Source organism: Sceloporus occidentalis, unplaced genomic scaffold (genome assembly GCF_023333645.1).
Source record: "Sceloporus occidentalis isolate IW3139 unplaced genomic scaffold, rSceOcc1.0.p SCAF_9, whole genome shotgun sequence".
NCBI classification, from domain to species: Eukaryota; Metazoa; Chordata; class Lepidosauria; order Squamata; family Phrynosomatidae; genus Sceloporus; species Sceloporus occidentalis.
Genome location: NW_028316989.1, coordinates 27,623,441 through 27,694,963, shown reverse-complemented (window position 1 = coordinate 27,694,963; position 71,523 = coordinate 27,623,441). Strand labels below are relative to the sequence as shown.

The window sequence follows — 71,523 nt, the reverse complement described above, 5'->3', positions numbered from 1 at the left end:
CTGCCTTTAGAGGCTGTATTTTTGTGTGGTCTTTTTTTTAATACAGATTTTGTATTGTATGATACACTTATGTGATTTTACTGGGTGGAGGTATTCATACAAGATGCAGTCCTGTATTATTATAGGTTTACACTCATGCTGTAACAAATCACTCCAGCAGAGCATAATGCTCACAATGCGCAGCTAGCATGTGTACATGTGCGCGTGTGTGCGTGTGCATGTGTGTGTGTGTGTTCATGTGCATGTAGTCTGTCAACGTATGGTGACCCCAGCAGATCAAATGACTTCCCCAAAGTCACTCATTGGATTTCATGGTCGAGCAAGGAATCAAAATGTACCAGTGGGAGATAGTAAACCGCTTGCAAAAAGGGATATTGTATTTCTTTTCCCATCTCCAGTCTTGAATCCATTTCTGAACATGCGAAGATGAGGGAAAGATACAAGGCTCAGGAAAAGCATTTGGTAGATCTTTGCCAAAAAATGTCTACGTCACACCAGATAAATGAGGATCCAGGAGAAGGTAAGTGTTTTGTCCCAAGAGCAATGCTATGGACTTTGACTGTAGTAAGGCCTCTGGCTCTCGGGAACACAGCCAGAACAAAAGACTTGTCCACAAATTTCTTTAAGTTTCAAAAGCTTTATAACCAGTATAAATAACACAAATAACATGAAACTGATCTCCTTTTCTTAATAGTCCTTCCTAAATACCTTGTTCTCTCTTCTTGATGTATTCTATCTTTCTTTCAGGACTATCTTTCTTCCTTTGTGGACTTATCTTTTTGTCAAAGGAAAATACTCTCTCCAGGTCTGACTTGGCTGAAATCTTACTACACACTGAAAATAACTAGAGGGAGACAGCATAAGACCCTGGGATTTCCCACAATCCTTGTCTTTCTTAAAGCTGTAGAGTGTGCGGAAAGGCAATGGGGCAATCCAATTACCTTTGTCGTCTTGCTGGCAGTGTTGTTTCATGATTTGGTCCTTGTTCCTAGGGGTGGACTTACACTCCATTAGAATAGGCAACTCAAATCTTTTGCCATTGTGTAATGTTTCTAGAGTGAAGCCTGAGGTGTTCCTCCCCACCATAACTTGATTTCCTGTGCAAGTTGTCATGACATATTCTATCTCTTGAGTCTGGACATCAAAGAGATCAAAGAATGCTGGAGCTGCTAGTGAAGTATCACTTTGTGTGTCTAAGACAATGTACATCTTCCTGGAGGCTTCAGGGTGCCCATTTGGGAACACCTTGGCCAGGCATATTGGATGGCATGATCGCACTTTACCTGGTTCTTGACACAGGGCTGTACAACTGGTACCTGCTGTCTTGACTTCTGAAGAAGTTACTGTCTCTGGTTGAGGTGTTGTTGGCTCAGCAGTTGTTTTTTTCTGCTTTTGTGGTGGTGTGGCTCGATGCAACGCCGTGCAGTGTCTAGTACTGTTGCATTCTAGACATTTTACCTTTTCATTGCAGTCTTTGGCTCTGTGCTCTTTAGATGTGCAGCATTTGAAGCATATCTCTTGTTCCTTTAACAAGGCAATGCGGTCATCATAAGGTTTTTTGCGAAATTCTTTACAGTCACTGATATGGTACGGTGCCTTGTGTATTGGACACAAGGATTTAGTTATTGATTTGGAGTCCGCTGTAGACTTGGAGAATGAAGTCTCAGTTTTCTTGACTGAGATGATTTGCTTGGCTCTAGGTGCTTTTGAAGGACTCTTTTCAGTTTCGGAACCCTGGTAAAGATCAAAAAGCCCTGTCTGAGGGTCATTTCTCATATGAGCCATGGTGGCAACAAAGTTCACTAAGTGTGAGAAAGGTGGATATATTTGGCTGTGTTGTCTTTTATACTCGAAGACTTCCTGACCCCACTTTTCTCTAAGTTGGAATGGGAGCTTTCTTACAGTGTCTGCTTGTGACATATGTTGGTCTAAGGAAATGAGACCAGGTAACTGTGGATTATTTTTAGCATTCTGTAGCTCTTGTAAAAGATCTAAAAGGTCCCACAACTTCTTGCTGTCTCTCATTGTGAGCTGAGGGAAGTCCTTTAGTCTACATAAAAGAGAGGTCTCAATCTGAGCTGCACTTCCATATCTCTGGTCTAATCTGTCCCATGCAGCTTGTAAGGCTGCCGAAGGGTCTGCTATGTGAGCAGCATAAAGTCTTTTTACCTGCTCTGAAGATGAAGGGCCGAGCCATGCCATTAGCAAAGTCAGTTCTTCCTTTACAGATAACCCCATATCTTCCATGGCTCCTTGGAAGATGGCTTTCCAGAGGATGTAGTCTTCAGGTTTTTCTGAGAATTTTTGAACACCTTTGTCTGTTAAATCTCTCCTTGGGTTCCTTGTTATAGTTGTGAAGTATAGATCTGGCACATTTTGCAAATGTGGCTTTGTGCTGAGCGAAGCATGGATTGGTTGCTGTTGGTAACCCAGGTTAGTAGGGACAGTGGTACTAACCGGGTATGTGATGGGTATTCTTTGTCTGTTGAAGGACTGGCTCTGGTACAGCAGTGAGGCAGGCACTGAGGTTATTGCTGAGGTCTGCACTAAAGGTGGTGCTTCTGCTGGCTGAACAATGGGTGCAGCAGCTGGCGTTAGAAGTGTCATGGGCTGAAACTTCTTTGCCTTGAGGTCTCGTGGTTGACCAGCTAAATAGGAAATCACCTTCTGTCTAGGGTCTTCTTCTTTCAGTTTAGACATGTCAGATGCCAGTGATTTTTCTTTGAGACCTTGCTCCAAGATCCGAGCCTTCTCATTCAGTTGTTCTGACTTTGCTATTTGCTCCAAGGTTTCCAATTCAGCTTTCATTCTGGCTTGCTCTATTTTGAGTTCTTGCTTTCTTTTGGAAAATTCTGCCTGTTTCGCAGCTGCTGCTGCCTCAGCCTTTGCTTGAAGAGCTATCATCTCCAGCTCTGCTCCTACAGACCTTCGTGAGGAGCCATTACTACGGGAAGTGGTTTTGGAACTCCTGGTCTTGTGGGAATGCCAGGATGAAGTCACTTCTGAAGAAGCCAAGCTTGGTGCTTTGCTTGTTTGAGGCTTTGGCGGGGTACAGACCGCCGCTTTGCGGCGGTCTGCCGCCACCGCCGGCTAGTCCGTGGGGGAGCCGGAGCCTCCACACGGCGCGGCTCCCCTGTGGACTGAAAAAGATGGAGGGCTACATTGAGCACAGGAGGGCTGCCTGGGGCCATGATTTGCCCCAAAGCAGTAGATGACAACAAATTTCAAGTGATTCTAACTGCTATCAGCTTGACCACTAGAAAATCTGTTAAACGTTTACATGCATGAAGAGAGTTTTACCTGACATATCCTATATCAAGAGTTTCACTTACTTTTGATGAGGTAAAATTGTATTTCCTTCTTAGGCTGTTCTTGGCATTCTTCTCCCAAGAAAGAAGTGGGAACAAAGGAAGATTCCACCAGAAAAGCTCCCATCAAGCCAAATGAAAAAGTTCAGAAAATTTCAGTCCCAGGGAAGGAAGCCAAGTGAGTCTGGAAATAGGTTCTTGGGAGAAAAGTTACAATATGAGAGTTTATTAGGCAAGGGAAATTGGAAGTATAATCCAGTGGCAATCTGAATGCAATCATGGGGTTTAACGTTATTGTGTGATAGACTGCCACACGCAAATTTGGGCAATGGCATGCTATTTTTGGGCAATGGGGAGCCAGTTCGAATGCAATTCATGTAATTTTGCTAACCTAGCGAATTCACGTGAATGCGTTCTGGCCCCACTTTCTTTTCCTTCAAAATTATGAGTAATTCCTCACTTGTGATAAACTCCATAGAAAAGGGGCACCCCCTCATCATTCTCCTCTTTGGTCAAATGGACAGGGTTAATCTCACTTGCCAACCCAAACCAGCCAATTCGGATGTTGAACGGGGCTTGGATGGCGGCTCCCATTTGTTACCTGGCGCAGACAAGCTAGGCAGCGGGGCCTTCGACCTAATGCAAGCCATCCAACAGCTGAAACTAACTGACAAGGTACACTTTTCATAGTATTTTTTGCATCTGGATATCTTTCTCCCCACTGAGAATTTACCCTTAAAGCTGTCTATGACATGTGAGATTTTATTTTGTGTGTTTTCCCATCCAAAGGTGCTACCAATTGAGACAAATAAAACATCATTGCGTAAACAGCTCCAAGCCGAGACTGACTACCTCCTGTATTTGGCCAGGAAAAAGAAGCTGAAACAGGAGGTCCAGAAAGAGCCAAACCCCCCACAGAAGAGTCAGGTGGTGGTAGGTTTTGTACTTTCAAAGGAAGTTTTAGCATCAGCCATTGTAGACTTGATCTACTTCGGCAGATGCAAGGAGGGATCTAAGATCCGTTCTGGGCACCCATTGATTCCATGGATGTGAGGATGGAGAACAAGTCTGCAAACGTTTATACTCAGTTAGTCTCACAGGTGCTACAAGATGTTTTGCAAATTAAGGCAACAGTGGTTTAAGTGGGCTATATTAAAACTTATATTCAAAAAATATGGCAAAAGGCCCAAATAAAGCTGCTTCAGGTCACTTTGGAGGTATGCTGTTTAAATGATGCATGTGTCCTAAGAGTCTGGAAGCCACGCCAAAGCCACGATCCAGTCCTAAGGATCGGGTTACAGCTTCTGGACTCTTGGGATGCATGCATCATTTAAACAGCATACCTCCAAAGTGACCTGAAGCAGCTTTATTTTGGCAATCATTGTTTTTTCTTTGTCTCCTTTCCTGTATCCTTTCTTCCTTTTGTCTAGAAGGATTGACAGGTGGTTAAATGCCTGTATTGCAGCCACTCACTAAAAACCACAAGGGTGGGTTCAATCCCAGCTAAGGGGACTTAAGCTTGACTCAGGCTTGCATCCTTCCAAGGTTGCTAAAATGAGTACCCAGACTGTTGGGGGCAATTAGCTTACAGTTGTAAACCGCTTAGACACTGTTAGTTCAGCATGAAGCGGTATATAAATGAAACTGTTTGTTTTGTTTTTGTCTTGATAAGAATCTTGCAAAAACGGAGCAGAAAGACGACAAAACAGATAAAGAAATTCTTGCAAAGAATCAAGAAAAGAAGGAGAAGAAGAAGAAGAAGAAGAAGGAGATGAAAACAGCCGAAGACAAGGAAGAGAAGGTATAGCAAGCATAATATGGCTGTTTAAATGTTAATTAGAACCCTGGCAATCTGGCTTTGAATCTGACAGTAAGAGCTGTTGGACAGTGGACGATGCTGCCTCAGAGTGTAGTGGAGTCTCCTCCTTTGGTTTTTTAAAGAGAGGCTGGATGGCCATCTCTTTGGGATACTATGATTGTGAGTTCCTGCATGGCTGGATGGGGTTGGGCTGGATGATCCTTGGAGTCTCTTTCATCTCTAGGATTCTATGATCATCTCTGGTTCAGAGGGCAGAAGCTCCAGATCTGAGCAGAGGAGCCCATCCCAGCAGCCTCCTCAATTCTTGGGCAAGACCAAGGCAGGAAGGACCCAGGGAGGGGGCACTAACCTATAGACATACACAGCCTCTGGAAGGGTTGGAAAGGAAGACCCACACACCTGACTTCTAGCTAAATCCCAGCCCTGCTTCCTTGAAAGTCAAGTTACTTGAGTTTACAAGGGCACCCTTGTTTTCTTGGCAAGGTTTGTTCAGAGGAGGTTTGCTATTGCCTGCCTTCAACACTCAAACCACTACACCATGCTGGCTCTCATAAAGAAAAGAAAAATAAGGACCCCCGAGGAGCTATGTGCCTTCCATCTAGAAAACGTGGACATTGAAATCTAGTTTAAGATTTCTCATTTTTTACTGTTGTGTGCCTTCAAGTCATCTCCAAAGCCAGTGAATCTGCTCTGGGCTTTAGTCCAAAGTTTAAAAGACTGTCCCCGGTGCTTTCCTTTGATTGGGTGTCGTACCTTTGATAGTTCCTCTGGAATTCAGATTGGAACCTAGAGTGAATTTCCTGTCCTGCAGATATGGGGAGGGGAGATATAGGGAAACCCTCAGATAGCTTGGTCAGTACCCAGAAGCCTTTTAGAACAGTTTGCTTTCAGGTTTTCTAATAACCCTTTCCATTCTCTTTTGCTTTCAACAGGAAAAGAAGGAGAAAAAAGCAGTTTGTCCTGAACCTTCTCCAAAGGTCCACCAGATGCCTCCTCCACCTCCTCCTCCTCCTTCTCCTCCTCCTCCTCCTCCTCCTACTCTTCCTTCTCAGCCAAAGAAAAGGACAGGTAAGAAACCAGGCAGAAGCTAACACACAACACTTTCCATTAGTTCTCATGGCCCGAACAGACAAGCCAAAATAAAGCTGCTTCGGGACACATTGGAGGTATGCGATTTAAATGCACATGGAACTTAAGAGGCCAGAGGGTGTACCAATGCTGTGCTCTAGTCCTTAGGACTGGAGTGTGGCTTTGACGCAGCTTCCAGCCTCTTAGGACGCATGCATCATTTAAACAGCCTATCTCCAAAGTGATCCAAAGCAGCTTTATTTTGGCCTGTCTGTTCGGGCCTCAGTCCAAATTATAAAGAGATATAATTTTACAATTCAAAAAGGACATTGAGAAACTAGAGTGTGTCTAAAGGAGGGTGACTAAAATTGGGGTGTCTGGAAACCATGCCCTATGAGAAACGCCTTAGGGAGGTGGGGATGTTTAGCCTGGAGAAAAGAAGGTTAAGAGGTGATATGATAGCCCTGTTTAAATTATTATTATTATTATTATTATTAACCTTTATTTATAAAGCGCTGTAAATTTACACATTTATAAATTTACACATTTATATATAATATTTCCTTCCTTTATTAGCAAAGCGAGGCTTTGGACCAAGAGACAGTCATGGGAAGCCTTCCTGCAACAGGAGAAGAATCACACCCCAGAAGCGTTTGTGCAGCGACTGGGACCACAGGTGAGCTGACCTTTTCATATAGATATTCTTAAGGGTGAAAGGGAAAGATTGCCAGATTGTAAATACTTTCATATCTGATGTTATTGGAATATAACAAAATATGTGGAAAAATGCTCATTTTGATAGTTCCAATTCTCCCAGAAAAAGAAAGGTGTATTTTTGACCAAGAAGCTAAATCCCTTTTTATCTCAGTCCAAAGCTTAATATAATTATTTTGAAACAATATTTCTATTTGTCATAACAATTCCTAGGTATTTAGCCTTATTATTGATTTTAAACCCAGAAATCTTACTCAGTTTCCCATTCTTATCCTTGCTTAAATTCTTTGTTATAAAAGAGGTTTTAGATTGATTTATCATCTGTATATTCTTGTAATGTGGACAACAATGTCTAGCTTTAAATTCATGTTCTCTTATTCTTACCCCTTTTATCTCAGGGTTAGTTCTAACGTGGTTCAACAATATCTCAAATGCAACAATAAACAAGAGAGGGGATAGGGAACAGCCTGTCTTGTACCACGCTCAATTTTAAAATAACCCGTTCTTTCATTATTTACTATCAGTTACGCCTTTTGTTCAACGTATATAGCAAATAACCAATTGTATAATTTTGGTCCCAGATTCATCCATTCCAGTACTTCTTGTAGATAACTCAAACTAATCCTATCAAATGCTTTCTCCTCATCCACCAAACAGCATAGCCAGCTTCTCATCATTCTGGCGCTCAAATTTTTCAAGGATGTTTAACACTGTCCTAATATTATTTTTACCATGCCTGTTTGGAAGGAATCCACACTCATCTCCGTGTATATGCTTACTTAAAACTTTCATGTTTCTGGCATCCTGGATGTCTTCTTCTGAGGTGACACCTCTCTTTCATTATCTCTTGTTCTGTCCAGGGATGAACCGGACAACAAGCGGAGACGTCTAGCCACTAATAAGCGCATGCTGCCACGTCCTGAGGTCCAAAACTCATGTTGCAGCCCTCCACCTGCAAAGAAGCGTCGTCTTGAAACTCCCTGTTGTTGCTGCCATAACACCCCAGTTTGCAGGTTTCCAACACAACAGGGAAAAGATGTCCGGCGGCAGCTGAAGGGAGAAGCCAAGAAGAGGAGAGCAAAGGCCAGGAAGAGGAGAGCAGAGGCCAAGAGGAGAGCAGAGGCCAAGAAGAGCACAGAGGCCAAGAAGAGCACAGAGGCCAGGAAGATAGCAAAGGCCAGGAAGATAGCAAAGGCCAGGAAGAGGCCAGGAAGAGAGCAGAGGCCACCTGCTTAAGGAGAAAAAAAAAAGACCAGAGCCTGCCCATTCATCTAATACTAACCGGGTGAAAGAACTTGTAGCCTAAGCTTTCATAGACTTGGTTGGCTTCCTACAATGCAAAAAAATGAAGTTTCAAAATGATTGATAGCTGTCAAACTTACTTAGCCCTTCCAATATAGACCTGCCACACCCCTTGACCAATTGGAAGCAGTGCTCTGAACCATCCAACTGTGAAGAGCTGTCCCTTCTTATCCACTGGGGGCTGGTTCCAGGACCCCCTGTGGATAACAAGGCCTGTGGATGCTCAAGTCTCATTAAATACGAGGGGATATTGTGAAGGTGGAGTCTGCAAAATCTCAAAGCTACATGCCCTTGAAATGCTTGTGTTGGTACATTACCCCTCGTACAATGAATGACATAGCAAAATAGTCCCCCTCCTTTAAAACAGCAGCAAACCCACCAAGGTTTGCTACTTGGAATTCATCCTTTGTTTGAAAACTTTCAAGCTGCAAAAGCTTGAACCAGTGGCTAAAAAATCCATGGCTTAGGAGGGGGAACTACTATACACCTTTCCAGTGAATGGTTCCATTAGCCTCAGCGAACTCACGTGGCCTCTTTTTTTCTCTTGCCCTGCAATTCCTGACCAGTAGGTTTTTTTTGACCTGTCTGTTTTCTGATTCATCCAATGTGGGCAAATCTCCAACACCCACGAAATTATCCAAACCGCCCTCCCATCTCTTCCGAGCCAGGCTTGACTTTGAAGGCTGGCAGGAAAGAGATGGAAAAGGCCAGGAGCCTTCCATGCCTTCTCTCCTGAGTTTGACTTTGAAACTTGGCAGAGAAGGGAATGAAAAGATCGAGCTTCCCCTGACCTTTCTCTGCCAGGCTGGTCTCTCAAATAAAGAGTAAAGCCGCGTGGAGCAAGGAGAGGGGACGCTGGGCCCCCATGGGTTTACTCTAAAATAATGACACATGGGGCAGGGAGGGATCCAGCCCAAGCCCCGGAGCCACAATTCCTGCCACCCAGACTGATCCAGACCATCCAATGGGAAAACAGCCCTTAGACCAATACACTGTAGAGTGAAACAGTCATGGAGACACTTTTGGCTATTCTATGTAAAAAGGAATGGCCCCATTATTATTATTATTATTATTATTATTATTAACCTTTATTTATAAAGCGCTGTAAATTTACACAGCACTGTATTAATACTAACGGACCCTTTTAGATCAACTTGGATAAATTCCTTAATTTTGAAGCTTTTGTCTATTGGGTTATCAAGAGATCATGTACTTATGTTGGCTTATAATAAAGCAAAAACTGTTATCACACAGAGAATTAAAGATATTGACCTGCAAACCCACAAAAGCAAAGCAATTCTCTATCCCATAATTGGGGGAACTGAAAGAATTCCATACATGCCAAATACTTTGATAACCTGCACATCCCCAAATTTAGAAGAGCATTTATGCTCGCAAGATTTAATATCATTCCGTCAGCCGTAGTTGAAGGCAAATCTAAAAAGATTCCTGCGGCTCTGAGGAGGTTGAGTCAATTGGACATGTCCTTTTTTGTTGCTCCCTTTATCTAGAATCTCATGCCATATATATATATATATATATATATATATATCTTCTTTTACAACACCTACCTGGCAGAAAAGAGCAATTTTATGTCTTTCAGACTACAAGGAACTAGTAACCGTAAAAGTTGCCAAGTTCTTTGCAGCTGCAATTATCTGCCGTAAAAACTTTTTAATACAGATGAAGTAAGAAAGCTTTAGAGTTTGGCCATAAGGAGCCATCATCTTGCTGTTTTTACATATTTTATCTTTATACCATTTTATATCAAATGTCACAGATATGGCATTGAAAAAGTTTGTTGAAAACTGAATAACTATGCCAATGTTTTAATTTTTTTTCTTTTCCTGAATCTTGAAAAGGTTTTGTGGAATGAGGATGTGGTATCCGACTGTTGACTGTGCCAATGTTTTATAACACTTGACTATGCTCAGATGAATTTAGAGAGCTCAGGATTTTTGCTGTCTTCCAAAATATTGTCAAGTTCATTTTGTCTTTTTGTAATGCCTTCTTCTTTTAAATCTATTTTCAATTTGATTTGTTTTCTCTCTCTCTCTCTCTCTCTCTGTTAGAATGTTATTAAATACTTTCTTAAGTCTGTGGATAAGTTAATTTTCTAATCCCATGTATGTCCTGACAACCTATGTTCAAGATCTTTTTATGTTGAATATTCCAAAGGTGCCCCTACAAAACATGTTTTAGCATGCAAGAATAGCTGATGTCTTTGCAATGTATCAGTCTAAGGCCTGTCTTCTTACCAGATAGTCCAGACTATGGAGATTATCACAATAGCAAACTGGTAGCCATTTTTGAAAAGGTTCAGCCCACGCTCAGCCTGGACTCAGGTCTGCTTTTTTGCCAATGCGATAATCTCCTATGTGATTCAGAAAGGTCCAAAACCAATTCCTAAAGGTCAGGTCTGATAGGGCGAGTTTGAGCAAGGCTTGTATTCAAGCAAATTGGACCATGTGCTGCAGAGAGGATTGCCATAACTGTCACTAAGCCAAAAATGTAGGACAAAATCTAGACCAAACGGTAGGACAACTGCAGGACAAAACTCAGCCCCAAATGTTGGACATTTAAGGTCGTCCATTTTTCTTAAATGTCCTACATTTTGGGCTGAGTTTTGTCCTGCAATTGCCCTACAATTTGGTGTTGAATTTGTTCCACATTTTGTCACTGGTAATAGTGAACAGTTATGGCACCCCTACATGTGCTGCAGATAGGTTTGCCATAATTGTCTAGTAAGCCAAAATGTAAAACAAAATCTAGACCAAACTGTAGGACAACGGCAGGACAAAACTCAGCCCAAAATGTAGGACATTTAAGCTCCTCCATTTTTCTTATATGTCCTACATTCTGGGCTGAGTTTTGTCCTCCAGTTGTCCTCCAGTTTGGTTTGATTTTGTTCCACATTTTGTCCCAGGTTTCAGTGGACACTTACGGCAACCCTAGTTGCAGATGTGCCCTCTTTGGAAGGATCGACAGGGCTACTGATCATGGGTTGCAGGGCAGGATAGGGGGGGTGGGGGGGGTGGGTCACGGCACCGCGCTGAGGCCAATTGAACCATTCACTGGAAATGTGCACAGTTGGATGGTTCAGACCGCTGGGAAGGGTCAAATCATTTGGACAGCTATCATGAAATGAGCAGTCCCCCCTTCCTAGGCAATTCTTCACTCAAAGTCAATCATGTCTATGATTGCTTAGGCTACAAATTCATCTTGTGTGGTAAGGCTCTGAGTGGTTTCTCATGTAAATATGTTATTAATATTATTAATTGGTTTAATATTAAAATGTGAGATGGTTTTTTAATGCTATTTTAGGGTGGGAGGGAGATAGGGAATTGGGATTTTGTGTGTCTTATTATGTTTTTACTTCTGGTTTTTTTGATGTTGTGTTTTCATTGTTCTTTTGTTTGTTGTTACCCGCCTCGATCCAATACAGGGAGAGGCGGGATACAAATAAATATTATTATTATTGTTGGTTACTTGTTGTGTTTGGGCTATTTGTTTATATAGGTGCCACCCAAAAACTGCAGAGTTTGCTGGCGCAATGTTACAGGGTTTTCTTGGCAAGGTTCATTAGATAGTATATAGTATCTTGGAGAAACTATTGCAGTGTAGTGGTTTGAGTGTTGGACTATGACTGGATGCCAGGGTTCGAATCCCCGCTCAGCCATGGAAGCCCACTGGGTGACCTTAGGCAAGTGACACTCTCTCAGCCTCAGAGGATAGCAATGGCAAACCTCCTCTGGAAAAAAAACTGCCAAGAAAACCCCATCATAGGTTTGTCTTAGGGTCGCCATAAATTGGAAACCACTTGAAGGCACACAACAACAGCAATCCCTAGTCTCTGCTTCTAAATCTGCATCCATACCTATATATTAGCACGTGTAAATCTCATGCAAGTTAGCGTCCTCTTTTTGATGACGGGCTTCCCTTTTTTGGCAATGCGTTAAGAGGCTACAACAACAACCTATTTATTATTATTATTATTATTATTATTATTATTAACCTTTATTTATAAAGCGCTGTAAATTTACACAGCGCTGTACATACAATCTTTTAGTTAGACGGTTCCCTGCCCTCAGGCTTACAATCTAAGAAGACACAACACAAAAGGAGAGGGGAGTGGTGGTGGGGAATGGGATCAGGTCCAGCAGTTCTCCACCTCCGAGGCCTGGACCAAGGCAGATGGACTGGAGGAAGGGCTTGGCTTCTTAATGGATGCTTAAAAGGAGGCTTCCTGGGTCAGAGAGGGGCTCACCTCTGGGAATGCTTCTCTAAATAAACATGACTTTTTGCACTATTGCAGAATGAACAATGATGTTGTATGGTAACAGGTCTGGGGGTGAAATCAATTGAACCCTATGATTTTAAAACCAGGAAGGCTCCCTCCCTCCTCGAATTTACTTAGCAACAAACCTTGCAATTAGCATGAATGAATGGCATCATCTAGAGGCAGCATGGCGTCGTGGTGCGAGTGTTGGTCTAGGACAGGGGTAGGCAACCCTTTTGAGCCTCAAACATGGCTTCACTACATTGTGGGTTGGAAGAGAACTTTTTGCTTAATTGTTGTAGTTTGTTGCCATATGTTAGTGTGTACCATGGAGGACAGTGATCATGAGATACTGTCCCTCAAGGGGCTGCAGAAATAATTAGTGTAGTGTATGCATTATTCATTAATATGATTTTCTATTCTACTTTGGCTTTGACAAATGAGTCTAATTTTACCTTTGTACCTCTCTGGAATTTTGAATTGCAGTGTGAAAATTTGATTCTCACAAAACAAAGGGATGTGATTTGTTCCTAAACCCGAGAAAGGATAGAGGGTCATGTAAGGTGAGTAAAGACAGACACACTTACTCCACTAGCAGAGGAATTCCAAAAGAAAACATGCATGTGCTTTATAGACTATACTTAGCAAAGCTTTTGACTGCATAGATAATGAGAAGCCATGGAACACTCTTGAAAACATGGGAGCACCACTACATCTGATGGTCCTGATGAGAAATCTGTACTTAGAACAAGAGGCAACTGTCGAAACAGAATGGTTCCCAGTTAGCAAGGGGGTCAGACAGTATATTATCACCCTTCTTGTTCAACTTTGTATACAGAAAATATCATAAGAAAAGCGGGTTTAGGTTCAGAAGAAGGAGGAAAGATAGGAGGAAAGAACACCAACAATCGAAGATAGGCAGATGACACCGTACTACTAGGAGTAAGCATCACGGACTTGGAAAAAATTACTAAAGAAGATCAAGAAGAAAGTGTAAAAGCAGGTTGGCTGTTTGTGGCTTTGTAAGGGCCTGTATCAAATTGTCCTGTTGCCCTCCTTGCTGGGTAGCCTTGGAGGTCTGTCACAGTATAAGACATAGCAGTTAACCTGGAAAACTGAGAGTGTTTAGTCCAAAAAAGGAACATTTCCAAGCTTGGGATCCTATTCTTGTGGAACGTTGAGAACCTCTGACCCAGAATAGCCACGTGGCAAAAGATTGAACGCTTACTCGAAAGCAACACAAGGCAATTGTGTTTGGAATGAGATTCAACAGCAACAAACAAGGAAGAATCAATTGAGCCTGGAGTAGAACTAGAATGACAGACAACACACTGTCTAGGCTGGATAATATTTCCCTACTTAGACCTCTTCAAACGTCACCCATCCCCTTTCTCTGAAGGCTTCTGAATCCTGGAATACATAGGAGCTGTTCCAAAGGGACATGGGGACAGAAGTGCAGTTGTTGTGTCACAGAGCCCAGGGAGTATTACATTACAATCGGGGTTGCTGTTCCAGCAATATTTGCTTCTTTTTTGGCAATGCAAATGTTGGTGGATTTTTCCTGGAGAGCCTGCATTCCTCTCTAAGAGCAATTCACTGTCTGCTAAGGAGTCACCATCCTCTCTCCTTTCCCTTCATTAGGCACTCGCTGGGGACTGTCCAAACAGAAGCAACATAAATCTTGCACAGCATTTTAGTCCAGTGTTTTTCCATTTAGCCCCCCTTCCCCTCCTCCCCCCAAAAGAAAGAAAACTTGTTAACAAGCGGAAGATTTCCCCCAGTTGTGCCTAGAGTTTATTTATCCTTTTCCAAGATTTGCATGCTGCCTTTCAGAGCAAAAGGCCCCCCAAGGCGGCTGCCATCAAACACCAAACAATACTGCATCATTCATCACAGATCAACAAATCCCAACATAAGAAAGTTAAACATTAAAACAGCAACAGCAAAACATACCATAGCGCAGAACACCACACATATAAATGAAATGCATTTTAGTGACTTCAACCTATCCAGCTCTGGTCTAGGATATTTGAAGGACTGTATTTGAGAGCCAGCATTGCATAGTGGTTTGAGCATTGGACTGTGGCTCTGGAGACTAGGGTTTGATTCCCAACTCAGCTAGGAAACTCACTGGGTGACTATGGGCAAGCTTTCCAGTGATGTATTCAAGACTTTTCCTCCAGTTCTCAAATCAAGTCTCAAGTCTCTACCTTCAAGTCCATGAAAGATGCTTTCAGGTCGAGTCTCAAGTCTGAGAGCCAACTGTAACAGAAAAAAAGGAGATGGTGGGAGGCCTGTGTCTGAGAGAAGGTGGTGTGTCAATAACTAGAAAGTCAAGGAGACATGCAGAAAGTTAGTAAAACAAATTCACCAAGGGGAAAAGCAAACATGTTAGAGGCAATGGGATTGAGGTGGAAGGCTCCTTCTAAAGCTTTTAAAAAGCTTTAAAAGACTCCTCGGATGTGCAATTGGCACAGGCTGCAGACTAGACCTTAAGCCCTGTCTCAAGCCCATTGCTTAATATATGTGCTACTTCTGGATCAAGCTAGGACAGCAAGTTGGTCACTAAAAACATACAAGTCTCAAGTGAAGTCAGTGCGTCATTTATAGTCAAGTCAGGTCCAAAGCAAGGCATTGAAATGACTTGAATACAGGTCTCTGAAGACTGATTGTTTAGGCAATGGGATTTTCTATTTGTTATTTTTTGGTATTATAGTGTATATTTTTCACTTGGTTTTGATTTTCTGAGAGTTTAATTACTTTTTAACTGTACTGTATTGAGTTGAATGTTTAACTTTCTGTTGTAAGCTGCCTTGACTCTCAAACTGGAAAAAGGTGGGATGTAAATCAATATATTAACAACTATAACAAATGCATATTAATTCCATAAATATGGGACCACTATCAAAAGACCATGTCTTCAGTGACTGCCATTCTGGCAGATCTTAATGACAGGAGTTCTGGAAGTCCAGATAGATTCCTATTAGTGCAGCTGCCTCTTTTGATAAGCCAGATCTCAAACCATTGACATTGGCCATCACCAGCACTTTCTGTTCGGTCCAGATAAGAATAGGCTGCCAATGCAGCTGGTTTTATGCACCAGTGACTTGGTTTCTAAAAGCTGACCAGGTGTTGTTGTTTTTATCTGCAGTATTGGCAGTGATAAATAAATTAAAATTTTCATTTCATAAAGAGAACTATCGCCTGCTAATATATAGGAGTCATAGGGATAAGTTGTTTTGTTTTTAAAGCTGGCAGACTTACTTGTTTTCTAAGTTCCACTTGGATGCATTTATCTGCTCTGGGCAACAACAGCTGAAGCAAGCAGGCACAACATAAGAGAAGTCCCAGGTACTATCCTAGGAAACACATGCAAGGGCAGCCATGTGGCCATGCAGCTAACTACAACAAAATCCCAAACCCACAAAAGATACCTACATTGGCCAACCAATGTCCAAAAAAATACATCATGCAAGATTTGGAAGCTCAACTGACTTCTTCATCGGGCAAAAGTTGCTGATAAATCATGCAGGAGAAGAAAAGCGATGATGACAGAATAAAAGACCAATATTTATTTTGTGTCAGATGTTGTTTTTGCTTTAGTTCAGTTGTTCTGGAAGGTTCTCAATGCAGGTAGAAGCCACTTCCTTCTTGGCCATCTGGGGACCAGAGGCAAGGGAAAATAAAAGACAGTTAGTAACTCCATTAGCAATATAGAAAAGTACCTTCCTTTGAGATCCAGGCTGTCCCTGTCCTGTGCAAAGCTAACTGCTCCTTTATTAAGCAAAGAACATTGAATTTCTCAAGAAGTCCCTGTACTCTTACATCTGGAAGAAACATTTAGGTGCCGCATAGGCAAAACATGCCAATTGTAGTCCAAATGAAAGAGTTTAATCTTTTCGGGAGCTTAAAACCTCAAAAAATCAACTCCCAGTCCATTGCTTCCTCTCATTAAAGTTTCCTCTGCTGCAGAAAAATTCAGTATCTTCAAATCTGGGAAATATATTCAGGGGTAGCAGTGTGGGCCATGCAACAAAATCCCAAGTCTACAAAAGAGTGATACCTTTATTGTCCAACCAAAATGCCTAAAATGCATCATGCAAGCTTTCAGAGCTCCACTGGCTTCTTCACAAGGTGAAAGATGTTTTTAAAAACCATACAGGAGAAGAAAAATGATGGTGGTAGAGTCACAGGCCTACATTTTGCCTCATAAATTGCTAATTGCTTTGAAATTTTATCATTTTTCTTTTATTGCCCGTTCCCTCATCATTCCCCACAAGAAAAGGAGTGGCCTTTGCCTACATTGATATCTCTTCAAGACAACTGAATTACAACAGACACAAAATCTGATACAAAATGTGGGTACTATTCCAGGAGCTGGTGAAACGCTCAGTGCCATGGAGAGTGGTTTTGCATCAGAGCAGTGCTTCCATGATGACTGTCTGATATGACAGGACTGGGCAATTATTTTTTCCAGCATGCCAGGGGCTGGCACTACATTTGTGCCCATTGGATGCAATCTTTTCCTTCTTTCACCAATATCCAAGTATTATTGACCAGCTGGTCTAGTCAGTTCCAACGAGTGGAATGGCAGGTGGGAAACAGTATCTTGTCCCTCACCTCAGGCAGTAAAATGTTTTGGTCCAGATCTGGTTCAAGCAATCTTTCCAACTCAATTGCTGTCTCTTTAAAAGCCAGCTACAACTCCTAAGAAGGCAGAAAATCCCCAGAATGACTTCTGCCATATTTATTTGTTATTGCCAGATGCTTTCAGTATTTCAGCGCTATTCAACATCATAGTCCCTGGATCAGTGCGAACTCCTGAGCCATTGGCTCTAGTCTCTAGTAAGTTTCCAGGAAAGAGGGTACTCCTTATTCTTCTGGCAGCAGAATGTCTTAGCTCTAGGTAAAATGCCATCTTAGGGGGAGCAAGATAGTCTGCATCCTAGATAGAAAGCATAGTCCTGTCCCCCCATGAAAGAAGATAGAAGGCGGCTCTGCTTTCAGCTGATCTGCACCATTCACCATATTCTGACAGAGGCAAAAGCCTTACTGTTCGTAATGGTATGGCTAGCTCTGTCTGAGCCTTCCTGTTACGGAGAAAGGGTGCTTAACTCATAGCATGCAATTGTGTACAGAGATCACCAACATCTGTTTATGGGGTGTGCAAGAAAAATGGGAGCCCTCCCTTCCAGGGTTTTTCAGGGTCAGGGAACATTGTGGAGAGCTGGCCTACAGATGATCCATCTAAGCAAGAGGTGTATGAGTCAGATTATGTTTTAACACCAAGAACAAAGTGACTGATGATCTCTGGAGCTGGCTTTTTTTTTATTGCTGTTGGAGCAATTTCTCTTGGAGATGTACTGGGCTTGAAAAAGACTGATAGGTTGGGGAGATTATTTGGCTAAAAAAAATCAAAAGTGCACAGGTAAAAGCTGACAAATGCAAAGGGCGGGGAAGGAAGACAGACGGAGTGGGGGCAATGGCTTCTTAAAATGCCACAATTTACATTTAAAACTCCACTCCTTCTCTGCAAGGCCCTGGAGAGGAATTTTGCAAGGCAGAACAAGACTGCTTCCAGGCCCTGGGGATGGCTTCCCTCAAAACAGGATTTAAGGTCCAAATGGACCTAAAATCCTCAATTACATCTTTTCAATAAAGATAATGGTATAACAATGAATTTTAAAGTTGTAGTTTTTCCTTCTTTGGAGAGAATTATGGCTATGATAAAATATGAACAAAGTAGACCACTTTGGATGTATGATTCTGAAAACATAGTTGAACATGAGGGCTAATCTCAGGCTATCTGCATATGACCATTGGTACATTTTCGTAAATGCTTTATTTCCTGTGCACCAGAATGACCAAATAGCAACATGCTTCATACAAAGCAATGATAATCAGCTAATGCAAACGTTTTACCCTTCAGACCCCGCTTTACATTTATATGTGGATGTTGTGCCTTTGCTACTCAAGAAAGTATACAAATAAAAATATTTTGTTTATTTACTGTTCATATCTTCATTCACACATTCGTGTATATTTGTATTTTACCATTTTATAAGGAAATAACATCACTCAAATTAAAACCGTTTTATGTAAGCAAATTCAATATTCAACTGAATGCAAGTGTGAATTTTGTACATAAAAAAGTTTAGGAAGAGCAGGAGGAGAGGGGCTCTGAGCCTCCAAATCTCATGCCCCCTTGAGCAACTTTTCACACACCTCTGAGGGTCCCATCGCACCATTTGAGAGCCACTGGGCTAATGCAATGGAAAGGGGCTGTCTTGCAATGGAAGAGGGGTTTCAGGGAGGGGTCTGTAAGAAATTCCTGAGCCCCTCCTTGGCTCTCCGGATGCTGGACTGATGTATCAATTGAACCCCCTTCTTATATGCCCTGGTTCTCTGATCGGAATTTATTTGCTTCTCACATAGATACTGTAGCACATGTCATCACATGGAAACTCACATGGATATAGATAACCAGATTTTAATTGATCAGAAAACTAAGCAAACCCACACATCTGAACAAAAATGACTTCCTCCTTTTCTGATGCTATTTGGAGACATCTTAGCTATTTTGGGATAATGGATGCCAATTCAAACAGTAAAGGAATGTGACATTTGCAGAAATGTGGATGCACAACTGCCATTTTAATTTCCTGATCATGCCTTGGAAATGGTATGTCACATCAATTGTCTGCTATTGGGATTTTAAAGTGTTAATAGCATCCATAGTCTTTGGGGATGGATTCAGAGATATGTCTGCCTGTTGGAGGTGGAAGCTGGAGAAGAATAGTTTTGCTATTAGAAATTAGAAGGATATTTTCAAGCAAAGATCATTCCACGCATGCACATATATCCCACAGGAGGAGGAAGACATGGCAGAATTCAAAATGTAGGAGAATCAGCATGACACCCATCCTGCATCGAGTTATCTGTAGACAAGGATGGGTGTCATGTTGATTCTTCTACATTTTGAATTATGCAATGTACCACTTACACATGCATAACATACAAAATTTATACTGCATTCGGTTACCTGTAGGCAAGCCCCATTGGACTGAATAATGCCTACCTCCAACAGAATAAGTTCAGTTGGCAAAATGTATGTGGACTTAACAAAAATCTGAAGTGCAGCTTTTAGGTTTTAGTTAGAAATGCAGAGAGTCTTGCAAACACTCATGCTAGCACAAAGTAGAAAGCCCATCAAAGAAAAGAAAATAACTATCCAGCCTCCGCTGAATTATTTTCTTCCTTTCTGGACAACCTCTAAGCTAATCTGTCACTAGAACTGGTGGAATATAAAAACCACATTATTTGCTCATTTGCTTGCCAAGGCAAGGGAGGTCACCAATTACTCCGGTGCTCAGGGAAATGACTTCACCGTTCCTGCCCTGAAAAATGTCTCCGAAGTGCACTCCTCCATTGCACCTCTCTCTTACCAATCAACAAGAAAGATTAGGCGTTCGGTCATTTTGCTTTCAGGCAGGAACTGATTCTTGGATAAATCTGCCTCTACAAGTTCTTTCTACTCAGTTTTTAAAATCACAAAATTCATTATTTAATTATCCAATATTCAATTATTGTCCTAGGTGTGATGCACCTTAATATGTGTATTTGTAACAACTGTGTTTTAACTATGTTGTAACCCGCCTTGAGCTGTGAGCAGAGGCAGCTAAGAAATAAAATTATTATTATTATTATTATTAGTAGTAGTAGTAGTCTTATTAAGTAACTCACAAATAACGGAAGAAAGTAAGAAGGAGGGAGGCCTCTCAAACTCATTGCTTGTTTCTACAGTAAAAAGTCATACCTTCTTGGACTGGGAAGAAGATGGGAACATAGGGATATATGCGCATCTGACCACACTAGGAAAAATGAAGACCAAACCATTTTAGTAATACATTTTTTAAAAATATATTATTATTATTATTATTATTATTATTATTATTTAATTTTTTTGGCCTTTCTCTCACTGAACAGCTTTGGATCCCACACTGGAAATGTATTAAAGGCACTGAAGAATGTGCTGAGTTCTGTAGACATAGGGAGCTCTGAAGCTCCGTCTCCTTAAACTGCTTTCTGTTCAGTGAGGTTTTTCTTTGTTGAAATCCCCTTTTTTAGGGAGACTAGACTGGTTCCCTCCCTGTCATCTTTCTTTGGGAAGGATGACCTTTTCATTCAGGTCAGGATTTGCCAACTGGCATTGATTGCTATGGAAGAGGATTTTAACTGAGTAGATGCTATCTTTTCTTTTCTTTTCTTTTCTTTGGAGTGTGCAAAGTGTTTTCTTTAATTTTTTAATGCTTTGGTTCATTTTATTTTAAAATATATATATTTATTCTGCTTAGTGGTAGGCCACCTGGAGCCCCATTCTTAGGCAAAAAGAAGGCTATACATTGCAGAAAGAAATAAGCAAAGAAGATGCAGCTCTACTTGATCACTGCAAATGGATTTTACAATCCTTACTGGGCTAAGTGTTCTTTGCCATCAGCGCTCCTGCTGGTTCCCATTATTGATTAACTGAATCTTTGAAGGTGTTTTGTGGTTTTCAATTTATTATTGATTTTACAATGTGATTTTTTTATCTCAGAAGCTGCCTTGGGAAGAGTTGGCCTGAGCCTAAATTAAAAGATTAGGGGGGAAATACATAGAAATGATAGCAAACAGACAGGATAAATCTTCTAAAATCCAGAACCCAAAAAGATGGGGGAGGAAAGATTAAAGCACATAGCTTCTTCTTTTTCTGCCTTCCTTTTCTCTGAGAACATCATGGACCATTTAAAACAGAGAAGGTCTATTTTGACAGTAACCATGATGCATGAAGGCAAGAACAGTTTGCAAAGGGGAGCAGACAAACACATGATGAAGCGAAAGAGGGAAAAGATCTCTCTGCAGAGGGGCTTGTCTTCATCAATTAGTTTTCATTCCTGGAACGGCAGGCAGGACAAATCACATCCTCCAGGCAGCATTTTCGACTGACCCCTTAAGTCCTCTTGCCAACAAGGCCATGAAAACAGAATAACCTGTTACCTTTTGTCTCGAATTAAACCATTTCAAAGCTCAGATTATCAAATCATCGGGGTTTATTATTTACACTTTCACCCAGCTATTATTTTGCCATTAATCTCCAGTCCATTGAAATCAATAATATAAGTTGATATTTAATTAGGCTTGGCACCTTTTGTCTTATATCCACTTACAATAGCCCACTAGAGGAAGGGAAGTAGCAAGGGGCCAAAATCCAGTGTAGGGTGGAAAAGGCAGCTTCTGTAAGAGTACCCCTTCCCTCAAGGGACCTTTCACGCTACATAGTTACAACACTTTGATTTCCTTTGATTTGGGGGGCTGAGGTGAGTGATAGGAGCCTAAAGGTTGGTGTCTGAGGGGCTCAACAGATGGGTGGCTAAAAGCCGCCCATCGTTGCCCCTGGTCAGTGCCACAGCAGTCACATGCTGCGGCACCGATGCACTCCCTAAAAGAAGCTGCTCTATGTAGCTTTTTTTTAGGGGTGCCACAGGCGCACTTGTGCACCATGACAACGCCCCTTCTGCAGAGCACCATTTTGGCACTCTGATGCCCACGTGTGGATGGGCGTACGCCAATATGGCGCATGGGCACTGATAGTAAGGCTTGCAGCGTGTAAACGCTGAGCCCTACCTAGCTCTACTTTCGGGCCCAGGCCAACGCAAAGCACCCGTCATTACTGGCCCTGAGTTAGCAACCTGAGGACCTTTCACACAACACGATTATAGCACTATACTCTGTTTTCCATGGCTACATCTTATGGAATAATGGGATTCAGGGATGTTTCTAAGGGGTACAGACCACACCAGGTGACACTTCAGAGAGGGGTGCATGTCTTCCTATGTGGAGTGTACCACCACCCATCTCCACAAGTAGACTGGGGCTGTAGGAGACTGAAGGTCCTGGAAAGGACCCAGTTCACCCACCCAGAGGCTGCAAGGAGGCCACCACTGTTGAATTCCAGAAGGCTTCTCCCATTACCAAATGGCACCTGGATCTTTTCAGGACTTGCAAACAAGGCAGCTAGACTGGAACAACCCAAGACACAGACAGTCCCATTCAGTGGCCCGGTCAACCAACTGTTGATGGCAAGTAGACCAAATCATTTCTCTTCCATAGCGGCCTGATCTACTCCTGAGGGACCATTGGCCTGGTGGCTCCAAGCCTGGAGGTGACAGCATGAGTTACCACACTGGAGTGATACCAACCCCAGTGATGCCATTGCTGGGACCTGTAATTTAGGGAGCGGTACATAGTATTCCGGTTTACAGGTTTAGATTAAGATATGCTAAAGGCCCCTGAAATATGTCCTGTTTAAAAGGCCCAGGGCATCCTGCCCAGAAATGTGGATTCTAACAAATCCTTGAAATCTAATATGTAATCTGTTTTGTGATTAGAAGCCTCTTCTAACCCAACACCTTGAACTATAGCTTATTTAACGTGTGTGTAAATCTGACACTGCCTGTTTGGCTAGCCGCTATCCTCCGTTGGATCCTGTGTATTATGTTCTTATATTTTATGGATTTAAGCTCTGTTATGTGAATTGCCCAGAGAGCTTTGGTTATTAGCCAGTATGGGGATGTAAAAACAAAGCAGCAAAGAAAGGAAACAAAAACCCTTTGCATGTCCAGAGGGTTTTTAGTTGTCAAGGCTCTTCAGCTTTTCTCTTTCCAAATGATCCTTGGCCCTCAACACCTGCCACTTTTTTGATAGAGTTGCTATCTGACAATGTAAGCATTCGGATGTTAAATGAATCCAGTGCCAAGTCAGTGCTGCTCCAAAGGAGGGAATGGCGGGGGGGAGAGAAGGAAAAAAAGGGGCGAGCCATAAAAACACTGACGTCTGAGCCAAGATCAATTTACTTTTATGTTTTTTGGCTGGGGGAATCACACAAAACATCCGCTTTGCAAGAGATAATGAGGTTAAGATTGTTAGAAGAAGAGATCATTGAGAAACACACAATTAAAAAGACAAGGAGGGGGAAAGTGGAGCATTGTAGGGCTTTCCAAGAAGTTACATTTGATAGGATCATTATAATCTGTTAAACTTACATGCCACCTCTTCCCCAGGGAGACCAAGGCAGCATACATAGCATCTCCAAACAGCCTTTCAACAAGGCACCAACAACCTAAGCTAAACCTCAGTAAGCTTCAGTAAGATTATTAATGTCCTGCAGGTCATCCTAGGCTTCTCCATCTACCTTTATCATCAAACAACTCAGGTGCCGCTCCTATTAAACCCCTATAAGCTCTTTTCTGCCTTGAATCCACTCCCTACTGCCTTAGAAGCATGAATCCATACCATCCAACTGTCCCAATCTGTCAGGGACAGTCCCAATTCATCTTTTGTCTTCCCGTTTTTTTCCAGCTACTTTGAAAATGTCCTGTTTCTCTCTCCTCCTCTCACGTTCTCCCTTCATCCTTAGTTTATTGCAACTCGAGTTTAAAGTGCAAAAGCAGTCAGTATTCCATTAACGCAGTAGGAGGAACAGGAGAGGATTGGCAGAACCTTGTCCTTTCTGGTAGGCTCCAGCAAAAGCTATGTGTTCCAACTTCTCCTAAGTTGTGTGTGTTATACTTCACCACATTGACCAAACTTTGATATTACTTGGCCACATATTCCTGGTTCCCATCCATGAAGTGTTGGAGGATGTGTGATCCTAAGCATGTTTATCATGCCATGGCCAGGGTTTATGGAGTGGTCATGGTGCTGAAACCTAGCCTCCAGACAGATTCAGCACTTTAGCTATTTTCCTGAATATCCTGAAGGCACCAGATCCTGTCTGATCTTGGAGGCTAAGCAGGGTCAACCTGGTTACAAGACTGCCAATGAATATTAGATGCTGTGTGCTCAATTTCAGAGGAAGGAACTGGGAAATCCACCTCTGAACATTCCTTGCCTAAGAAAACCCTATGAAATTCATGGAGTTGCAGAGAACAACAGGCACACAGACACACTTTGATGGTTTCCTTCAAGGTTTGGTCTAAAAGATAAGGATTGGAGCCATCAGCTACCATTGACAGGACCAACTCCAGTTTAAAAGAGCTATGGTAACCTTATAGATAGCATGAAACACAGGATCATTTTGGCCATCAGTAACATTCCGCTATACATCCAGGGAGAAAAAAACACTGACAATAGTTTTGTTAGCTTTGTCCCTGATAACTCCCCTCCAAATGACCCTGGGTGCTTTCAAAAGCATTTTGGAAATGAAGTCCTTGTCTAGACATTAAATGTTAATTTTGAGTTCAATTACCTAATGTTTAAACTCTAGTGTAGGCTGCTGCAGCCTCCTTTTCTCTTCTCAGTACGAATACTTGCACTTGTACCAGCTGGAGCCATGCCATTTCCAGAAGATCATACACGTGGTTTTTGCTAATCTTGTTCCAAGAATAATGGAACTTGGGTGTCTGGTTGTTGTTTTTTAACACTCCATGAACCTGTCTCTCAGCCTTTTCTAGCTTTATGAAAATTATGATCTTTGCCAATGCATCTCTATGCAAAAGATAACTATGCCTTTGTAAAGGCAGTACATTCAAATGGAAACATTCCAATTTTTTCTGCAGATGAATGCAAGATTGATTTCTACACCTGGGAAAAGCAACATGTCTATTAAAATAGTAAGATGGTGCATCTAAATGGGGGAGGAATGAATCATATACTGAAAAAAGGAAAATGGCATTGTTGACTGAATTATGAGCAGCGGTGAGAGAGAGTGAAACTGGGAACCTTGAGTCCAGGTTCTGGGAGAAAGGGGGAGCGCATATAAGGGACAACAACAATATGAGCCAGCATGACTTGAGTCAATCCAGCCTTGGTTTATATCTATACAGCTAACATCCTAGTCATCAGTTTCAATATCATGTCTGATTTACTGCATATACTCATGTATAAGTCTAGACATTTTAGTCAAAAAATTGACCCCAAAAATCTGAGTCGACTTATCCACGGGTCAATGTAAGTACAGTGGGCCCTTGTTATACGCTGGGGTTTGGTTCCAAGATCCTCCATGTGTAACAAAATCCGTGGATGCTCAAGTCTTATTCAATACAATGACATAGCAAAATGGTGTCCCTTATAAAAAATGGAACATCAAGATATGATATTTGAAATTTATACTGTTTTGGAACATTTTCAAACCGTGGATGCTTGAATCCGTGTATAAAAAATCCGCGTATAAGAAGGGCCGACTGTACTGTACTGTAACTCTCATAAAAATAGAAACCATCCCCTGATGAAATGCAAGAGCATAGTCTTTGGAAGCACTAACCCCTCTCTACTTTTTCATCCATCCATCCTTCAATGTGAACACAAGCCGCCTGCAATTTTGCAAGTTTTTTGGCATTGTTTTCCTTTGTTTTATTGTTTAGATCCTTTGTTACACGCTCTTAAATTTGACTCACGATTTATCCACGGGTCATATCAAAATCCATAATTTTGGCCCCAAAACTTGCCCTCAACTTATACATGAGATTGACTTATAGTTGAGTATATACGGTATGTCATTGCAATTCACTTTTAAGTGTTGAATCATAACAAGGTACATGAGTTCAGTCAAAACATGCCAGTTAAGATATGCATTTTCCCACCCAACATGGAAGTTTCTGAGTTGATGGAGAGCAAATGGGTGAGTAATGATGTTTGCATCCAGCCCTTTTCCTGTAGCCAGGCATGTTATGACAGCTGCGGCATAGACTTAAATACACCAGCTCCACATAGGAATTTCAGTAGATATGGTTTGTGGATGGTAGCACTGGGAGACATAGCTATGTGATGTTTCTGTAGCTACCTCTCCTGATACTGGATATCGACCATACATATCTAATGTCAGAGTCACTGATATGCTAACATTCACATGTAGATGCTAACCAAAACCTGACTTGGTATGAGAAAGTTTCTTGCAATGGGTGAACATTTTGCCAAAATGTATAAAGAAACAGCTGTTGGCGCTTTTTAAAAAATCATAGAAAATGAGAGACACAGGAGAAAATTCAGATGGCGTTGCAATGTGTTAGCAATGTTTTGCTCTTCAAACCATGCACAGGCAACGTGCCATTTGGATTTTAAACAAAACAAACCAACAACAACAATGCAGGCAGGGGAGTTCATGTCGGCACATTCATTTATCATCCAAGCAATAAGACAGCAAAGGAGTCAACACACCAAATAATCAAAAACTCATTGTGGAGTATATGGACGGCTCGCAAACAGGGCAGAAAGCAATGGACTGAATGTGCTAATGTTGCAGATTAATCTGAATGTTTTCTTTTTCTTCCCCAAAAAGAGAATGGAATAATGCTGTTGCAGAGTAGAATGCGGATATGAATCAAAGAATGCCGAGTGGAACGGCTCCCTGTTACAGTGATGCTAGCTGCCTTTTTCCAAGGCATTTATCACTGGGTAGATTACACCATCTCTACTAATCACAAAGTCCCAGGCTGTTGCACATTGCAGAATTAATGCAGTTTGACATTGCTTTAACTGTCATGGCTCCATCCTACAGGATCCTGGGATTTCTAGGGGGGTTTTATTTGGTGACACCAGAGTGCTCTGAAAGAGAAATGCTAAATACAGTTGTTCCTCCATATCCACGGATTCTTTATCCACAGATTCAACCATTCATGGCTTGAAAATATATTTTTAAAAATTCTAAAAAGCAAAGCTTGTTTTTGCCATTTTATATAAGGGGCACCTTTTTATTAAGCCATTATATTTAATGGGACTTGAGCATTCATGGATTTTGGTGTCCATGGGGTGTCCTGGAACCAAATCCCTCTGGCTACCAAGGGCCCACTGTAGCTCAGAAAATTACACACCCCAGAATTTCATAGCACTGAGCCATGGCAGTTAAAGTGGGGTCAAAACAGATTGATTCTGCAGTGTAGATGCAGCCCAAGTGACTCAGTCTTGTGAAGCCTGGCTCCCTTACGACACTGAATAAACCACTGTCGAATAGCTCTTACTGTCAGGAGGTTTTTCCTAATGTTGAGGTGGAATCTCTTTTTCTATCATTTTAATCCATTGCTCCAGGTCCTATTCTCTGCAGCAGCAGAAAGCAAGCTTGCTCCATTGTCAGTACGATATCCCTTCAAATATTTAAACAGAGCTATCACACCATCTCTTCGCCTTCTCTTTTCCAGGCTAAATATACCCAGCTCCCTAAGTAGCTCCTCCTAGGGCATCATTCTCAGAACTTGCACCATTTTGGTCGCCCTCCTCTGGACATGCTCCAGCTTGCCAACATCCTTTTTGAATTGTGGTGCCCAGAACTGGACATAGTATTTCAGGTGAGGCTGCAACAATTTGCTTTTGCCTGAGTCTACTGGGAACGGCAAAATCTGACCCCTTTCTTCTTCTCTCCTCTGTGCTAAATTAATTGCAGTTACATTTGTACTTCAGACTCAGCATCAATGGAAGTAAGTCAAGGATGAAAGGAGAAAGTTTGGGGGGGGGGGGAGAGACTGGGACATTTTTAAAGCAGCTGAAAAAATGGGACAACAGGGGATTAAATGGGACTGTCCCTGCCAAATTGGGACAGTTGGATCATATGCAATGGTCTGACTTGGTGTGAGTCATCTTACTAAGACCCAAGCTATTAAGAAAACAGTATTCTTAAAACAACCAACACATTTGATCTTAACATACTAGCTTTGATAGGCATGGAGTTCAGGAGGTAAGGTTCAAGGTCCTGAGTTTCACATTCAGTCTATCTGTGCCTGTGATCCAACACAAGGTTGAATTCTTATACTTACTGAAAGCAGTGGGGTTAAGAGTGCAGACTCCATTGCGCCAACTGCTTCCATTCCTTGAAACACCAGCTCTGGCTTCAGTGACACATGCCTTGATAACATCCTGTTGGGATTACTCTAACATGCTCAATGTGGGGCTGCCTTTGGAAACTGTTCAGCAAGTCCAAAATGCTGCATCCAGATCGTTGACTGGGATAGGTTATAATAAGGGCCATATAACTGCCTTGCTAAAACAACTCCACTGATTGTTGATTCATTCCTGGGCAGAAGTTAAAGTGTTGGCTATGACCTTTAAAGCCCTACATAGCTTGGGGCCAGACGGTTTGAAAAATGGTATCTCCCTTCATGAACCTGCTTGTATTCTAAGATCTGCGGAGGAAGCCTTTTTCTCAATCGCACCACCATCCCAGGCATGTCTTGTGCAAGGTGACCAGATGGCCTCCTTTTCCAAGACATGTCCTACATTTCAAAGTGTCCTCCATTTTGAGCATGACTAAGAAGCATGAATTCACATTGATATTAGTGTTTTTAGCTGGTATTTTGTAATGTCCCCCATTTTTCTTGAATGTCCTATGTTTTGCAGTGTCTTGTCATCCTTTGCAGTTATGGCATTTGGTGACGCTGGTCTTGTGAGGACACAAGAGAGGGCCTTCTCAGCGGCTGCTCCCAGGTTATCAAACTCCCTTCCCAGGAGGTCTGGTTGGACCCTCCAGCAAGTAAAGTATTTTATTGTATATTGTGTTTTTAAATTGTTTTTATTATGCTGTGAACTGCTGTGATCCATGGAATAGCGGTATATAAATAAATTTTATTATTATTATTATTATTATTATTAAAGACCTTTTTATTCAAGGAAGCTTTTGGTTTTTAGTGAAGGTTTTAATGGGAGGAGGGGACTATAGTGTTTTTTGTTTTATTATGTTTAAAGTAGCATGTAATGCTCTTTTTAACTTCTTTTAATGCTTAGGTAGCCTTATGCTTAATAATGCTTAGGATGTTTTCGGGATTTCAAGATACCACATTATATCCTTATTGACACACCTAAGGAGCCTCTTGGGAAGAAACCAGACTAAAAACTAAATGAAGAAAGAAATGCACAGTCTGAGCAATGACAAGTAAGTGTCATTTGGGGCTTAACCAAAATTAGCTTTCTTTCATTTTTTAAAGCCATTGGAACTTTTTTCCTTCCTAGTTTCTAAACAAAACAGGAAGCCTGAGTGCCAAGAAATGTGGTTTCATACTGTTTGTGATCCTGAACTGATTCACTTTCAAGAAAGTTTCACTGATCAAAGGGGCGCTACTCCAAAAATAAACAGGCAAACCACTGTGAGCGAGGATACAGTGTGCGAAATCTAGTTTTCTGAATTTCTAGACCATGCCATGTTTGCAGTAATTTCAGATAAGCGTCTACCGCGACGTTTGTAAAACCGGCGGAAAAGAACAAGACAAATGACAGGGAAAATGTAAAGCTTTGTGGGAGTCTCTTTTTTACTCTTCTGGACATAAATTCACTCACTGCTTCAATGATACGCCTTGGCTTACTGGGACACAGGCTTAGTAGCCTGCTGGTTCATGTCAGTAGAACATAAAATGCAAAGATGTTGGCTTGCCGCAAGTTAAACCGGCTTCCGGGCGGGCTATGGAGTTGAGACTGCCATGGTCGCCTTAGTTGATGATCTCCGTCTGGGCATGGACAGGGGAAGCGTGTCCCTGTTAGTGCTTTTGGACATCTCAGCGGCTTTCGATACCATCGACCATGGTATCCTTCTGGAACGCCTGGGAGAGTTGGGTATCGGGGGCACTGCTTTGCAGTGGTTCCGTTCCTACCTCTCGGGTAGATTCCAGATGGTGGAGCTGGGGGACTGTCGCTCCGATACGAGGGCCCTTACATCTGGTGTCCCTCAGGGAGCGATTTTGTCCCCTATGCTATTCAACATTTACATGAAACCGCTGGGAGAGATCATCCGGAGACACGGGGCGCGGTGTTATCAGTACGCTGATGACACCCAGATAGTCTTCTCTGTGTCTCCGACTGATGCAGTAACTAAGGATGGCATCTCTCCTCTAGATGCCTGCTTGGCGTCGGTAATGGGCTGGATGAGGGAGAACAAACTCAGTGTGAATCCAGGGAAAACGGAAGTACTGGTGATAGGTTCCCCAGTTCCGGGTGGTGAGATCTGTCATCCGGTCCTGAACGGGGTCACGCTCCCCTTAAAGGACTCGGTGCGCAGCTTGGGAGTACTCCTTGATTCGTCGCTCCAGCTGACTTCTCAGGTGGATGCGACGGTCAGGAGTGCTTGTTATCAGCTTCGGCTGATACGCCAGCTGCGTCCCTACCTGGACCATAGGGACCTTGAAACTGTTGTACATGCTTTGGTAACCTCTCGATTGGATTTCTGCAATGCGCTCTACATGGGGCAACCCTTGTACCAAACTCGGAAGCTGCAAATGGTACAGAACATGGCAGCTAGATTGGTCGCTGGTACTTCCAGGTCGGACCATATAACACCTATTTTAAAAGATCTACATTGGCTGCCTATTCGCTTCCGAGCTCAATACAAGGTGTTGGTTTTGACCTATAAAGCCCTAAATAGCTTGGGCCCAGGGTACTTGGAGGACCGCCTCTCCCCATATAGTCCGCCCCGCACACTTCGAACATCCGGGACTAACTTGTTAGAGGTTCCTAGATCACATCTTGTGAGGACCTCACAGAGGGCTTTTACCATCGCTGCCCCATTTTCTTGGAATAAGCTCCCTGTAGAGCTTCGCTCCGCCGCCTCACTAGATTCTTTTAAAAAGAATTTAAAAACATACTTATTCCAGCTGGCCTTCCCACTTTAGTTAACTGTTTCTCCTCTGCCCCTTCTTTTCCTCTTCTGACCCCGGACCATTGTGATTTGATTGTTTTTGCCCTTGACATGTGTATTTTTTCTGATTCCTGTTCCCTTTTTATGCAGTAATGTTTTAACTTTTATACTGTAATTGTTTACTTTGTATTGTAACTTTTTTTAACTTTTGTAAGCCGCCTTGATCATTTTTTTGGAAAGGCGGGGTAGAAATAAAATTTATTATTATTATTATTATTATTATTATTTCTGCATTCTGTTATTTAAATAAACTCAGTGATATATAAACTCAAAGCAATGCCTTGCTTGATATTTATCTGCATTTACCTAGGTTCCAGTATGATTACATTTGCTAGATTCAATTTATTTACATTATCTCTTCAAATGGATCCCATTCTTTTTCTGTTTTATGGATCAGTTTTTTATTAATCATGTGTGTTAACTTGTCCATATTCTTCTTTTCTTCAGTCTTAAGTTTCCAGTCCTTTATCGGCCACCTCCCTGGTCCAGTTCAAGAAGGAGCTGAAGACTCTCTTGTTCACACAAGCATTCCCTGAACCAGGCTTCAATTAGTCTCTTCTCCCCCTCTATGTCAGCAGTGACATGCTGGCTAGAATGTTTTAATGTATATGCTTTTAATGCATCTGTGGTTTTTATTGTATGTATTGTATATGATTTTATCTTGTACACCGCCCTGGTTCATAGAAGGGCGGTATATAAATAAAATTTTTATTATTTATTATTATTTATTGTAGGAGGTTCGTCCACCTTCCAACCTTTGGCAATGACTAGCCTCGCTGCTCTTACTAAAGGAAGTATAATTCACCAGTATTTCTTTGAGTCTTCTTTATTGATCTTTGATGTCATGTTTAGTAAGTACAGTTCCATAGAAAAGGGGATTTGTATTGCTTTATGCACTTGGGACAGTAACAGTAATATTTGTCAATTGATTAAAAGGTATCTTAATATTACTAGACCTCTGGGTTTTAATATCAGTGTTCAGTTAATAAATGATAACTTGGTTTCTTTCTGATTCTAGGAAGAGAAAGTTGTAGGCAATTTAAGATCAGACCCCAAATCATAATAATCACAATTAACTTGTAACATCCCTGGCTTGCTGAAAAATTCATTCAGATATCAAAATGATATCTTGTGAATTCATCATCATTTACTTTTGCCATCTTGGGACACTTGTGGCCAAACTCTCATGCTGTTTGACCACAAGTGTCCCAGTTTTCATGTGTGAAATGCTGAAGAGTGTGATGAGAAGAAGAATCCCTGCAACATATGTACAAGTCTGTAGGACAGAGTAGGGAAGAAGGCAAGAAGAATACAAAATCTCTCTGTCCCTCTTTCTCTCTGTGTGTGTATGCCTTCAAGTCATTTCCCACTTATGGTGATCCTAAGGTGAATCTAGCATGGGGCTTTCTTGAAAAGATTTGTTCAGAGGATGTTTGCTACGACCTTCCCCTGTGCCTGAGAGCATGTAACTTGCCCAAGGTTTTTCTTGTTGCTGTTGTGTACCTTCAAATCATGACACCTGGCAACCCTAAGGCGAACCAAACATGGGTTTGCTTGGGTTTTTTGCAAATTCAGAGGAGGTTTGCCTTTGCCTTCCCCTGAGGCTGAGAGAGTGTGACTTGCCCAATGTCGCCCACTGGGTTTCCATGGCTGAGCAGAGACTCGAACCCTGATGTCCAGAGTCATAATGCAACACTCAAACCACTACACTGCGCTGGCACTTTAGTCTGGCTATACTGTGCATATTAAGGTCCTCCATTTTTCTTAAATGTCCTATATTTTGGGCTGAGTTTTGTCCTGCAGTTGTCCTACAGTTTGGTCTCGAATTTGTCCTACATTTTGTCTCTGGTAATAGTGGACAATTATGGCAACCAAAATGGTGAAAGTTATTATGGCAACCATGCCTTATGAGGAGAGAGTCAGGGAGCTAGGTATGTTTGTTGAGATAGAAAGTCACAACTTGGAAAATGTACAATGTGGGTTTTAATAGTAGCCAGGCATAAAAGGGTGACTGTGAGCCATAATGATGAGGCGTTTAAACAGGAAGGGACATTAAAAAGATATCCAGGAAGTGCTGCAAAGTACTGTACTGAAGGATGCCACCAGTCTGAGGAGAAGTCACTCAGGAGGGGGGCTGGATGCTTTGTGACTAGTAGGCCTCACGGAGCCTTTGCTAGAGTAGTGACTCCGAGCATTTCCCCTCCCCTCAGAGAGGGTGGGATCCATTTTGAGGAGGGAGCAAGCTTGTTTTCTGCTGCTCCAGAGACTAGGCTGCCTATATCTTCAATTACCTCTACTTTCTACTCTTCATAATTCCCTATCTATTTCTTCTTATATCTTCTAAATTTCCACTCTTATCTCCAATGTCATTCTTAACAAATTCACCTCACGCGCCCTCGTCTCTTTCACTCTTCTCTCTTCCATACACACAGATTGACTTCCTATTTACCCACTTAATCCAGATTCCTAACTTGTTTTCCCTATAAAATCAACTTCTGACTTAGTTTAATTTGTAAAATCCATCATATTATTCTAATCTAACTTAATATACGCATATTCACCCAGATTCTCTTTTAAGAATTCCATCACTCTTTCCCAGTCTTCCATTAATTTGCTTTTTGTATCATTCCTTAATTTTAATTCCCCAATTTTTTCTCGTTATGTTTTTCATAATACTCCAATATATTTAATACCATTCTTACATTTTCTCTTGTATATCGCTTTGGGAGGAATCCTCTCTGTTCTTCATCTATTGTTTCGGCTAAACATTCTTTCAGTCTCTTGGATAATATTATAGCCAATATTTTATAATCGTTGTTTAGAAGAGAGATGGGTCTATAGTTCGCTGGATTCAATCGATCTTTGCCTTCCTTATGAATAAGTGTGATTTCTGCTTGTTTCCACATTTCGGGTATATTACCTATCAAAGCCTCATTCATTACTCTTTGTAGTGGTTCCAAAATTTCATTCATAAATGTTTTGTAGAACAATGCCGTAAAACCATCATTTCCCAGCGCTTTACCTGTTTTACATTTTTTGATTGCATCCTGGATTTCCTCTTTTGTAATTAATTTATTTAATTTTTCCTGTTGTTCTTCCGTTAATGTTGGAATTTTACTATTTGCCAGAAAGTCCTGAATCCCCTCTTTTTCCTCCTTTTGTTTCATATATAATACCTTGTAATATTCTAAGAATACTTCCTCTATGTCTTTCTGTTGGATTAGTAACTGATCATCCTTCTTTATCTTATTGATGATATTTTTCCCTTTCTCTCTCCTTAATTTATGTGCCAGCCATTTACCTGTTTTATTTGCATTGAACTGGGATTTAGACCCTGGTCTCCAATGCTCAAACCACTCCATCTCATGGTGGTCCTCACTCACAGCATGTTTGATACCAAGCAGCATCGGGACCACATGCTGCTAGCAGTTTTGTAAGGGCTAGAAACTCTTTATGCTTCCCCCACTTTGTGTTCTTTCTCTGTCCTTCTGTTTTTCCTTTCTGTCCTCCATCCTTTCCTCCCCTTTTTGGTTTTCTTTCTCTTACCGGTAAACTTTAGTGACCATTTGGCTTGTATCATTCATCCCACTCATCTCCTGCCCTTCTTAATTTTTCTCTTGTCAGATGCATCTCCTTATTGTTTGGAGTTTGGAGCCTTGCAGAAGGAAGCAAGTATGGAACGGCTGGAGGTTCTCTGCAGAAATCGGTATCTATGACTCAACTGTAGCTTTATCTCTAGGAGAAATTAGGAAAAGTTTGCCACATACGGACTGCAATTTAAGTAATTCTACTAAAAACACACACACGAAAGAGCAATGAGGCACACATCTGTAGGACCATCTTAATATCCGTGGCACTTAGCAGTTGTCTGGGTTTCATCGTCTCAGAGCTATGCAAGGGACAGATGCAGATGTGGATGTCAGGAGACAAGAACACAACGTAGTAATGGTTGCAAAACATCTAGGTGTTTGTAATTGAAAGGTTCCTCGACCGACAAGGTCTACTATTACCAGCTGCCCTGTCAGAAAGAACCCTGCCAGGATTGAGAAGCAGGTAATGGTAATTTCAGATCTGAGGTGGATTGTTTTCCCATCCATGTTTTCTCCTACCAGCTCTCCTTTGGAAAGGATTCCAGGAGAGAGAAAGAGGGCTGAAATGATCAGACCGCATTTGTACTCCTGCAAGGGATAAGAAAAGCTGTCCATTTTTCTTTCTTCCCTCAAGTTCTTTCCAGCCAAACATGAAGAAATAACACAAATGTTTGGTAAATTATGATTAAATTAACCATAAATGAAAGTCTCACCCATCGCTAGTTCTACTTCACCCTCCTACCCACACCAGCTAATATATGTTCTAATATTTTTTCTTCCAGCTCTATGTTACTTGACAACTGGATTGGAACAATTTGTATATTTAAAGGTAGGCTATTAAATAGACAGACAGACTTGGTTAAGGATATGATCACAAATATATAGATGTATGCATTGGGTGGATGGATGGATGGTCAGACACAAGTATATCCATACATCCAACCATCTGTATGGGAAAATACAGATTTCTAGCTGTTATAGTTATGAAGATATCCCTGAGATATCCCCATGGAAGAAGAGAATGATAATGCATATTTTATGTGTATTTATGTATTGCTTATAAATTGCCTGTTAACTTATGGCAGCCACACAGGACCCAGTCCCTGGTGCTGAGGGCCCATTCACACTACACAAGTATAGCACTTTTATTCCACTTTAACTACCGTGGTTCCATTCTAGCTTAGTGAGGCACTGGAACTCTCTGGATGAGATTTCTCAAAGTCCCTCTCTAAACTTCTAATCCCAAGATTGCATAGGATAGAAGCATGCCAATTAAAGTGGGATCATCACACTATAATTGTGTAGAGTAGATGGGCTCCTGGAGCCAGTCAGCCCTGCCTCCTGTGCAGTAGTTAAAGATATAGAGCTCTGCTGAAGAAAGCAAAGTCTGGAAGATTACTTTCAAAAAGTGACTATAACAACATGCAAATATCATGCTGGGACTCAGAGCATCATCCTGGCATAGCTCAGGTACCCACATTCAGGGTTTTTTGGTTGTAGAACAGTTGATCACAGCTCAGGTACAGAAAGCATTATATTCATTATAATGTTTTGATATTCATTCTTCTTAAAAATAACTTCCTAAGCTCAGGAGGTGGGGGGAAAGTGGCAGATTGGAGCATCTGAGAGATGTTGGCCTGCTGTGTGGAAATCAGCAGGCTGAATGATGGAGAGCTCACTTCCGATGCAACCCACAAGATGCCTTGGATTCCTGAGGCCACAAGTCTAGGGATAATCGGCTAATAGATCCCACAGAGCAAGGACAGCCAGTAGGCTAAGGAGAGCAGACAAAGGGCAGCCAGCATGAAGAAATTGATATTTACATTTTCCCAGGTTCATCACAGCAATGAGGCACTGCTCCGTGGCTGCAACTCAAATAGATCGAGTAACAACTGCAGCTGGCATGCCATCTTGCTCTTTAATTACATCTTCCATCTAATCAGATTCCATAAGTTGCTTGGAAAGGCAGCACCTATTGATCTACATACCATTCTGGACAAGAGGCTGAATTATCCAAACAGCAGAAGGGCTCACAGAGTCATTGCCAGCTAATATGGCAATACTGTCATGGGGAGATGATTAACATAGATTTCTGGCAACTCACTCTGTCATTATCTGTGAAGTGTGAACTTCATAAGAGGTGGATTGCTCTGAGGCCAAGCTCATCAGACCAAAGGCATACTTGACATTGTTGTGCTAAAGAGCCATAAAGCCCAAAGGCAGTAAAGGTGCCAAGTTCCTAAACATCAGGGGTTACAGGGCTGGATGGTGACTAGGGAAATCCTGATTCATCTCTACTCAGCCATGACCCTCACTGTAACCCAGTGACTCTCTGCTTCTGCTGGAACTATCTCTCAGGACTGTGGAATAGATACAAAAGGAATGAGGAAAGCCATCTGTACCCCTGTCATCTCATTAAAGAAAAAGGTGGATAGTAAACATAACTATTCTTGGCATGAAAACACGAAGTGAGTCATTTCTTGGCATGGATGGGTGAGCAGGAATTAGAATAATAGAATCTCAGAATATAATCTAGTCCACCCCCCTGGAACTTCATTGTGCCCTCCAACTGTCCCAATTTGGCAGGGACAGTCTGGACTGATCCTCTGTTGTCTCACCTTTTAAGCAGCTTTTAAAATGTCTTGGTTTCTACCTTCTTTTCCCACTTTTCCCCTTTGTCATTAGCTTGCTTCCATTCCATTACATTCCATTCCATTAAACAAAGGGGCTATATGGACCAGCACTTTGTGCCAGCCTGTGGGCGAGGTGAGGGCTGAGCGTCCGCATGCTCCAAGTGCAGTGCCCATACAGCGCAGAAGGGGTGTCATAATGCCACACTGCGGGGCTTATAACACCCCTTCCAAGGAGTCGCTGGGGTCAGCTTCTTTTTGAGTCCTCCGAAGAGCAGAACGGGGCTGTGGCATGTGGTTACCCTTCCCAGTAGGCTCAGGCAAAAGCAAACGGCTGTAGCCTCTGAATGGCCCGGTACAGATGGGCCCTTTGTGGCGCGCCCATGATGTGCTAGGGTTGCTCATTTGGACTATGATACTGACCAGCTCTGGCCAGTGTTCAGGGTAGTGCAAGCACTAGGGTAAAAATATCCATGCTGGAGAAGTTTGGGCTAGATGGACCTATCTAGCTGGTGGGGAATGATCGGGGAGATAGTCCAAAAGTAACTTCTCTAAGGGCCTGAACAGACAGGCCAAAATACAGCTGGTTTGGGCCACTTTGGAACAACACAACCAACAAGCTTCATTTATATACCGCTTCATACCGCCTAAGTAGTGTCTAAACGGTTTACAAATGTAAGCTAATTGGCCCCCAACAAGCCAGGTACTCAGAACCACTGATGCCAGTGACAGTAAGAAATGCTATCTCAGTGTAAGTAGATTTAAATGATATCACTCTAAAATATGATTTGATTTAGGTTTCATCGGTAAGCTGGTAGAATTATCTGGGCATTACAGCTTTTAGGCTGAATTGTTATTATTTTTAAAACACTGATGGGATTATGGCCTAAGTAGCTTTTTGAAGGGCATCCAACAATGCAGTGGATAATGGAAGCCATATTTCCTGCCTGTAAAAAAGTGCTCCTTTCTCTGACCATTAGACTGCCTTCCTTCTCTGTGGTTAACCAAACCAGTCTGGAAATCTATCTGCTACTGAGCTGAGTGATTCTTTGTAAAAAATATAGTAAAGGCTCGGAAGCAGACCAGGAGCCAATGCAGATCATATCACAGAGTCATATCTATCAAATAGAAAACCCTCCAAATAGCCTGGCTGCAGTGCTATAAGCCAGGCACAGTTATTTGGCCGTCTCCAAAAGGAGCCCCAGTGAACAACCATGCTCTTTCTCAAGCTGGTGCCCGCCAGGTGCATGGTCTACATCTCCTATAAGCCCTAGCTAGTGGTTATGGGCATTGTAGTCCAAAACATTTGAAGGCACCAAATGTTACAGTTATAACTGCAGGTCTGTTGGGAGACAGTATGAGATGTGTCCCTTTAGATACATTTTATGTACGTGGGTTGACTAAAGAGAAATCAATTATATGTTCTGTTGTTGACTGTTAAAATATATACTCAATGAAGTCATGGGAATCTCAGTAATGTAAACATAAATTTCAAGTCCTCTATAATGTCGCCTTGCAAGCTTATAAATATTTCCTATCAATAACGTTGCTCTTTCTTTGCTCCTACAGAGCTCTTCTGTTTGGGAAGGGAGGGCAGCCCCTTGATCAAGGATAACTTCCTTTCCACACAGATTCAGGATTGACCCGCAATCCACATAGTCTAAGGGTAGTTGGAGTACTGGGAGCTTATACCTCAGTTCTCCCCCTTCTTATAATTGCATCCTTTTTCTTATTCCTTCATCTGTTACATTCATTGAACTATATGGTTGTGCTATTTATTACATTTCATCCCACCTTTCTCACATGAGTAGGTCTCAAGGTGGCTTAGAATACAAAATATAGCATTTTTAAATAAGCATTTTAAAATAAGTAAACATGCTTTTAAAAGAAGAGGATGGTGCTGTTCCTTCGGTTGTAAGTTAGTTCTCAAAGATCTGCAAAGGATGTTGGACAACTACCTTTCCAAGACTTTGGAAACAAATTGTTAATGTGACAAGGGGTTTTATAGTGCTTTACTGTTTTAACCTAAGTTTTTAAATAGTTTTAATTCTGTTTTTAGTATAAAATAGATTGAACATCCTATCCCATGTCATTGGATCAGGGATGGAGAATTGATCAGATAGGACCAAGTAGAATGCAGTGTCTTTGTTTGGTTTCCAAGGAGATCATAGAGAATCTTGACCAAGGTAGAACTTGATCAGTTGAGTGTCCACTGAGCTTCAGACCAGACGGACCTCAACACACTGCAGCTATTTCTTGTAGTTTCAGTGTACTTTGTCATTTGTGTGGCTTCTCTATCGATTGCGAATTGCTTGTTCCATGTAAGTGCTTGTTTAATTTTTTTTTTGGTTCATTTTATTTATTGTAAACATGTAGACACAGGTAGACCTGGCTGGTTTCCCAGTTCAAGCTTTATTATTATTGTTGTTATTGTTATTATTAAAGGTTTATAGTCTCATCCTAAATTATACAACAAATACGATTCATTTAAACAATTTACAGTATTTTGCTTATATATACAGTACCTGTGTCTATATGTATCTTAATTATCTTTTCTCACACATACTGGACTTTCCTTAATTGCATTACAAGCTTTATATAAAATACCCCTGCCCAAATGTCCTGGTACTTCTGTGGTTTTTGTAGCTCTATCCAACCATTTTGCAACTTAAAATTTGGTTTTATAACTGTATTAACTTAAATTAGATCTATTTTGCTTTTCCAATATTCCTCCTAGAATTTCAACCATTCTTCTAAGAGTTGGAGTCTGTGTGGATTTGGGCTAACTTTCTTGGAGTGAGATGCCACATATATTTGGATGATATACTAATTTTGTTTTTTCTTCTAACTGTTTATACGAGTATTTTGTGGGTTTTTAGGGCTGTGTGGCCATGTTCTAGAAGAGTTTCTTCCTGACATTTCGCCAGCATCTGTGGCTGGCATCTTCAGAGAATGTTTGCCTGGAAAGGATTTGGCTGTATATATGGTGTGACCTGGCAAGGCAGGAGTGAATTTGCATGTGTATTGCTTTTGTTGCAAACCTCAGGGTTTGAGGGTCTGCACAAGACTATTAATGTCTGCTTGACTGGTCATTGTCTGCTGGGAGAGTTCTCATTTGCATTTGCTGAGTCTTTATCTTGCTATCTTTCAGGATGGGTAGCCAAACCTTGTTTACTTTCAGAGTTTCCTCTTTCCTGTTGAAATTGTCCAGGTGTTTGTGGATTTCAAGGGCTTCTCTGTGCATCCTGACATGGCAGTGGTTGGCATGGTCCAGAACTTCAGTGTTTTCAAGCACCAAATGAGAAGGAATAGCTAATACTCCAGAGGACAGGATCAAAATTCAAAACAACCCGAATAGACTAGAAAGCTGGGCCAAAGCTAACAAAATGAAATTCAGCATGGAGAAATGTAACATAGTTCACTTAGGGTGGAAAAATGAAATGCACAGATATAGGATGAGGGACACTTGGCTGAACGAGAGACTTATATATGTGAAAGGGATCTGGGAGTCCAAGTAGACCACAAGTTGAACATGAGTCAACAGTGTGATGCGGCAGCTAAAAAGGCCAATGCAATCTTAGGCTGCATCAATAAAAGCATAGTGTCTAGATCAAGAGAAGTACCACTTTTTAGGGATGCTGTGGCTTCATCTTGAAAAATGACCAGTCCTGTACTGAATCCAGAAATAGCTTTCCTCCTCATTTGGGGAATAACAGAGGACTCCAATATAAAACACTGTGGGAGAGTATTGCCTTTCCAAAAGGCCTGAAATTGTGTGAGATTGGGGAGGGTTTTTTTAAATAAAATACAATAAAAGCCTGTTAAACAATTGAGAGACAGGCTCTGGAGCCTTGCATTGATGGGGAAATCCAGACAGGTGAAGGTGATGAGAAATAAATGGAAAGCACACTCTCTTCTATGAAACACGACACCTCTTTATTATGACTGTAAATGGCATGTATGTATTCCTCCAGTTCAAGAGAAATCCCAATAGAAAGATATCATGGGCTGATTCTGTCAGTATCTTTGTTAGGATTGCCACACGGTTGATAATCCTGATTCACTTTGATGTTATATTTGCAGTTGCTGCTGTCATCAGCTCTGGGTTTCTGCTGTTGTTGTTTTATGATTTGTGTTGCATTGGAATGCGTTGGAAGGAGCATTTAAGCCAGGGATATTACTTGGATGGGAGGCTGCCAATGAATACCAGGCTCTACAAGGCTATATTTCAGGGGGGAAAGGAACTGGCAAAACCATCTCTGAGTCTTCCTTCCCTACGAAAACCACATAACATTAATGTGGTCACCATGGATCAAGAGGCAACTTGAAGATGCATAAACACACACACATTACAGAGAAACCAGGCACACATATGTTTGCCTTTATAAAGGGCCCATGCTCCCAAATATGTGTTTTTTCACCTCCTTCAGTCTATATAAAAGGAAAGGAATAGGAGTCATCTCTTATACACCTGCCAGCCCTATAAGGGACAAGCTTTCTTAACGTCAGATAAGGGGCAACCCTTATAATAAGGGATACCTCGCAATGCAACTCCAACTCCATGTCTCAAAAGCAAGCTTGGTTCATTATAACATTTTCCCTATTAAGACTTCATTTTTGCTTTTCCTTTTCCTAACCCTTTTCCTTTTAGCTGTGAAGTTGTAATAGATTTTAAAGCAGGGTGGAAGCTGTGGGAACTATAAACCAGAGACAATAAAACTAGTGCAGTAGCCACAGGTCTCACCTTCTCCATGAAGCTGCTTGGTTCATCAATCAACAAAGCTACATGGGAATATATATATATATATACACACACACACACACACATATATATATATGATACAACTGATCTGTCTGAAATGCAAATGAAATTACTCTCTGTCCAGCATGAGGATATATTCTCTTGGCTTGCTTTGTGGTACACTGGACACCAATTTGTGCAATTTGATTGTAAGTCCCCTGATGCCAAGGCCTTTTTAAAAAGTAAAAAGCTATTGCACTTTTAAAGGCATGGATCCTCATCTTATTTTTTTAAAGGCAAAAACACTAGAACAGATGTAAGGCTGGGAGATCTGCCTGCTCCCACACTCTTCTGTCCAAAATGTTGAGCATTTTGGTGGAGAACCTCATGGCTTTCAACATTTCACAGCTAAAAACTGGGACGCATCTGGCCTTTGAGCATCACAGTGCAGTCAAGGTAGCAAAGGTGATGAAGGAAGACAATCGCAAAAGCTAGGAGGGGCTGCATTTGGTTTGCTTTTGCCTGAGCCTAGTGGGAAATGCAAGATCCCACCACATTCTGGTCTGTGGCCAAAATAAATCTATTTGTTCAGTCAAAATTCCTCTCTCTCTCTCTCTCTCTTCCTCCTTCTCTTCCTCCTGCTGAGTTGAAGTGCAAGCCACTTCTGTACTTTGAGTTCAGTTTGCAGCAATGGATGTGAGCTGAGAACAAAAGTGGAAAGTGGGAGAAACTGGGACATTCTAAATGTAGCTTTAAAATGTGACTTTCTAGGATATAAACTACATCATCAGCAAACAGTCTCATCTTATATTCTGTTTTTTAAATTTTCATTCTGCAAGCTATTTTCATTCTGCAAGCTATTTTGTTGACCTGTCTTAATTTCTACAGCCTGAGGCCAGTCAGAGCCACTTGAGCCTTGAAATGGAGGACAAGCAGAAGACTGCTTCTAAGAGCAGGAATTATATTAAACCTGCACGATTCCAGACCCGGACCATCCAGGCGGACCCACTGACAGATTCCACAGACATCAAAACCAAGAGGTTGGTACTTTTTATATTGTTTTATGCTGGTCATCGAACGTAATACATTTCATTCATTCAATATGATTGAAACATAATAATAATAAGTTTTATTTGTATTTCCCCGCTTCTCCCAATAGAGAATGCCTTCTTAAAGGTAGTGATGGGACGGATTTCTTCCAGCAGGTTATTCTATAACCTGGGAGCCATAGTTGTGTATGCTCTTTTGGAAGTAGCTGTTAATCTGACCTTTGGGTAAACTAATAAATTCTTCCCTGTTGTTCTGAGGGTGCAGGGCGGGTTGTGTAGGGAGAGGCGTTCCCTCAAGTAACTCGGGCCCAAGCCATGTAGGTAACAACCAACACTTTGTATTGCACCTGGAAGCTAATTGGCAGCCAGTGTAAGGATTTTAGGACAGGTGTTATATGGTCTGGCCTGGATGTTCCAGTGACCAATCTGGCTGCTGCATTTTGAACTAATTGAAGCTTCTGAACCTGGTACAAAGGTAGCCCCATGTAGAGCGCATTACAGAAATCTAATATTCCTCTGTGGGTTTCACCTCATGAGGCTTTGCAGGGATGTAGCCAAGGGGGGGGGATCTGGGGGTCCGGACCCCCCCCCCTTCCGTTAGAAAAATGAATGGTGTGTGCTGCTGCGCCACCGCACTCAAGCCCCATTATAATGACGGCACTTAGTCTGGACCCCCCCCCCTTCCTAAAATCCTAGCTACGTCCCTGGGCTTTGTATGGTATGGGCCCAAAAAGAGAAGAGATATGGATAAGATACAGTCAGCCCTTCTTATACACAGATTTTTTATACACAGATCCAAGCATCCACGGTTTGAAAATGTTCAAAAATGGTATACATTTCAAATATCAAGCCTTGATTTTCCATTTTTATAAAGGACACCATTTTGCTATGTCATTATATTTAATGGGACTTGAGCAAACACAGATTTTGTTATACACAGGGGATCTTGGAACCAAACCCCAGCGTATAACAAGGGTCCACTGTATAATGATTTGATTGATATAGGGGGAACAATGAAGTCTCATGAGAAATTAATTGGGTGGTTTCTATACAGACAGCTAAAGCAGAGATTTAATTTGGACAAAAAACAAAGAGGCTTCTCTAACATTAAATCTGATATTGAAGAGATATTATGGAGTCAAGCTGGTAAAACTCTGTCAAAGATCTATAAAAAAATGTTGGAACGGTATACAGAGGATGAACTAATTAAGGATGTAATGATTAAAAGGGCTCAGGACTGTGGAAGGGAAATTGAATTAGTACAGTGGGAGAAGTCCTGGAATGCAAGAATGAAATACTCTACTTCGCAATATGTCAGAGAAAATTATTACAAAATCTTGTACAGGTGGTATTTAACACCTGAATAAATAGATAAAATATATAAAGCAGGCAATAAGATCTGCTGGGACTGTAAGAAAGACATTGGTACCTTCTACCATTTATGGTGGTTATGCGACAAAGCAAAAACCTTTTGGAAAAAAGTTCAGATGGAAATCAATGAAATTTTGGGAGTTAAATTAAAGTTTAACGCAGTGACAATGATATTATGTATGTTAGATGGAGATGTAGGAACAAGGTTTGGGAAAATTATATTTTATATGTTAACGGCTGTGAGACTGGTTTTTGCAAGAGGTTGGAAATCAGACAAGACAATAGAAATTGAAGAATGGAGATTAAAGCTATTTCATATGATGGAATTAGATTTAATTTCACACAAAATGGAAAACCAAGATAGCTTCAAATGGAGGTCAAGTTGGGAATCTGTCATAAAATTTATGGGGGGGGGGAATGGGGGGAAAGAGCTAATTGGACCTCAAATATGGACGAAATTGTATAAAAATTATGATAGGTGATGGGAATTTGTAAGGAAAACAAGAGACATATTATATGTCAATGTAATTTTTAAATTTGCTTTCTTTTTTTGCAAATTCAAGTAGATAGAGATCAGTAAGCTAGAGTTTGTGAGAGACGAAACACAAGAATTGAAATTAATGGGAAAAGGGGATATACCCTTCAATAAAAAATTCTAAATAATTAATTAGACGTTTTCAATATAAACTGAGGGAAAGCGCTACATATGGATCTTATTAGATTACAATCACATTCATCAAGAATTGTGAGAATGTGGCGTGGGAGATAAGCAAGTGTGCTATCTGGTTTTCTTTTGTGTAAGTGTCACAGAATGAAATGTGTATTAATAATGTGGAAATTGTTCTAGGTTTCTTTGGGGGATATAGGGAGTGGTATTAATTTAATAAAATATTTTAAAAAAAAAGATCTGATGATCCAGCCTTGAAGGGGATGTTGAGGTCCCCCAGGACCAGAAGCGTATGGGATTCCAGCACCAGCTCCAAGACTAGCTGTGTCAGCTTGGCCAGGGAGTCTGGACGGGAGACCAACAGAATCCCTGGACTGTCCCTAGCCTTCAGGGTCAGAGGTTCACAAGACCATTCTTGCAGGCCCAGAGGAAAGAGCCAAGTGAATCTGGGTGACTGTATCCAAAAGGTTCTTGGACTTAGCAGACAGGCTGCAATATGGAAAAGGGGCACCACTCATCTTTCTCCTCTTTGATCAAATGAACAGGTTCTGTGTCACGTGCCGTATAAAATCCGCACTATTCGATATGCAACAAGGCTTGGAGAAAGAATCTCATATGTTCTTTGTAGTAGACCAACAAGGGGCCACGAAATGGGAGCTCAGCGAATCCAACCATGACATGAACTTAATTGATAAGGTACAGAAAAGGATGGAAGCCACTAGGGGGTTAGACACAATGGGACACAGAGATTTGTCTTCAGTGAGAGCCATGCAATAGATTTTACAAGACAAGTCAGGTTTATTTAAATATCACCTTTCTACTGGAAAAAAAAATATAGCAAGTGAATTCTTAACAAAAATAAGCACACAGCTAGGTAATATTTGAGTACTGTATTTTCTGGCGTATAAGACTACTTTTTAACCCAGGAAAAATCTTCTCAAAAGTCAGGGGTCGTCTTATACACCGGGTGTTGTCTTATAGGGCAGGTGTTGAAACTTCAGAACCGGACTGGAAAATCTACAGTTGCCGCATATGGTGGGGGGAGCTCAAAAATGGCCACAGCTTGCATCCCCACCATATGTGGCAATTGTATGAAAGCAGCAAGGGCGGCACTATACAAGTACAGTAGAAGAAAATCCATTCACCAGGATTCGTGGAAAGAAGTGGCTTAATGCGGTCCCGATGATGAGGTGAGGGGGTGCCTCACCGGGAAGGTGTAAGTGAAGGGTGGCGCAAGCTGCAGGTGTCCAGGATGCCCGGGGGTATGGAAAAAAGAGCCATGTTTGCGCTCCCGCTCTGATAGTCCTGGAGAAAGGGAGGGCTGGGCAGGCAGGGAGAGCTGACCAATCCAAGCAGGCTTTGTATACAACAAGTTTTCCTGCTAAGTACCTGCATGTCATAAGCCTTTGAATTAAAATTACCATATTGAAATCAAATCTGATGTTTTTAAATTTTTATTTGGTGTGCGTTGGAAGAGGGGTGGTCTTATACAGCGAGTATATCCCAGACTCTGTATTTAAACTGGAAAAGCTGGGGGTCGTCTTATACTCCCAGTCGTCTTATATGCCAGAAAATACGGTCTCTAACTTTTTTGTTGGGGATTTGAAATATCTGTATTGCATATATAAACAAAAACAGACATATTTCCCTTGAAACGTCCTGCATCTGTTTGTAGAATACACAGATCCAAATGATTTGTCTTGCTGGGTTTTGCTATTAATTTGGATATTTTTGTCCAAACTCATTTCATTGTATATTGCATCATTTCTGTTACATTGTTATACCTATTAACATAGAAAAGCTCTACAGTCACAGATCATGTGTTGTTCAGTTCCTATTACAAAAGAACAACCAGTAATGCCATAATGACCATGTGAACAAGATGTGTCACTTGCAACCTGCCCCCAGAAAACAATGTTTACATTAGGTTCAGAATATTGCCATCCAACCCTTGTTTGCCTTGCTCTGGTAGGAGACTTTTAAAGAGCACATGTGGGATTTTATTTTATTTCTGTGTATTTTCCCATCCAAAGATGCTCCCAGTCGAGACAAAGATAATGCCATTGGAGAAGAAGCTCCAAGCCCAGCTTGACTACCTCCAGAAGTTAGTTCAGAAAAAGAAGCTGGAAATGAAGACTCTGAAAAAGCCAAAAACCCAGTGGAGAAGTCCAAAGGTGCTGGACCAGATCTTCTGTTTTTAAAAGAAGATTTAGCATCAGCTTTTGTATACTTGATCTTCTTTGGCAGATGCAAGGAGTGAGAAGGTGCTCAGGAGATATCTGAGGTCCTTTCTGGGCACCCGTTGACTCCATGCATCTGAGGAAGGAAACCAAGAGCCCGTACAGACAGGCCAAAATAAAGCTGCTTTGGGTCACTTTGAAGTTATGATGTTTAAATGATGCATGCGTCCTAAGAGGCCAGAAACTGTGCCAAAGCCAAGCTCCAGTCCTAAGAACTGGAGTGCAGGTTTGGCACAGTTTCTGGACTCTTAAGATGCATATGCCTTTTAAACAGCATACCTCCAAAGTGACCCGAAGCAGCTTTATTTTGGCCTGTCTGTCTGTACAGCCCCCAAGTCTACAAAAGCTTATGCTGCGACTTCTTTTGCTCAGTTAGTCTCACAAATGCCGCAATATCTCTTTGCAAATTTAAACAAGAGTAATTTAAGTGGGTTAAACCTATATTTTAAAAAATGGCAAATTAAAACCGAAGAGCCCACACTCTTTTAAAACAATCTGAGACCAAACACAGGCACAAATGTGGATTAACTCCAATGGCACAGGGAAGCAAAATGCTGTGTTTTATTTGACCTCCAATAAAAGTGGTGTTGGTGCCAATTCGATCCCTGTAGGTACCCCAGCAGAAAAGGCCCTCTCAAATCCTCCCACCATTTACAGCTCCTACTGCTGGGGCATTGAGGAGGTTCCTCAGGCAGAGGGGTACATGGGAAGAACTCCCGGAAGTACTGAGCTTCCCAAGCCATTGTGGTCTGCAAATATCTTAATATAAAATGTAAGTCCCTAATTCCCATGGTGGATGATGTAGTCTTGCAGACTTGCGGGAAGCACTGTATGTAGTCTCTTGAAGCCCAAGAGATGGCCGATTGAAATCTGTACTTAGCCATGGAAAATTTGTGGCAATTCACGCTCTCTCAGGCTCAGAGGAATTTAATGCAACCTTGCTCTGAACAAATTTTGCCAAGAAAACCATAGAATAAGTTCACCTTTGGGTCACCATGAGTAGAAAAAGACTTGAATGCACAACATTGTAAGAATATCACAGCTCTATGACATGGAGCAAGTGATACCTGGGAAACTAAGCCTTTCAGCAAGCCATTTTGCTCACGCTTCTTTATATTCCACAGGACAGCGATAGTGACTCCGATATTGAGAGCACGTTAGATACATCATCATGTTCTGGGAGCAAGATAAATTATAAGGACTACATTTTACCTGCAAAGTTTCAGTGGAAGACCACCCAGGAGGACCCACTGAAAGGAGTTGCAAACACCAGAAACAAATGGTTGGTACTAAATTCAAGGGTCCAAGGCAGAGATGCCGGTTTCTTTCATTACTTCTCCCCTATTCCAGCATCTCTGTCAGGATCCAATGTCTCCTAGAATCATAGAATCATAGAGATCATAAGGGCCATCCAATCCAACCCCCTGCCATGCAAGAAATCCAAATCAAAGCTTCATCCAGCCTCTGTTTAAAAACCTCTAAGGAAGGAGACTCCACCACACTCCGAGGGAGTGTGCCCACTGTCTAACAGCCCTTACTGTCAGGAAGTTCCTCCTAATGTTGAGGTGGAATCTCTTTTCCTGCAGCTTGGATCCATTGTTCCTGGTCCTGTTCTCCGGAGCAGCAGAAAACAAGCTTGCTCCCTCCTCAATATGACATCCCTTCAAATATTTAAACAGGGCTATCATATCACCTCTTAACCTTCTCTTCTCCAAGTGAAACATCCCCAGCTCCCTCATAGGGCATGGTTTCCAGACCCTTCACCATTTTAGTCGCCCTCCTTTGGACACACTCCAGATTCTCAATGTCCTTTTTAATTGTGGTGCCCAGAACTGGACACAGTATTCCAGGTTGGGCCTGACCTGAACAGTATAGTGTGGCACTATTACTTCCCTTGATCTAGACACTATACTTCTATTGATGCAGACTAATTCGCATTGGGCTTGTTAGCTGCGGCATTGCACTGTTGACTCATGTTCAACTTGTGGTCTACTTGGACTCCCAGATCCCTTTCACATGTTGTCTCCTTAAGCCAGGTGTCCCCCATCCTATATCTGTGCATTTCATTTTTCTGCTCTAATTTCTCTGTGTTGAAATTCATTTTGTTAGCTTTGGCCCAGCTTTCTAATCTATTAAGGTCATTCTAACCAGCCTGAGACTGTTAGCTGTGCTTCTCCCAGATTTGATTGGAAGAGGAAAAGGTGCTTCCAGTAAGGACCTGCTCTTGTCCATTGCTATGCCAGGCCAGCCAGAATCTGAATAGCTCTCAGCAGGGCTGGCATTCTTCTGCCTGAACTAAACTGACAATCAGTTTCTTTCCTTGCACTCTGTCCTTGTTACTGCCTTTAGAGGCTGTATTTTTGTGTGGTCTTTTTTTTTAATACAGATTTTGTATTGTATGATACACTTATGTGATTTTACTGGGTGGAGGTATTCATACAAGATGCAGTCCTGTATTATTATAGGTTTACACTCATGCTGTAACAAATCACTCCAGCAGAGCATAATGCTCACAATGCGCAGCTAGCATGTGTACATGTGCGCGTGTGTGCGTGTGCATGTGTGTGTGTGTGTTCATGTGCATGTAGTCTGTCAACGTATGGTGACCCCAGCAGATCAAATGACTTCCCCAAAGTCACTCATTGGATTTCATGGTCGAGCAAGGAATCAAAATGTACCAGTGGGAGATAGTAAACCGCTTGCAAAAAGGGATATTGTATTTCTTTTCCCATCTCCAGTCTTGAATCCATTTCTGAACATGCGAAGATGAGGGAAAGATACAAGGCTCAGGAAAAGCATTTGGTAGATCTTTGCCAAAAAATGTCTACGTCACACCAGATAAATGAGGATCCAGGAGAAGGTAAGTGTTTTGTCCCAAGAGCAATGCTATGGACTTTGACTGTAGTAAGGCCTCTGGCTCTCGGGAACACAGCCAGAACAAAAGACTTGTCCACAAATTTCTTTAAGTTTCAAAAGCTTTATAACCAGTATAAATAACACAAATAACATGAAACTGATCTCCTTTTCTTAATAGTCCTTCCTAAATACCTTGTTCTCTCTTCTTGATGTATTCTATCTTTCTTTCAGGACTATCTTTCTTCCTTTGTGGACTTATCTTTTTGTCAAAGGAAAATACTCTCTCCAGGTCTGACTTGGCTGAAATCTTACTACACACTGAAAATAACTAGAGGGAGACAGCATAAGACCCTGGGATTTCCCACAATCCTTGTCTTTCTTAAAGCTGTAGAGTGTGCGGAAAGGCAATGGGGCAATCCAATTACCTTTGTCGTCTTGCTGGCAGTGTTGTTTCATGATTTGGTCCTTGTTCCTAGGGGTGGACTTACACTCCATTAGAATAGGCAACTCAAATCTTTTGCCATTGTGTAATGTTTCTAGAGTGAAGCCTGAGGTGTTCCTCCCCACCATAACTTGATTTCCTGTGCAAGTTGTCATGACATATTCTATCTCTTGAGTCTGGACATCAAAGAGATCAAAGAATGCTGGAGCTGCTAGTGAAGTATCACTTTGTGTGTCTAAGACAATGTACATCTTCCTGGAGGCTTCAGGGTGCCCATTTGGGAACACCTTGGCCAGGCATATTGGATGGCATGATCGCACTTTACCTGGTTCTTGACACAGGGCTGTACAACTGGTACCTGCTGTCTTGACTTCTGAAGAAGTTACTGTCTCTGGTTGAGGTGTTGTTGGCTCAGCAGTTGTTTTTTTCTGCTTTTGTGGTGGTGTGGCTCGATGCAACGCCGTGCAGTGTCTAGTACTGTTGCATTCTAGACATTTTACCTTTTCATTGCAGTCTTTGGCTCTGTGCTCTTTAGATGTGCAGCATTTGAAGCATATCTCTTGTTCCTTTAACAAGGCAATGCGGTCATCATAAGGTTTTTTGCGAAATTCTTTACAGTCACTGATATGGTACGGTGCCTTGTGTATTGGACACAAGGATTTAGTTATTGATTTGGAGTCCGCTGTAGACTTGGAGAATGAAGTCTCAGTTTTCTTGACTGAGATGATTTGCTTGGCTCTAGGTGCTTTTGAAGGACTCTTTTCAGTTTCGGAACCCTGGTAAAGATCAAAAAGCCCTGTCTGAGGGTCATTTCTCATATGAGCCATGGTGGCAACAAAGTTCACTAAGTGTGAGAAAGGTGGATATATTTGGCTGTGTTGTCTTTTATACTCGAAGACTTCCTGACCCCACTTTTCTCTAAGTTGGAATGGGAGCTTTCTTACAGTGTCTGCTTGTGACATATGTTGGTCTAAGGAAATGAGACCAGGTAACTGTGGATTATTTTTAGCATTCTGTAGCTCTTGTAAAAGATCTAAAAGGTCCCACAACTTCTTGCTGTCTCTCATTGTGAGCTGAGGGAAGTCCTTTAGTCTACATAAAAGAGAGGTCTCAATCTGAGCTGCACTTCCATATCTCTGGTCTAATCTGTCCCATGCAGCTTGTAAGGCTGCCGAAGGGTCTGCTATGTGAGCAGCATAAAGTCTTTTTACCTGCTCTGAAGATGAAGGGCCGAGCCATGCCATTAGCAAAGTCAGTTCTTCCTTTACAGATAACCCCATATCTTCCATGGCTCCTTGGAAGATGGCTTTCCAGAGGATGTAGTCTTCAGGTTTTTCTGAGAATTTTTGAACACCTTTGTCTGTTAAATCTCTCCTTGGGTTCCTTGTTATAGTTGTGAAGTATAGATCTGGCACATTTTGCAAATGTGGCTTTGTGCTGAGCGAAGCATGGATTGGTTGCTGTTGGTAACCCAGGTTAGTAGGGACAGTGGTACTAACCGGGTATGTGATGGGTATTCTTTGTCTGTTGAAGGACTGGCTCTGGTACAGCAGTGAGGCAGGCACTGAGGTTATTGCTGAGGTCTGCACTAAAGGTGGTGCTTCTGCTGGCTGAACAATGGGTGCAGCAGCTGGCGTTAGAAGTGTCATGGGCTGAAACTTCTTTGCCTTGAGGTCTCGTGGTTGACCAGCTAAATAGGAAATCACCTTCTGTCTAGGGTCTTCTTCTTTCAGTTTAGACATGTCAGATGCCAGTGATTTTTCTTTGAGACCTTGCTCCAAGATCCGAGCCTTCTCATTCAGTTGTTCTGACTTTGCTATTTGCTCCAAGGTTTCCAATTCAGCTTTCATTCTGGCTTGCTCTATTTTGAGTTCTTGCTTTCTTTTGGAAAATTCTGCCTGTTTCGCAGCTGCTGCTGCCTCAGCCTTTGCTTGAAGAGCTATCATCTCCAGCTCTGCTCCTACAGACCTTCGTGAGGAGCCATTACTACGGGAAGTGGTTTTGGAACTCCTGGTCTTGTGGGAATGCCAGGATGAAGTCACTTCTGAAGAAGCCAAGCTTGGTGCTTTGCTTGTTTGAGGCTTTGGCGGGGTACAGACCGCCGCTTTGCGGCGGTCTGCCGCCACCGCCGGCTAGTCCGTGGGGGAGCCGGAGCCTCCACACGGCGCGGCTCCCCTGCGGACTGAAAAAGATGGAGGGCTACATTGAGCACAGGAGGGCTGCCTGGGGCCATGATTTGCCCCAAAGCAGTAGATGACAACAAATTTCAAGTGATTCTAACTGCTATCAGCTTGACCACTAGAAAATCTGTTAAACGTTTACATGCATGAAGAGAGTTTTACCTGACATATCCTATATCAAGAGTTTCACTTACTTTTGATGAGGTAAAATTGTATTTCCTTCTTAGGCTGTTCTTGGCATTCTTCTCCCAAGAAAGAAGTGGGAACAAAGGAAGATTCCACCAGAAAAGCTCCCATCAAGCCAAATGAAAAAGTTCGGAAAATTTCAGTCCCAGGGAAGGAAGCCAAGTGAGTCTGGAAATAGGTTCTTGGGAGAAAAGTTACAATATGAGAGTTTATTAGGCAAGGGAAATTGGAAGTATAATCCAGTGGCAATCTGAATGCAATCATGGGGTTTAACGTTATTGTGTGATAGACTGCCACACGCAAATTTGGGCAATGGCATGCTATTTTTGGGCAATGGGGAGCCAGTTCGAATGCAATTCATGTAATTTTGCTAACCTAGCGAATTCACGTGAATGCGTTCTGGCCCCACTTTCTTTTCCTTCAAAATTATGAGTAATTCCTCACTTGTGATAAACTCCATAGAAAAGGGGCACCCCCTCATCATTCTCCTCTTTGGTCAAATGGACAGGGTTAATCTCACTTGCCAACCCAAACCAGCCAATTCGGATGTTGAACGGGGCTTGGATGGCGGCTCCCATTTGTTACCTGGCGCAGACAAGCTAGGCAGCGGGGCCTTCGACCTAATGCAAGCCATCCAACAGCTGAAACTAACTGACAAGGTACACTTTTCATAGTATTTTTTGTATCTGGATATCTTTCTCCCCACTGAGAATTTACCCTTAAAGCTGTCTATGACATGTGAGATTTTATTTTGTGTGTTTTCCCATCCAAAGGTGCTACCAATTGAGACAAATAAAACATCATTGCGTAAACAGCTCCAAGCCGAGACTGACTACCTCCTGTATTTGGCCAGGAAAAAGAAGCTGAAACAGGAGGTCCAGAAAGAGCCAAACCCCCCACAGAAGAGTCAGGTGGTGGTAGGTTTTGTACTTTCAAAGGAAGTTTTAGCATCAGCCATTGTAGACTTGATCTACTTCGGCAGATGCAAGGAGGGATCTAAGATCCGTTCTGGGCACCCATTGATTCCATGGATGTGAGGATGGAGAACAAGTCTGCAAACGTTTATACTCAGTTAGTCTCACAGGTGCTACAAGATGTTTTGCAAATTAAGGCAAGAGTGGTTTAAGTGGGCTATATTAAAACTTATATTCAAAAAATATGGCAAAAGGCCCAAATAAAGCTGCTTCAGGTCACTTTGGAGGTATGCTGTTTAAATGATGCATGTGTCCTAAGAGTCTGGAAGCCACGCCAAAGCCACGATCCAGTCCTAAGGATCGTGTTACAGCTTCTGGACTCTTGGGATGCATGCATCATTTAAACAGCATACCTCCAAAGTGACCTGAAGCAGCTTTATTTTGGCAATCATTGTTTTTTCTTTGTCTCCTTTCCTGTATCCTTTCTTCCTTTTGTCTAGAAGGATTGACAGGTGGTTAAATGCCTGTATTGCAGCCACTCACTAAAAACCACAAGGGTGGGTTCAATCCCAGCTAAGGGGGCTTAAGCTTGACTCAGGCTTGCATCCTTCCAAGGTTGCTAAAATGAGTACCCAGACTGTTGGGGGCAATTAGCTTACAGTTGTAAACCGCTTAGACACTGTTAGTTCAGCATGAAGCGGTATATAAATGAAACTGTTTGTTTTGTTTTTGTCTTGATAAGAATCTTGCAAAAACGGAGCAGAAAGACGACAAAACAGATAAAGAAATTCTTGCAAAGAATCAAGAAAAGAAGAAGAAGAAGAAGGAGATGAAAACAGCCGAAGACAAGGAAGAGAAGGTATAGCAAGCATAATATGGCTGTTTAAATGTTAATTAGAACCCTGGCAATCTGGCTTTGAATCTGACAGTAAGAGCTGTTGGACAGTGGACGATGCTGCCTCAGAGTGTAGTGGAGTCTCCTCCTTTGGTTTTTTAAAGAGAGGCTGGATGGCCATCTCTTTGGGATACTATGATTGTGAGTTCCTGCATGGCTGGATGGGGTTGGACTGGATGATCCTTGGAGTCTCTTTCATCTCTAGGATTCTATGATCATCTCTGGTTCAGAGGGCAGAAGCTCCAGATCTGAGCAGAGGAGCCCATCCCAGCAGCCTCCTCAATTCTTGGGCAAGACCAAGGCAGGAAGGACCCAGGGAGGGGGCACTAACCTATAGACATACACAGCCTCTGGAAGGGTTGGAAAGGAAGACCCACACACCTGACTTCTAGCTAAATCCCAGCCCTGCTTCCTTGAAAGTCAAGTTACTTGAGTTTACAAGGGCACCCTTGTTTTCTTGGCAAGGTTTGTTCAGAGGAGGTTTGCTATTGCCTGCCTTCAACACTCAAACCACTACACCATGCTGGCTCTCATAAAGAAAAGAAAAATAAGGACCCCCGAGGAGCTATATGCCTTCCATCTAGAAAACGCGGACATTGAAATCTAGTTTAAGATTTCCCATTTTTTACTGTTGTGTGCCTTCAAGTCATCTCCAAAGCCAGTGAATCTGCTCTGGGCTTTAGTCCAAAGTTTAAAAGACTGTCCCCGGTGCTTTCCTTTGATTGGGTGTCGTACCTTTGATAGTTCCTCTGGAATTCAGATTGGAACCTAGAGTGAATTTCCTGTCCTGCAGATATGGGGAGGGGAGATATAGGGAAACCCTCAGATAGCTTGGTCAGTACCCAGAAGCCTTTTAGAACAGTTTGCTTTCAGGTTTTCTAATAACCCTTTCCATTCTCTTTTGCTTTCAACAGGAAAAGAAGGAGAAAAAAGCAGTTTGTCCTGAACCTTCTCCAAAGGTCCACCAGATGCCTCCTCCACCTCCTCCTCCTCCTCCTCCTTCTCCTCCTCCTCCTCCTACTCTTCCTTCTCAGCCAAAGAAAAGGACAGGTAAGAAACCAGGCAGAAGCTGACACACAACACTTTCCATTAGTTCTCATGGCCCGAACAGACAAGCCAAAATAAAGCTGCTTCGGGACACATTGGAGGTATGCGATTTAAATGCACATGGAACTTAAGAGGCCAGAGGGTGTACCAATGCTGTGCTCTAGTCCTTAGGACTGGAGTGTGGCTTTGACGCAGCTTCCAGCCTCTTAGGACGCATGCATCATTTAAACAGCCTATCTCCAAAGTGATCCAAAGCAGCTTTATTTTGGCCTGTCTGTTCGGGCCTCAGTCCAAATTATAAAGAGATATAATTTTACAATTCAAAAAGGACATTGAGAAACTAGAGTGTGTCTAAAGGAGGGTGACTAAAATTGGGGTGTCTGGAAACCATGCCCTATGAGAAACGCCTTAGGGAGGTGGGGATGTTTAGCCTGGAGAAAAGAAGGTTAAGAGGTGATATGATAGCCCTGTTTAAATTATTATTATTATTATTATTATTATTAACCTTTATTTATAAAGCGCTGTAAATTTACACATTTATAAATTTACACATTTATATATAATATTTCCTTCCTTTATTAGCAAAGCGAGGCTTTGGACTAAGAGACAGTCATAGGAAGCCTTCCTGCAACAGGACTAGAAACACATCTCAGAAGCGTTTGTGCAGTGACTGGGACCACAGGTGAGCTGACTTTTTCATATAGATATTCTTAAGGGTGAAAGAGAAAGATTGCCAGATTGTAAATACTTTCATATCTGATGTTATTGGAATATAACAAAATATGTGGAAAAATGCTCATTTTGATAGTTCCAATTCTCCCAGAAAAAGAAAGGTGTATTTTTGACCAAGAAGCTAAATCCCTTTTTATCTCAGTCCAAAGCTTAATATAATTATTTTGAAACAATATTTCTATTTGTCATAACAATTCCTAGGTATTTAGCCTTATTATTGATTTTAAATCCAGAAATCTTACTCAGTTTCCCATTCTTATCCTTGCTTAAATTCTTTGTTATAAAAGAGGTTTTAGATTGATTTATCATCAGGCCTGACACATCTGTATATTCTTGTAATGTGGGCAACAATGTCTAGCTTTAAATTCATGTTCTCTTATTCTTACCCCTTTTATCTCAGGGTTAGTTCTGACGGGGTTCAACAATACCTCAAATGCAACAATAAACAAGAGAGGGGATAGGGAACAGACTGTCTTGTACCACGCTCAATTTTAAAATAACCCGTTCTTTCATTATTTACTATCAGTTACGCCTTTTGTTCAACGTATATAGCAAATAACCAATTGTATAATTTTGGTCCCAGATTCATCCATTCCAGTACTTCTTGTAGATAACTCAAACTAATCCTATCAAATGCTTTCTCCTCATCCACCAAACAGCATAGCCAGCTTCTCATCATTCTGGCGCTCAAATTTTTCAAGGATGTTTAACACTGTCCTAATATTATTTTTACCATGCCTGTTTGGAAGGAATCCACACTCATCTCCGTGTATATGCTTACTTAAAACTTTCATGTTTCTGGCATCCTGGATGTCTTCTTCTGAGGTGACACCTCTCTTTCATTATCTCTTGTTCTGTCCAGGGATGAACCGGACAACAAGCGGAGACGTCTAGCCACTAATAAGCGCATGCTGCCACGTCCTGAGGTCCAAAACTCATGTTGCAGCCCTCCACCTGCAAAGAAGCGTTGCCTTGAAACTCCCTGTTGTTGCTGCCATAACACCCCAGTTTGCAGGTTTCCAACACAACAGGGAAAAGATGTCCGGCGGCAGCTGAAGGGAGAAGCCAAGAAGAGGAGAGCAGAGGCCAGGAAGAGGAGAGCAGAGGCCAAGAGGAGAGCAGAGGCCAAGAAGAGAACAGAGGCCAAGAAGAGCACAGAGGCCAGGAAGATAGCAAAGGCCAGGAAGAGGAGAGCAGAGGCCAAGAGGAGAGCAGAGGCCAAGAAGAGAACAGAGGCCAAGAAGAGCACAGAGGCCAGGAAGATAGCAAAGGCCAGGAAGAGGCCAGGAAGAGAGCAGAGGCCACCTGCTTAAGGAGGAAAAAAAAGACCAGAGCCTGCCCATTCATCTAATACTAACCGGGTGAAAGAACTTGTAGCCTAAGCTTTCATAGACTTGGTTGGCTTCCTACAATGCAAAAAAAATGAAGTTTCAAAATGATTGATAGCTGTCAAACTTACTTAGCCCTTCCAATATAGACCTGCCACACCCCTTGACCAATTGGAAGCAGTGCTCTGAACCATCCAACTGTGAAGAGCTGTCCCTTCTTATCCACTGGGGGCTGGTTCCAGGACCCCCTGTGGATAACAAGGCCTGTGGATGCTCAAGTCTCATTAAATACGAGGGGATATTGTGAAGGTGGAGTCTGCAAAATCTCAAAGCTACATGCCCTTGAAATGCTTGTGTTGGTGCATTACCCCTCGTACAATGAATGACATAGCAAAATAGTCCCCCTCCTTTAAAATAGTAGCCAACCCACCAAGGTTTGCTACTTGGAATTTATCCTTTGTTTGAAAACTTTCAAGCTGCAAAAGCTTGAACCAGTGGCTAAAAAATCCATGGCTTAGGAGGGGGAACTACTATACACCTTTCCAGTGAATGGTTCCATTAGCCTCAGCGAACTCACGTGGCCTCTTTTTTTCTCTTGCCCTGCAATTCCTGACCAGTAGGTTTTTTTTGACCTGTCTGTTTTCTGATTCATCCAATGTGGGCAAATCTCCAACACCCACGAAATTATCCAAACCGCCCTCCCATCTCTTCCGAGCCAGGCTTGACTTTGAAGGCTGGCAGGAAAGAGATGGAAAAGGCCAGGAGCCTTCCATGCCTTCTCTCCTGAGTTTGACTTTGAAACTTGGCAGAGAAGGGAAGGAAAAGATCCAGCTTCCTCTGACCTTTCTCTGCTAGGCTGGTCTCTCAAATAAAGAGTAAAGCCGCGTGGAGCAAGGAGAGGGGACGCTGGGCCCCCATGGGTTTACTCTAAAATAATGACACATGGGGCAGGGAGGGATCCAGCCCAAGCCCCGGAGCCACAATTCCTGCCACCCAGACTGATCCAGACCATCCAATGGGAAAACAGCCCTTAGACCAATACACTGTAGAGTGAAGCAGTCATGGAGACACTTTTGGCTATTCTATGTAAAAAGGAATGGCCCCATTATTATTATTATTATTATTATTATTATTATTAACCTTTATTTATAAAGCGCTGTAAATTTACACAGCACTGTATTAATACTAACGGACCCTTTTAGATCAACTTGGATAAATTCCTTAATTTTGAAGCTTTTGTCTATTGGGTTATCAAGAGATCATGTACTTATGTTGGCTTATAATAAAGCAAAAACTGTTATCACACAGAGAATTAAAGATATTGACCTGCAAACCCACAAAAGCAAAGCAATTCTCTATCCCATAATTGGGGGAACTGAAAGAATTCCATACATGCCAAATACTTTGATAACCTGCACATCCCCAAATTTAGAAGAGCATTTATGCTCGCAAGATTTAATATCATTCCGTCAGCCGTAGTTGAAGGCAAATCTAAAAAGATTCCTGCGGCTCTGAGGAGGTTGAGTCAATTGGACATGTCCTTTTTTGTTGCTCCCTTTATCTAGAATCTCATGCCATATATATATATATATATATATATATATATATCTTCTTTTACAACACCTACCTGGCAGAAAAGAGCAATTTTATGTCTTTCAGACTACAAGGAACTAGTAACCGTAAAAGTTGCCAAGTTCTTTGCAGCTGCAATTATCTGCCGTAAAAACTTTTTAATACAGATGAAGTAAGAAAGCTTTAGAGTTTGGCCATAAGAGCCATCATCTTGCTGTTTTTACATATTTTATCTTTATACCATTTTATATCAAATGTCACAGATATGGCATTGAAAAAGTTTGTTGAAAACTGAATAACTATGCCAATGTTTTAATTTTTTTTCTTTTCCTGAATCTTGAAAAGGTTTTGTGGAATGAGGATGTGGTATCCGACTGTTGACTGTGCCAATGTTTTATAACACTTGACTATGCTCAGATGAATTTAGAGAGCTCAGGATTTTTGCTGTCTTCCAAAATATTGTCAAGTTCATTTTGTCTTTTTGTAATGCCTTCTTCTTTTAAATCTATTTTCAATTTGATTTGTTTTCTCTCTCTCTCTCTCTCTCTCTGTTAGAATGTTATTAAATACTTTCTTAAGTCTGTGGATAAGTTAATTTTCTAATCCCATGTATGTCCTGACAACCTATGTTCAAGATCTTTTTATGTTGAATATTCCAAAGGTGCCCCTACAAAACATGTTTTAGCATGCAAGAATAGCTGATGTCTTTGCAATGTATCAGTCTAAGGCCTGTCTTCTTACCAGATAGTCCAGACTATGGAGATTATCACAATAGCAAACTGGTAGCCATTTTTGAAAAGGTTCAGCCCACGCTCAGCCTGGACTCAGGTCTGCTTTTTTGCCAATGCGATAATCTCCTATGTGATTCAGAAAGGTCCAAAACCAATTCCTAAAGGTCAGGTCTGATAGGGCGAGTTTGAGCAAGGCTTGTATTCAAGCAAATTGGACCATGTGCTGCAGAGAGGATTGCCATAACTGTCACTAAGCCAAAAATGTAGGACAAAATCTAGTCCAAACGGTAGGACAACTGCAGGACAAAACTCAGCCCCAAATGTTGGACATTTAAGGTCGTCCATTTTTCTTAAATGTCCTACATTTTGGGCTGAGTTTTGTCCTGCAATTGCCCTACAATTTGGTGTTGAATTTGTTCCACATTTTGTCACTGGTAATAGTGAACAGTTATGGCACCCCTACATGTGCTGCAGATAGGTTTGCCATAATTGTCTAGTAAGCCAAAATGTAAAACAAAATCTAGACCAAACTGTAGGACAACGGCAGGACAAAACTCAGCCCAAAATGTAGGACATTTAAGCTCCTCCATTTTTCTTATATGTCCTACATTCTGGGCTGAGTTTTGTCCTCCAGTTGTCCTCCAGTTTGGTTTGATTTTGTTCCACATTTTGTCCCAGGTTTCAGTGGACACTTACGGCAACCCTAGTTGCAGATGTGCCCTCTTTGGATGGATCGACAGGGCTACTGATCATGGGTTGCAGGGCAGGATAGGGGGGGTGGGGGGGTGGGTCACGTCACCGCGCTGAGGCCAATTGAACCATTCACTGGAAATGTGCACAGTTGGATGGTTCAGACCGCTGGGAAGGGTCAAATCATTTGGACAGCTATCATGAAATGAGCAGTCCCCCCTTCCTAGGCAATTCTTCACTCAAAGTCAATCATGTCTATGATTGCTTAGGCTACAAATTCATCTTGTGTGGTAAGGCTCTGAGTGGTTTCTCATGTAAATATGTTATTAATATTATTAATTGGTTTAATATTAAAATGTGAGATGGTTTTTTAATGCTATTTTAGGGTGGGAGGGAGATAGGGAATTGGGATTTTGTGTGTCTTATTATGTTTTTACTTCTGGTTTTTTTGATGTTGTGTTTTCATTGTTCTTTTGTTTGTTGTTACCCGCCTCGATCCAATACAGGGAGAGGCGGGATACAAATAAATATTATTATTATTGTTGGTTACTTGTTGTGTTTGGGCTATTTGTTTATATAGGTGCCACCCAAAAACTGCAGAGTTTGCTGGCGCAATGTTACAGGGTTTTCTTGGCAAGGTTCATTAGATAGTATATAGTATCTTGGAGAAACTATTGCAGTGTAGTGGTTTGAGTGTTGGACTATGACTGGATGCCAGGGTTCGAATCCCCGCTCAGCCATGGAAGCCCACTGGGTGACCTTAGGCAAGTGACACTCTCTCAGCCTCAGAGGATAGCAATGGCAAACCTCCTCTGGAAAAAAAACTGCCAAGAAAACCCCATCATAGGTTTGTCTTAGGGTCGCCATAAATTGGAAACCACTTGAAGGCACACAACAACAGCAATCCCTAGTCTCTGCTTCTAAATCTGCATCCATACCTATATATTAGCACGTGTAAATCTCATGCAAGTTAGCGTCCTCTTTTTGATGACGGGCTTCCCTTTTTTGGCAATGCGTTAAGAGGCTACAACAACAACCTATTTATTATTATTATTATTATTATTATTAACCTTTATTTATAAAGCGCTGTAAATTTACACAGCGCTGTACATACAATCTTTTAGTTAGACGGTTCCCTGCCCTCAGGCTTACAATCTAAGAAGACACAACACAAAAGGAGAGGGGAGTGGTGGTGGGGAATGGGATCAGGTCCAGCAGTTCTCCACCTCCGAGGCCTGGACCAAGGCAGATGGACTGGAGGAAGGGCTTGGCTTCTTAATGGATGCTTAAAAGGAGGTTTCCTGGGTCAGAGAGGGGCTCACCTCTGGGAATGCTTCTCTAAATAAACATGACTTTTTGCACTATTGCAGAATGAACAATGATGTTGTATGGTAACAGGTCTGGGGGTGAAATCAATTGAACCCTATGATTTTAAAACCAGGAAGGCTCCCTCCCTCCTCGAATTTACTTAGCAACAAACCTTGCAATTAGCATGAATGAATGGCATCATCTAGAGGCAGCATGGCGTCGTGGTGCGAGTGTTGGTCTAGGACAGGGGTAGGCAACCCTTTTGAGCCTCAAACATGGCTTCACTACATTGTGGGTTGGAAGAGAACTTTTTGCTTAATTGTTGTAGTTTGTTGCCATATGTTAGTGTGTACCATGGAGGACAGTGATCATGAGATACTGTCCCTCAAGGGGCTGCAGAAATAATTAGTGTAGTGTATGCATTATTCATTAATATGATTTTCTATTCTACTTTGGCTTTGACAAATGAGTCTAATTTTACCTTTGTACCTCTCTGGAATTTTGAATTGCAGTGTGAAAATTTGATTCTCACAAAACAAAGGGATGTGATTTGTTCCTAAACCCGAGAAAGGATAGAGGGTCATGTAAGGTGAGTAAAGACAGACACACTTACTCCACTAGCAGAGGAATTCCAAAAGAAAACATGCATGTGCTTTATAGACTATACTTAGCAAAGCTTTTGACTGCATAGATAATGAGAAGCCATGGAACACTCTTGAAAACATGGGAGCACCACTACATCTGATGGTCCTGATGAGAAATCTGTACTTAGAACAAGAGGCAACTGTCGAAACAGAATGGTTCCCAGTTAGCAAGGGGGTCAGACAGTATATTATCACCCTTCTTGTTCAACTTTGTATACAGAAAATATCATAAGAAAAGCGGGTTTAGGTTCAGAAGAAGGAGGAAAGATAGGAGGAAAGAACACCAACAATCGAAGATAGGCAGATGACACCGTACTACTAGGAGTAAGCATCACGGACTTGGAAAAAATTACTAAAGAAGATCAAGAAGAAAGTGTAAAAGCAGGTTGGCTGTTTGTGGCTTTGTAAGGGCCTGTATCAAATTGTCCTGTTGCCCTCCTTGCTGGGTAGCCTTGGAGGTCTGTCACAGTATAAGACATAGCAGTTAACCTGGAAAACTGAGAGTGTTTAGTCCAAAAAAGGAACATTTCCAAGCTTGGGATCCTATTCTTGTGGAACGTTGAGAACCTCTGACCCAGAATAGCCACGTGGCAAAAGATTGAACGCTTACTCGAAAGCAACACAAGGCAATTGTGTTTGGAATGAGATTCAACAGCAACAAACAAGGAAGAATCAATTGAGCCTGGAGTAGAACTAGAATGACAGACAACACACTGTCTAGGCTGGATAATATTTCCCTACTTAGACCTCTTCAAACGTCACCCATCCCCTTTCTCTGAAGGCTTCTGAATCCTGGAATACATAGGAGCTGTTCCAAAGGGACATGGGGACAGAAGTGCAGTTGTTGTGTCACAGAGCCCAGGGAGCATTACATTACAATCGGGGTTGCTGTTCCAGCAATATTTGCTTCTTTTTTGGCAATGCAAATGTTGGTGGATTTTTCCTGGAGAGCCTGCATTCCTCTCTAAGAGCAATTCACTGTCTGCTAAGGAGTCACCATCCTCTCTCCTTTCCCTTCATTAGGCACTCGCTGGGGACTGTCCAAACAGAAGCAACATAAATCTTGCACAGCATTTTAGTCCAGTGTTTTTCCATTTAGCCCCCCTTCCCCTCCTCCCCCCAAAAGAAAGAAAACTTGTTAACAAGCGGAAGATTTCCCCCAGTTGTGCCTAGAGTTTATTTATCCTTTTCCAAGATTTGCATGCTGCCTTTCAGAGCAAAAGGCCCCCCAAGGCGGCTGCCATCAAACACCAAACAATACTGCATCATTCATCACAGATCAACAAATCCCAACATAAGAAAGTTAAACATTAAAACAGCAACAGCAAAACATACCATAGCGCAGAACACCACACATATAAATGAAATGCATTTTAGTGACTTCAACCTATCCAGCTCTGGTCTAGGATATTTGAAGGACTGTATTTGAGAGCCAGCATTGCATAGTGGTTTGAGCATTGGACTGTGGCTCTGGAGACTAGGGTTTGATTCCCAACTCAGCTAGGAAACTCACTGGGTGACTATGGGCAAGCTTTCCGGTGATGTATTCAAGTCTTTTCCTCCAGTTCTCAAATCAAGTCTCAAGTCTCTACCTTCAAGTCCATGAAAGATGCTTTCAGGTCGAGTCTCAAGTCTGAGAGCCAACTGTAACAGAAAAAAAGGAGATGGTGGGAGGCCTGTGTCTGAGAGAAGGTGGTGTGTCAATAACTAGAAAGTCAAGGAGACATGCAGAAAGTTAGTAAAACAAATTCACCAAGGGGAAAAGCAAACATGTTAGAGGCAATGGGATTGAGGTGGAAGGCTCCTTCTAAAGCTTTTAAAAAGCTTTAAAAGACTCCTCGGATGTGCAATTGGCACAGGCTGCAGACTAGACCTTAAGCCCTGTCTCAAGCCCATTGCTTAATATATGTGCTACTTCTGGATCAAGCTAGGCCAGCAAGTTGGTCACTAAAAACATACAAGTCTCAAGTGAAGTCAGTGCGTCATTTATAGTCAAGTCAGGTCCAAAGCAAGGCATTGAAATGACTTGAATACAGGTCTCTGAAGACTGATTGTTTAGGCAATGGGATTTTCTATTTGTTATTTTTTGGTATTATAGTGTATATTTTTCACTTGGTTTTGATTTTCTGAGAGTTTAATTACTTTTTAACTGTACTGTATTGAGTTGAATGTTTAACTTTCTGTTGTAAGCTGCCTTGACTCTCAAACTGGAAAAAGGTGGGATGTAAATCAATATATTAACAACTATAACAAATGCATATTAATTCCATAAATATGGGACCACTATCAAAAGACCATGTCTTCAGTGACTGCCATTCTGGCAGATCTTAATGACAGGAGTTCTGGAAGTCCAGATAGATTCCTATTAGTGCAGCTGCCTCTTTTGATAAGCCAGATCTCAAACCATTGACATTGGCCATCACCAGCACTTTCTGTTCGGTCCAGATAAGAATAGGCTGCCAATGCAGCTGGTTTTATGCACCAGTGACTTGGTTTCTAAAAGCTGACCAGGTGTTGTTGTTTTTATCTGCAGTATTGGCAGTGATAAATAAATTAAAATTTTCATTTCATAAAGAGAACTATCGCCTGCTAATATATAGGAGTCATAGGGATAAGTTGTTTTGTTTTTAAAGCTGGCAGACTTACTTGTTTTCTAAGTTCCACTTGGATGCATTTATCTGCTCTGGGCAACAACAGCTGAAGCAAGCAGGCACAACATAAGAGAAGTCCCAGGTACTATCCTAGGAAACACATGCAAGGGCAGCCATGTGGCCATGCAGCTAACTACAACAAAATCCCAAACCCACAAAAGATACCTACATTGGCCAACCAATGTCCAAAAAAATACATCATGCAAGATTTGGAAGCTCAACTGACTTCTTCATCGGGCAAAAGTTGCTGATAAATCATGCAGGAGAAGAAAAGCGATGATGACAGAATAAAAGACCAATATTTATTTTGTGTCAGATGTTGTTTTTGCTTTAGTTCAGTTGTTCTGGAAGGTTCTCAATGCAGGTAGAAGCCACTTCCTTCTTGGCCATCTGGGGACCAGAGGCAAGGGAAAATAAAAGACAGTTAGTAACTCCATTAGCAATATAGAAAAGTACCTTCCTTTGAGATCCAGGCTGTCCCTGTCCTGTGCAAAGCTAACTGCTCCTTTATTAAGCAAAGAACATTGAATTTCTCAAGAAGTCCCTGTACTCTTACATCTGGAAGAAACATTTAGGTGCCGCATAGGCAAAACATGCCAATTGTAGTCCAAATGAAAGAGTTTAATCTTTTCGGGAGCTTAAAACCTCAAAAAATCAACTCCCAGTCCATTGCTTCCTCTCATTAAAGTTTCCTCTGTTGCAGAAAAATTCAGTATCTTCAAATCTGGGAAATATATTCAGGGGTAGCAGTGTGGGCCATGCAACAAAATCCCAAGTCTACAAAAGAGTGATACCTTTATTGTCCAACCAAAATGCCTAAAATGCATCATGCAAGCTTTCAGAGCTCCACTGGCTTCTTCACAAGGTGAAAGATGTTTTTAAAAACCATACAGGAGAAGAAAAATGATGGTGGTAGAGTCACAGGCCTACATTTTGCCTCATAAATTGCTAATTGCTTTGAAATTTTATCATTTTTCTTTTATTGCCCGTTCCCTCATCATTCCCCACAAGAAAAGGAGTGGCCTTTGCCTACATTGATATCTCTTCAAGACAACTGAATTACAACAGACACAAAATCTGATACAAAATGTGGGTACTATTCCAGGAGCTGGTGAAACGCTCAGTGCCATGGAGAGTGGTTTTGCATCAGAGCAGTGCTTCCATGATGACTGTCTGATATGACAGGACTGGGCAATTATTTTTTCCAGCATGCCAGGGGCTGGCACTACATTTGTGCCCATTGGATGCAATCTTTTCCTTCTTTCACCAATATCCAAGTATTATTGACCAGCTGGTCTAGTCAGTTCCAACGAGTGGAATGGCAGGTGGGAAACAGTATCTTGTCCCTCACCTCAGGCAGTAAAATGTTTTGGTCCAGATCTGGTTCAAGCAATCTTTCCAACTCAATTGCTGTCTCTTTAAAAGCCAGCTACAACTCCTAAGAAGGCAGAAAATCCCCAGAAAGACTTCTGCCATATTTATTTGTTATTGCCAGATGCTTTCAGTATTTCAGCGCTATTCAACATCATAGTCCCTGGATCAGTGCGAACTCCTGAGCCATTGGCTCTAGTCTCTAGTAAGTTTCCAGGAAAGAAGGAAAGAGGGTACTCCTTATTCTTCTGGCAGCAGAATGTCTTAGCTCTAGGTAAAATGCCATCTTAGGGGGAGCAAGATAGTCTGCATCCTAGATAGAAAGCATAGTCCTGTCCCCCCATGAAAGAAGATAGAAGGCGGCTCTGCTTTCAGCTGATCTGCACCATTCACCATATTCTGACAGAGGCAAAAGCCTTACTGTTCGTAATGGTATGGCTAGCTCTGTCTGAGCCTTCCTGTTACGGAGAAAGGGTGCTTAACTCATAGCATGCAATTGTGTACAGAGATCACCAACATCTGTTTATGGGGTGTGCAAGAAAAATGGGAGCCCTCCCTTCCAGGGTTTTTCAGGGTCAGGGAACATTGTGGAGAGCTGGCCTACAGATGATCCATCTAAGCAAGAGGTGTATGAGTCAGATTATGTTTTAACACCAAGAACAAAGTGACTGATGATCTCTGGAGCTGGCTTTTTTTTTATTGCTGTTGGAGCAATTTCTCTTGGAGATGTACTGGGCTTGAAAAAGACTGATAGGTTGGGGAGATTATTTGGCTAAAAAAAATCAAAAGTGCACAGGTAAAAGCTGACAAATGCAAAGGGCGGGGAAGGAAGACAGACGGAGTGGGGGCAATGGCTTCTTAAAATGCCACAATTTACATTTAAAACTCCACTCCTTCTCTGCAAGGCCCTGGAGAGGAATTTTGCAAGGCAGAACAAGACTGCTTCCAGGCCCTGGGGATGGCTTCCCTCAAAACAGGATTTAAGGTCCAAATGGACCTAAAATCCTCAATTACATCTTTTCAATAAAGATAATGGTATAACAATGAATTTTAAAGTTGTAGTTTTTCCTTCTTTGGAGAGAATTATGGCTATGATAAAATATGAACAAAGTAGACCACTTTGGATGTATGATTCTGAAAACATAGTTGAACATGAGGGCTAATCTCAGGCTATCTGCATATGACCATTGGTACATTTTCGTAAATGCTTTATTTCCTGTGCACCAGAATGACCAAATAGCAACATGCTTCATACAAAGCAATGATAATCAGCTAATGCAAACGTTTTACCCTTCAGACCCCGCTTTACATTTATATGTGGATGTTGTGCCTTTGCTACTCAAGAAAGTATACAAATAAAAATATTTTGTTTATTTACTGTTCATATCTTCATTCACACATTCGTGTATATTTGTATTTTACCATTTTATAAGGAAATAACATCACTCAAATTAAAACCGTTTTATGTAAGCAAATTCAATATTCAACTGAATGCAAGTGTGAATTTTGTACATAAAAAAGTTTAGGAAGAGCAGGAGGAGAGGGGCTCTGAGCCTCCAAATCTCATGCCCCCTTGAGCAACTTTTCACACACCTCTGAGGGTCCCATCGCACCATTTGAGAGCCACTGGGCTAATGCAATGGAAAGGGGCTGTCTTGCAATGGAAGAGGGGTTTCAGGGAGGGGTCTGTAAGAAATTCCTGAGCCCCTCCTTGGCTCTCCGGATGCTGGACTGATGTATCAATTGAACCCCCTTCTTATATGCCCTGGTTCTCTGATCGGAATTTATTTGCTTCTCACATAGATACTGTAGCACATGTCATCACATGGAAACTCACATGGATATAGATAACCAGATTTTAATTGATCAGAAAACTAAGCAAACCCACACATCTGAACAAAAATGACTTCCTCCTTTTCTGATGCTATTTGGAGACATCTTAGCTATTTTGGGATAATGGATGCCAATTCAAACAGTAAAGGAATGTGACATTTGCAGAAATGTGGATGCACAACTGCCATTTTAATTTCCTGATCATGCCTTGGAAATGGTATGTCACATCAATTGTCTGCTATTGGGATTTTAAAGTGTTAATAGCATCCATAGTCTTTGGGGATGGATTCAGAGATATGTCTGCCTGTTGGAGGTGGAAGCTGGAGAAGAATAGTTTTGCTATTAGAAATTAGAAGGATATTTTCAAGCAAAGATCATTCCACGCATGCACATATATCCCACAGGAGGAGGAAGACATGGCAGAATTCAAAATGTAGGAGAATCAGCATGACACCCATCCTGCATAGAGTTATCTGTAGACAAGGATGGGTGTCATGTTGATTCTTCTACATTTTGAATTATGCAATGTACCACTTACACATGCATAACATACAAAATTTATACTGCATTCGGTTACCTGTAGGCAAGCCCCATTGGACTGAATAATGCCTACCTCCAACAGAATAAGTTCAGTTGGCAAAATGTATGTGGACTTAACAAAAATCTGAAGTGCAGCTTTTAGGTTTTAGTTAGAAATGCAGAGAGTCTTGCAAACACTCATGCTAGCACAAAGTAGAAAGCCCATCAAAGAAAAGAAAATAACTATCCAGCCTCCGCTGAATTATTTTCTTCCTTTCTGGACAACCTCTAAGCTAATCTGTCACTAGAACTGGTGGAATATAAAAACCACATTATTTGCTCATTTGCTTGCCAAGGCAAGGGAGGTCACCAATTACTCCGGTGCTCAGGGAAATGACTTCACCGTTCCTGCCCTGAAAAATGTCTCCGAAGTGCACTCCTCCATTGCACCTCTCTCTTACCAATCAACAAGAAAGATTAGGCGTTCGGTCATTTTGCTTTCAGGCAGGAACTGATTCTTGGATAAATCTGCCTCTGCAAGTTCTTTCTACTCAGTTTTTAAAATCACAAAATTCATTATTTAATTATCCAATATTCAATTATTGTCCTAGGTGTGATGCACCTTAATATGTGTATTTGTAACAACTGTGTTTTAACTATGTTGTAACCCGCCTTGAGCTGTGAGCAGAGGCAGCTAAGAAATAAAATTATTATTATTATTAGTAGTAGTAGTAGTAGTAGTCTTATTAAGTAACTCACAAATAACGGAAGAAAGTAAGAAGGAGGGAGGCCTCTCAAACTCATTGCTTGTTTCTACAGTAAAAAGTCATACCTTCTTGGACTGGGAAGAAGATGGGAACATAGGGATATATGCGCATCTGACCACACTAGGAAAAATGAAGACCAAACCATTTTAGTAATACATTTTTTAAAAATATATTATTATTATTATTATTATTATTATTATTTAATTTTTTGGCCTTTCTCTCACTGAACAGCTTTGGATCCCACACTGGAAATGTATTAAAGGCACTGAAGAATGTGCTGAGTTCTGTAGACATAGGGAGCTCTGAAGCTCCGTCTCCTTAAACTGCTTTCTGTTCAGTGAGGTTTTTCTTTGTTGAAATCCCCTTTTTTAGGGAGACTAGACTGGTTCCCTCCCTGTCATCTTTCTTTGGGAAGGATGACCTTTTCATTCAGGTCAGGATTTGCCAAGTGGCATTGATTGCTATGGAAGAGGATTTTAACTGAGTAGATGCTATCTTTTCTTTTCTTTTCTTTTCTTTGGAGTGTGCAAAGTGTTTTCTTTAATTTTTTTAATGCTTTGGTTCATTTTATTTTAAAATATATATATTTATTCTGCTTAGTGGTAGGCCACCTGGAGCCCCATTCTTAGGCAAAAAGAAGGCTATACATTGCAGAAAGAAATAAGCAAAGAAGATGCAGCTCTACTTGATCACTGCAAATGGATTTTACAATCCTTACTGGGCTAAGTGTTCTTTGCCATCAGCGCTCCTGCTGGTTCCCATTATTTATTAACTGAATCTTTGAAGGTGTTTTGTGGTTTTCAATTTATTATTGATTTTACAATGTGATTTTTTTATCTCAGAAGCTGCCTTGGGAAGAGTTGGCCTGAGCCTAAATTAAAAGATTAGGGGGAAAATACATAGAAATGATAGCAAACAGACAGGATAAATCTTCTAAAATCCAGAACCCAAAAAGATGGGGGAGGAAAGATTAAAGCACATAGCTTCTTCTTTTTCTGCCTTCCTTTTCTCTGAGAACATCATGGACCATTTAAAACAGAGAAGGTCTATTTTGACAGTAACCATGATGCATGAAGGCAAGAACAGTTTGCAAAGGGGAGCAGACAAACACATGATGAAGCGAAAGAGGGAAAAGATCTCTCTGCAGAGGGGCTTGTCTTCATCACTTAGTTTTCATTCCTGGAACGGCAGGCAGGACAAATCACATCCTCCAGGCAGCATTTCCGACTGACCCCTTAAGTCTTCTTGCCAACAAGGCCATGAAAACAGAATAACCTGTTACCTTTTATCTCGAATTAAACCATTTCAAAGCTCAGATTATCAAATCATTGGGGTTTATTATTTACACTTTCACCCAGCTATTATTTTGCCATTAATCTCCAGTCCATTGAAATCAATAATGTAAGTTGATATTTAATTAGGCTTGGCATCTT

At 41.6% G+C, this 71,523-nt stretch overlaps 3 protein-coding genes across 3 annotated transcripts in view; all 3 read left to right on the top strand.

Moving 5' to 3' along the window:
• The window catches only part of LOC149307124 (uncharacterized), a 12,165-nt gene extending 4,020 nt beyond the window's left edge, over window positions 1-8,145 (top strand). The window contains exons 4-11 of the mRNA XM_089538273.1: window positions 399-520; window positions 3,366-3,486; window positions 3,833-3,983; window positions 4,098-4,241; window positions 4,981-5,109; window positions 6,060-6,195; window positions 6,772-6,871; window positions 7,770-8,145. Of these exons, the coding sequence (XP_089394399.1) occupies window positions 399-520; window positions 3,366-3,486; window positions 3,833-3,983; window positions 4,098-4,241; window positions 4,981-5,109; window positions 6,060-6,195; window positions 6,772-6,871; window positions 7,770-8,145 (1,279 nt within the window). The remainder of the gene's footprint in view (window positions 1-398; window positions 521-3,365; window positions 3,487-3,832; window positions 3,984-4,097; window positions 4,242-4,980; window positions 5,110-6,059; window positions 6,196-6,771; window positions 6,872-7,769) is intronic.
• A 24,817-nt stretch (window positions 8,146-32,962) lies between these two features.
• Window positions 32,963-53,254, top strand: LOC149307123 (uncharacterized). Its single transcript, XM_089538272.1, has 9 exons — window positions 32,963-33,067; window positions 34,761-34,842; window positions 35,509-35,555; window positions 42,986-43,137; window positions 45,730-45,880; window positions 47,218-47,358; window positions 48,549-48,706; window positions 50,163-50,284; window positions 53,130-53,254. Exons 2-9 carry the CDS (start codon window positions 34,761-34,763, stop codon window positions 53,252-53,254), a joined length of 978 nt encoding a protein of 325 aa, XP_089394398.1. The 5' UTR covers window positions 32,963-33,067.
• A 14-nt stretch (window positions 53,255-53,268) lies between these two features.
• Window positions 53,269-57,989, top strand: LOC149307122 (uncharacterized). Its single transcript, XM_089538271.1, has 6 exons — window positions 53,269-53,747; window positions 53,862-54,005; window positions 54,745-54,861; window positions 55,812-55,947; window positions 56,527-56,626; window positions 57,539-57,989. Exons 1-6 carry the CDS (start codon window positions 53,481-53,483, stop codon window positions 57,987-57,989), a joined length of 1,215 nt encoding a protein of 404 aa, XP_089394397.1. The 5' UTR covers window positions 53,269-53,480.
• The last annotated feature ends 13,534 nt before the right edge of the window (window positions 57,990-71,523 follow it).

Bases quoted from the DNA above. Each gene is read 5' to 3' on its own strand.
- LOC149307123 (XM_089538272.1), top strand. From the start codon at position 34,761: ATGCATCTCCTTATTGTTTGGAGTTTGGAGCCTTGCAGAAGGAAGCAA. The intron at 35,556-42,985 runs GTAGGCTATTAA...TAATTTCTACAG, and splicing joins AACAATTTGTATATTTAAAG to CCTGAGGCCAGTCAGAGCCA. The intron at 50,285-53,129 runs GTAAGTGTTTTG...TTTCCTTCTTAG, and splicing joins AAATGAGGATCCAGGAGAAG to GCTGTTCTTGGCATTCTTCT.
- LOC149307122 (XM_089538271.1), top strand. From the start codon at position 53,481: ATGCGTTCTGGCCCCACTTTCTTTTCCTTCAAAATTATGAGTAATTCC. The intron at 54,862-55,811 runs GTATAGCAAGCA...TGCTTTCAACAG, and splicing joins CCGAAGACAAGGAAGAGAAG to GAAAAGAAGGAGAAAAAAGC. The intron at 56,627-57,538 runs GTGAGCTGACTT...TGTTCTGTCCAG, and splicing joins TGCAGTGACTGGGACCACAG to GGATGAACCGGACAACAAGC.